This window comes from Giraffa tippelskirchi, chromosome 9 (genome assembly GCF_054371585.1).
Source record: "Giraffa tippelskirchi isolate mGirTip1 chromosome 9, T2T-mGirTip1v1.2.pri, whole genome shotgun sequence".
In the NCBI taxonomy this organism is placed as follows: domain Eukaryota; kingdom Metazoa; phylum Chordata; class Mammalia; order Artiodactyla; family Giraffidae; genus Giraffa; species Giraffa tippelskirchi.
In genome coordinates this window covers 117,169,844-117,241,932 of record NC_137283.1, presented here as the reverse complement: position 1 = coordinate 117,241,932, position 72,089 = coordinate 117,169,844, and positions in this window count along the sequence as shown.

The window sequence follows — 72,089 nt, the reverse complement described above, 5'->3', positions numbered from 1 at the left end:
GAAACGAATGAAAATGAAAACACAACAACCCAAAACCTATGGGACACTGTAAAAGCAATACTAAGGGGAAGGTTCATAGCAATACAGGCGTACCTCAAGAAACAAGAAAAAAATCAAATAAATCAACTAACTCTACACCTAAAGCAACTAGAGAAGGAAGAAATGAAAAACCCCAGGGTCAGTAGAAGGAAAGAAATCTTAAAAATTAGGGCAGAAATAAATGCAAAAGAAACAAAAGAGACCATAGCAAAAATCAACAAAACTAAAAGCTGGTTTTTCGAGAAGATAAACAAAATTGATAAGCCATTAGCCAGACTCATCAAGAAACAAAGGGAGAAGAATCAGATCAACAAAATTAGAAATGAAAATGGAGAGATCACAACAGATTCCACAGAAATACAAAGGATCATAAGAGACTACTACCAACAGCTATATGCCAATAAAATGGACAACTTGGAAGAAATGGACAAATTCTTAGAAAAGTATAACTTTCCAAAACTGAACCAGGAAGAAATAGAAGATCTTAACAGACCCATCACAAGCACGGAAATCGAAAGTGTAATCAGAAATCTTCCAGCAAACAAAAGCCCAGGACCAGACGGCTTCACAGCGGAATTCTACCAAAAATTTAGAGAAGAGCTAACACCTATCCTGCTCAAACTCTTCCAGAAAATTGCAGAAGATGGTAAACTTCCAAACTCATTCTATGAGGCCACCATCACCCTAATTCCAAAACTAGACAAAGATGTCACAAAAAAGGAAAACTACAGGCCAATATCACTGATGAACATAGATGCAAAAATCCTTAATAAAATTCTAGCAAACAGAATCCAACATCATATTAAAAAGATCATACATCATGACCAAGTGGGCTTTATCCCAGGAATGCAAGGTTTTTTTAACATCCGCAAATCAATCAATGTAATACACCACATTAACAAATTGAAAGAAAAAAACCATATGGTTATCTCAATAGATGCAGAAAAAGCCTTTGACAAAATTCAGCATCCATTTATGATTAAAACCCTCCAGAAAGCAGGAATAGAAGGAACATATCTCAACATAATAAAAGCTATATATGACAAACCCACAGCAAACATTATCCTCAATGGTGAAAAATTGAAAGCATTTCCCCTAAAGTCAGGAACAAGGCAAGGATGCCCACTTTCACCACTACTATTCAACATAGTTTTGGAAGTTTTGGCCACAGCAATCAGAGCTGAAAAAGAAATAAAAGGAATACAGATAGGAAAAGAAGAAGTAAAACTCTCACTGTTTGCAGATGACATGATCCTCTACATAGAAAACCCTAAAGACTCTACTAGAAAATTACTAGAGTTGATCAATGAATATAGTAAAGTTGCAGGATATAAAATTAACACACAGAAATCCCTTGCATTCCTATACTCCAATAATGAGAAAACAGAAAGAGAAATTAAGGAAACAATACCATTCACCATTGCATCAAAAAGAATAAAATACTTAGGAATATATCTACCTAAAGAAACAAAAGACTTATATATAGAAAACTATAAAACACTGATGAAAGAAATCAAAGAGGACACAAACAGATGGAGAAATATACCGTGTTCATGGATTGGAAGAATTAATATAGTGAAAATGAGTATTCTACCCAAAGCAATCTACAGATTCAATGCAATCCCTATCAAGCTACCAATGGTATTTTTCACAGAACTAGAACAAATCATCTCACAATTTGTATGGAAATATAAGAAACCTCGAATAGCCAAAGCAATCTTGAGGAAGAAGAATGGAACTGGAGGAATCAACCTGCCTGACTTCAGACTCTACTACAAAGCCACAGTCATCAAGACAGTATGGTACTGGCACAAAGATAGAAATATAGATCAATGGAACAAAATAGAAAGCCCAGAGATAAACCCACGCACATATGGACACCTTATCTTCGACAAAGGAGGCCAGAATATACAATGGAGAAAAGACAATCTCTTTAACAAGTGGTGCTGGGAAAACTGGTCAACCACTTGTAAAAGAATGAAACTAGAACACTTCCTAACACCGTACACAAAAATAAACTCAAAATGGATTAAAGATCTAAACGTAAGACCAGAAACAATAAAACTCCTAGAGGAAAACATAGGCAAAACACTCTCCGACATAAATCACAGCAGGATCCTCCATGACCCACCTCCCAGAATATTGGAAATAAAAGCAAAAATAAACAAATGGGACCTAATTAAAATTAAAAGCTTTTGCACAACAAAGGAAACTATAAACAAGGTGAAAAGACAGCCTTCAGAATGGGAGAAAATAATAGCAAATGAAGCAACAGACAAACAATTAATCTCAAAAATATACAAGCAACTTCTGCAGCTGAATTCCCGAAAAATAAATGACCCAATCAAAAAATGGGCCAAAGAACTAAACAGACATTTCTCCAAAGAAGACATACAGATGGCTAACAAACACATGAAAAGATGCTCAACATCACTCATTATTAGAGAAATGCAAATCAAAACCACAATGAGGTATCATTTCACACCAGTCAGAATGGCTGCTATCCAAAAGTCTACAAGCAATAAATGCTGGAGAGGGTGTGGAGAAAAGGGAACCCTCTTACACTGTTGGTGGGAATGCAAACTAGTACAGCCACTATGGAGAACAGTGTGGAGATTCCTTAAAAAACTGGGAATAGAACTGCCATATGACCCAGCAATCCCACTGCTGGGCATACACACCGAAGAAACCAGAATTGAAAGAGACGCGTGTACCCCAATGTTCATTGCAGCACTGTTTACAATAGCCAGGACATGGAAGCAACCTAGATGTCCATCAGCAGACGAATGGATAAGGAAGCTGTGGTACATATACACAATGGAATATTACTCAGCCATTAAAAAAAATACATTTGAACCGGTTCTACTGAGATGGATGAAACTGGAGCCCATTATACAGAGTGAAGTAAGCCAGAAAGAAAAACAACAATACAGTATACTAATGCATATATATGGAATCTGAAAGATGGTAACGATAACCCTATATGCGGGACAGAATGAGAGACACAGATGCATGGAACAATTTTATGGACTCTGAGGGAGAAGGTGAGGGTGGGCCGTTCTGGGAGAATGGCATTGAGACATGTGTATTGTCATATGTGAAACAGAGCACCATTCCATGTTCGATGCATGTGACAAGGGCTCGGGGCCGGGGCAGTGGGATGATCCAGAGGGATGGGAGGGGGAGGGAGGTGGGTGGGGGGTTCGGGAAGGGGAACACATGTAAACCCATGGCTGATTCTTGTCAATGTATGGCAAAAACTATTACAATATTGTAAAGTAATTAGCCCCCAAGTAAAATAAATAAATTTATAAAAAAAAAAATAAAATAAAATAAAATAATGCTTCAATGGAAAAAAAAAAAAAAAAAGAATAGGACTGAAGAAAAGACGTATGATGCATTAGGCTCTGGGGAGATTGATGCAATGAGAGTGAACACAATTTTATATACTTATATATAACATAATTATACTTTGCAATGTGTAATGACATGATGTATGTACTTTGTAAACTGTTAAATACTGAAATTCATACTCAAAGCATTATTATCAACAGGGTGCATAGAAGAATGGTTGTCAATGAAGTAGATGACCATGGAGGAATAATACTGCACCAGAAGCCTTCTGGGTTTTTTTATCCTAGTTTACCTAGATTTTCTGACATTTGTCAAGTTAGTTTCTCTGGATGTGTGTTTCTTGCCCTTGGAAGAAATGCAGTGACAAATCTAGACAGCATATTAAAAAGCAGAGACATTACTTTGCCTACAAAGTTCTGTCTAGTCAAAGCTATGGTTTTTCCAGTAGTCATGTATGGATGTGAGATCTGAACAATAAAAAAGGCTGAGCACCAAAGAATTGATGCCTTTGAACTGTGGTGCTGGAGAAGACTCTTGAGAGGAGGCAAAGGGGGCAACAGAGGATGAGATGGTTGGATGACATCACCAACCTAATGGACATGAGTTTGAAAAAAAAAAAAAAAAGAAAATACAGACAAATATTTTTCAGTCTCAAGATGTTGAAGGTCTTACTAGACATGACAACAAAGACAGAAGCCATTACTAATAACATTTACAGGAGTTAGTATACTAATGATGACAATAATGAAAGTTGTAGACTATCAATTCTAGTCCACTCAGCAGGCACAGCCCTTCCAGTGTTAGCAAAGGCAAGGGGTAGATCAAAACAAAAAGGAGTGTAAACCACCCAGATCCTGAGTTGATGCCCACTGCCTCCAGGTAACACCACTGCCTAGTCCTGCCTGATGTGACAATGTCAACTGAACAAAAGATCAGCAGGAGGAATCCTGAGTACACAGCATCCCAGAAATGTTTGACCAGACCTGCTGATCTACTAAGTCAGAAAGAGACAAACAAATATGGCATATTAATGCATATTTGTAGAATCTAGAAAAACGGTACAGATGATCTTATCTGCGAACCAGAGATATAGAAGTAGAGAACAAACATATAGACACCAAGGGTGGAATGGGGTGGGTGCAATGAACTGGGAAATTGGGATTGACATATAGATACTATTGAAACTAGGTATAAAATAGATAGCTAATGAAAACCTACTGTATGGCTCTGGGAATTCTACTCGGTGCTCTGTGGTGATCTAAATGGAAAAGAAATCCAAAAATGAGAGGATATACGTATACATATAGCTGATTCACTTTGCCTTACAGTAGGAAAGAACACGACATTAGCAACTGTACTCCAACACAAATTAATTAAAAAAGAAAATCCACCTTCTCTGTTCTCACTTTTGATGCCAGGTCACTTTTACCTTGGAATACCACACTTGAGGCAACCTCGACCAATCCCTCAGTGCTGCCGGTCTCATTGCCTCGAGTTGACACATACAATCACCTCTATGTATGACTGTGATGTTGTGATTTATAAGAAATACATGTTTTCCAGATAAACGGTCTTTGCCCTAGTTTCTGGCACAGAACTCCCAAAACTCTTGGAATATCCTAAGTGAGGAGAGATATTGAGGAGTTTTTCTGTTTTGTTAGTAAGGTGACTTTTGGAAAGCACCTAAGGATGGGGCTGGTTTCCAGTGAAACCCTGTGATTCCAATAATCACCATCAGATTAGAGAGTTGGAATTTCCAGTCCCACCCCCAGACCTCCAGGAGGGGAATGGGGCTGGAGATTGAGTTCAATTGCCATGGCCAATAACTTAATCAGTCATGCTTTCATAATGAAACCTCCATAAAAACCCAGAAGGAGAGGGTTTGGAGAGCTCCCAGGTTGGTGAACATGTGGAGATGCGGGGAGAGTAGTGCAGGCATGGAAGCTCTGTGCCCCTCATTTGCCACATACCTCACCCTATGCATCTCTCCCACTGACTGTTCTTGAGCTGTATCCTTTTGTAATAAACTGGTGATGTATTCTGTAAAATGTTTCTCTGAGTTCTGGGAGCCCCTCTTGCAAATTAACTGTACCTGAGGAGAGGGTTTGTGGGAATCTTGGACTTACAGAAGCACAAATAACAGCTTGGGCTTGTGACTGGTATCTAAAATGTGTGTGTGTGTGTGTGTGTGTGTGTGTTGGGGGGTAGGGAGGGGCAAAAAGTCTGGTAGGACCAAATTTTTACCCTGTAAAGTCTGATGCTCTCTCCTTGTAGACTGTCACAATTGAGTAAATTCTTGGACACACTGCTGTGTCTGAAAATTGTTTGTGGATGTTGGGAATCACCCCACCCACACTGGAAGTTGAGTATCAAGAGAATAACCTTTTCAATATAATACAGTCATGTTTTGATGTCCCAGATTTTCTTATATGGAGCCTAGACACTTCTTAGGAGATAAGGCTAGCTAGTTTTCTTCCAAGTGTGGGTAAACCATATTTTGCTTCTGTAATTAGAATGTTCTAAGTACCAGAGATTTATTTTCTATTACAGTTTATAGACAGTATTAAACTGAATTTTCTGTTTTCTACTCTCCTTGAAATTTTTTGGTCCTGGAATACAGCGCAACGTTTTTCTCCCCAGATGGTTAATTTTACTTATTTCTAAAATACTATTTGAACTTGAGCTTATGAATACATTTTATTTACAATTTCATTTGTCATATTTACACTCCAGTAACAGCAACAATAACTGTAATACTTACTGACTTATACATTTATTGTGCCTAGCACTATTCCTTCTGTCAATTATTTAATGTCCATAATGAGGTAGGTGCCACTGTTCTCCTTATAATACAGGAAAGGGAATTGACACACAAATAAGGTAAATGATTTGCCCAAGACCATACAGGTAATAAGTGGCAGAGACAGGATTCAAACTTGGGCAGTGTGATTTGAAAACTTAAACACTGCATTGTACTGATGGAAAACATTGACAACTAAAATTACATAAATATCTAAAACCTTTCTAATGGCCTAAAACAATCACAGCAACACCATGAATAAAGTTGCAAGACAGGCAACAAACTGAGGGGAGAAAGAATATACATTTCAAACAATGTGTTAGCATATAACCAAAATGGAATAGGACTCTACGGTCCTTCCCCACCATGTCTTCTGCCTGCCTTTTGTCTGTGAAAAAACTTTAGCCAAATAAGTTTAATCAGAGAAGTGGGAAAATGTGGAAACAAAGGAAAATTGTCTAACAAGACTAAAAAATACTAATACTTCAGTTATTAAGCATAGTCAAGTCCCTTTAGTTCCTCCACAAGGGCTATAGGTAATATTCTGAGCCATATCCTATGAGCTATCTTATAAACGTTAAAACCTCCAGTAGGTAGAAGTTAACTACATGATGACCAGACGGTAGCCATGACATAAGCTGCCACAATTCCAAGAATTGGCTTCAAGGAAATGGGAACAAACCAACTCTAGAACTGAAAATTAACTGTACCTAAAACAATCAAGATGATGCAGGCCAGATCATCGATGACCAATTTCAAAATAACTGTCAGAGCTGATTGTCCTGTTTCTACACAGCCCCCTCCCGCTGCCTATAAGAAAACTTGTTCCCTGATTGTCACGAGGGGGAAGGAATCAGCCTTTAGACAGAAGTCCGCCCTCCCCCTGCCAACCCCAGTTGCTGGTATCCTAAATAAACTTTCCTTTTCACCAAACTTCCCTTTTTATTGGCTTTTGAACAGCGAGCAGCCAGACTCCTACTTTCAGTTACATAACAATCTTTTATAAATGAAAAAATAAAAGCTTCTATATGGACAGAGGAGCCTGGTGGGCTACAGTCCACGGGGTCGCAAGAGTTGGACCCCACTTAGCAACTAAACCACCACCATGTAACACATCAAGAGCTCCTGTCTACAGGAGACAGGCAGAAATGATAATGGGTGACTCCCAAATGAGAGATCCCAAAAGGTTTTCGGAGTTTTGCTTCCACCCTCTACTGTCTTGAAGCCCCAGACCCAGCTCTTCAATTGCTTGCCCAGCATTTCCACCCACATGTCCCAAAGGCACCTGAAAGTAGAGTGTCCAAAATCCAGGTTCCTGGATCTCTTCCAAGTGTTGATAATTCTCTGTGAGTATTCTACTGACCCTACTCTACCCCAGTGTTCACTGCAGCACTATTAACAAGAGCCAGAAAAAGGAAGAAGCCTGAATGTCCATAAATAGAGGAATGCATAAAGAAGATGTGGCACATGTATACAATGGAATATTACCCAGCCATTTTAAAAAAAAGGTAATGCCATTTGCAGCAACATCAATGGAAACCTCAGGCTTCTTCTGGACACTGCCTCCACTCACCTCCTGTATTTCATCCACCAGCAAATGCTGACTCTGTTCTCCTCTCTCAAGTCTGTTCTCTCATCTCTTCTCCACTGTCTCCACCTTTTGTCCAAATCACTGTCTCTCACCACCCCCTGTAACAGTTTCTACCTGGCTCTGACATCTACGCAGATGCACCCTTTTGCACCATGGTTCCATACATGGAAACGTGTGACTCTCACCCTGCCGCCCTGTTCCCCACCCCAGACAAACCGCTTGGTGCCTGCCCTCGGACTCAAGTCCACCTTCTGGCCCACATGACTGGCCCTACCTTCCTTTCCAGCCTCACCTCACCCTCCTGGCCCTTGCTCTCTGCACTCTGGTCACACCTTTCCCCTATCCCCACATTGCCCCGCCCTGCCCTCCAGTCACCTTTGTTCTGCTGGGAGCCCTGCTGGTGGCTCTTCCTCCTCAGGCAGGCTGATTCAGCTCTTCTGTAATGTCTGATATAAATCACCCATCCCAGGGATGCCTTCGCTGAGCTTCTTAACTGGGTGGCCTCTCTGTCAACCCTTTTCTCTCTTAGCTCCGTCGTGTACCCCGCCTTCAGGGCAGGACTCCAGATGAAATTTTTTGACTACTTACTTCATTAATGTCTGGGTCCTTCTTTGAGCTCAATTATTCTACCAAAAAAAAAGAATATATATACATATATGTATATAAATCCTAAATCCCAGTACTGCAGAATATGACCCTACTTGAAAATAAAGCTCTTGCAGATGCAGTTAGTTAAAATGAGGTTTCCCCGGAGTGGGTGGTCCCATAATCCAATGAGACTGGTTTCTTTACAAAAATATATCCAAAAGAAGACAGGGACTCAGGGAGAGTACCATGTGAAGATGGGGGACTGGGTGATGAATCTTCAGGCCAAGGAACATCAGAGGTGACCAATGAACAACAGATGCTAGAAACAGGTGAAGAAAGATTCTCAGACAGGCTTCAGAGGGAGCCCCGGCCTACCAACACCTTGATTTCAGACTTCCATCCTCTAGAACTCAGACAATACATCTGTGTTGGTTTAAGGCCACCTGGTGTGTGCAGCTTGTTGTGGCAGTCCTAGGAAAAGAACACAGCATCTCTCAGACACTAAGCCCCATGAAGGTGGGAATTCTTTTTTTTTTCCTCACTGTTGCTTCCCAGGTCTTACCACAAGGGCTGCAGCATTTGTTGCTGTTGCTTAGCTGCTAAGTTGCGTCTGACATTTTTGCAACCCTATGGACTGTAGCCCATTGGGCTACTCTGTCCACAGGATTTTCCAGGCAAGAATACTGGAGTAGGTTGCCATTTTCTTCTCCAGGGGATCTTCCTGACCCAGGGATCAAACCCACATCTCTTGTGTCTCCTACATTGGCAGGCAGATTCTTTACCACTTAGCCACCTGGGAAACCCCCAGTGCCTACACATACTAGCCATTAAATAGATAATTGAAAATGAGTGAAAAATAAGCTAATAAATAAATGAATGGCAAGACCTTAAATGTCACTGATAATCAAAGTGAAATAAAACAACAAACTCATTGGCAAATTTCAAAATGTTGTTAACACCTTAGTTTTCACCAGACAGGCATATAGAGAAGAAGTTCTGGTGAGAGTTGAGAAAATGGGCACTCATATGCTGCTGCTGGCAAAAAAGAGAAAGAACTGAGGCAATCTCTCTGGAGACTGTCATATACATTTCAAGCCTCTAAAGAGCTTATACACTTTGAGCCAGAAATTAGACTTCTAGGAGTTTATTATAAGGAAAAATGTTGCAAGTGAAAAAAGTGTATTTACAATGGTGTTCACTTTGATTATTTAAGATCAAAAATTTTTAAATATCAGAAACAAGTCAAAAACCCACCAGCAATGGAGAGCTTGAGTCAATTACAGTTCATCTACATTATGGAAACTTTGAGTCCATAAAATAGTAATTAAGATCTGTATTCACTGATACAGAAAAAAATAAAGGTGTTTCCTAAATAGTTTGTATAGTATAGTCAAATTTTTAACAAATGAATATGTGTGTATTAATATAAAGTTAAATTTTAAAGAATAAATCAAACATATTAATATAGTTACTTCTAGATAATGAAATGACAGATGATTTTTAATTTATCCCCTATAGATTTTTTTGTCTGTATGGTCTAAGATTTTTCAGAAATATAATCAAGAAAAAACTATTTTCAGAAAGGTAAGTAATAGTGAAAAGTATTATGTAATAAGTGTCAAATGAATGATATAATTCATGAACCACAGGCATTATCTTCTGTACTTCTGCAGATAATGTACTATCTGCATTATCTTCTGTACTGAGAAAGAGCCTCAGTTTTTTCTCTTTTTTTGCCAGCAGCAGCATATGAGTGCCCAGTTTCTCAACTCTCACCAGAACTCCTCTATATTTGAGTGTTAAAAATGCAAAAACGGGAGGCGGTCCTAAGATGGCAGAGGAATAGGACGGGGAGACCACTTTCTCCCCCACAAATTCATTGAAAGAACATTTAGACGTGGAGCAAATTCCACAAAACAACTTCTGAATGCTGGCAGAGGGCATCTGGCACCCAGAAAGGCAGCCCATTGTCTTCAAAAGGAGGTAGGACAAAATATAAAAGATAAAAAGAGAGACAAAAGAGGTAGGGATGGAGATCCGTTGGGAAGGGAGTCTTAAAAAAGAGAGGTTTCCAAACACCAGGAGACACTCTCTCTGGTGGGTCTGTGGTGAGCCTTGGAATCTCAGAGGGCAAAATAACTGGAAGGAAAAAATAAATAAATAATTAAAACCCACAGATTACGTACCTAACAGCAACTCCCAGCGGAGCAGCAGCCCAGACACGCGCGCATCCCCCACTAGCAAGCGGGTGGGTGGGTGGGGCTCGACAGGAAGGGGCGGGCTGCATTGCTTTGGGTAAGGACTGGGCCTGAATGCCCCGAGGGCAATCTGAGGGAATGAGCTTGAATAGCAACCCAGATTGTGGGATAGCTATCACTCGAAAAGCCTTAACCTAAGACACTGCCAGGCCTCACAAAACAAAGGACTGAGCAGAGCTAGACCGCTGCAGACTGGCCCATCCCCCACTGGAGATGGGCAGGCGAGGGCAGCCAGAGCCAGAAGGGTGCAATCGTGGCCCCAGAGAGGCATCCTATACCAAACTGCAAGCAGACCTCATTGCTAACCAAGACTTCTTGGGATTCTGGAAGGTCAACACCTGCCAGGAGGGTTGCAGCCAGAGATCAGCTCCCCAGAAGAGACACACAGCACACCTGAGAAGGCACGGCTGTTGTACACCCAGAAAACCGAGTGGCTGGGACGGGGGAGGGGAAAAGTTGCAGCCCCCGACCACGCTAGCCAAACACTCGGTCACATGAGCTGCTCGGACCTGGGAAGAGCACAAAACCCAGGCTCAACTAAGTCTGCGCCTTTGTGAAGTACCTGAGAGCCTGAACCTGAGTGGCTTAGACCTGGGAAGTACAGGCAACCCCAGAGGCCTGCCTCAGACAGTTCCCGGCAGAGCAACCTAGAGCCTGAGCAGTGTAGACTGGGAAAGCACACATGCTGTGAGCGAGGCAAACCCAGTGTGGCTGAAACATTGTGAACACACGCCAGTGAGATTTGTTTGCAGTGTTCCTCCCTCCCCACAGCACGACTGAACAAGTGAGACTAAAAGAAAAAGTTACCACCACCACCCCCCCCTTGTGTCAGGGCAGAAATTAGACACTGAAGAGACCAGCAAACAGAAGAAGCTAAAATAGACAGAGGGAACCGCTTTGGAAGTGACAGGTGCAATACATTAAAACCCTGTAGTTAGCACCGACTACATAGGAAGGGGCCTATAGACCTTGAGAAGTACAAGCCCGACCAAAGAACTATCTGAAAATGAACTGACCCCACACTGTCCACAACAGATCCAGAGAAAGTCCTAGATATATTTTTACTATTCATTTTTTAAATTTTTAAAACTTTTTTATTATTTTATTATTTTTTATTATTTTTAAGTCCCCTATTACTCCTTCAGTTTTCATTTTTATAACCTACTATTACCTTGCAAAAACAAAAACAAAAAGATTCTATTTTTAAAGCAAACTTCATATAGATGTATTTTATAATTTTTGTGACTCTTTTTTTCTTCTTTTTCTTTTTTTTTTCTTAATATTGTATTTTTGTGAATCTAACCTCTACTCTAGATTTTTAATCTTTGCTTTTTGGTATTTGTTATCAACTTTGTATCTTTAAGAACCTAATCTTCAGTACCCATTTTTACTTGGGAGCGAGATCACTGGCTTGATTGCTCTCTCCCCCTTTTGACTCTCCTTTTTCTCCACCAGGTTGCCTCTACCTTCCCCCTCCCCCTTGTCTTCTCGACCCAACTCTGTGAATCTCTTTGTGTGTTCCGGCCTGTGGAGAACACTTAGGGAACTGATTACTGGCTGGATCTGTCTTTCCCCTTTTGATTCCCACTTTTCTCCTCCTGGCCACCTCTGTCTCCTTCCTCCCTCTTCTCTTCTCTGTGTAACTCCGTGAACATTTCTGAGGGATCCAGGATGTGGAGAGCACATAGGGAAGTGATTACTGACTAGCTTGCTCTCTCCCTTTTGGATTCCCGTCTTCTCCTCCTGGTCACCTCTATCTCCCTCCTCCCTCTTCTCTTCTCCATGTAACTCTCTGTACCTCTCCGGGTGTCCGTCACTGTGGAGAAACTTTTCATCATTAACCTAGATGTTTTATCATCAGTGCTGTATAGATGGAGAAGTCTTGAGGCTACTGTAAGAATAAGACTAAAAACCAGAGGCGAGAGGCTTAAATCCAAATCCTTACAACAACAGAGAACTCTTGAATTCAGGAAGCATTAATTGATAGGAGCTCATCAAAGCCTCCATACCTACACTGAAACCAAGCACCACCCAGGGGCCAACAAGTTCCAGAGTAAGATATACCACGCAAATTCTCCAGCAACACAGGAACATAGCCCTGAGCTTCAATATACGGGCTGCTCAAAGTCACACCAAACCCACTGACATCTCAAAACTCATTACTGGACACTTCATTGCACTCCAGAGACCTAATAAGCGACCTAATCAAACAATGGGCCAAAGAACTAAACAGACATTTCTCCAAAGAAGACATACAGATGAGTAACAAACACATGTAAAGATGCTCAACGTCACTCATTATCAGAGAAACACAAATCAAAACCACAATGAGGTACCATTTCACGCCCATCAGAATGGCTGTTATCAAAAACTCTACAAACAATAAATGCTGGAGAGAGTGTGGAGAAAAGGGAACCTTCTTACACTGTTGGTGGGAATGCAAACTAGTACAGCCACTATAGTGTGGAGATTCCTTAAAAAACTGGAAATAGAACTGCCATATGACCCAGCAATCCCACTGCTGGGCATACACTCTGAGGAAACCAGAATTGAAAGAGACATGTGTACCTCAATGTTCATCACAGCACTGTTTATAATAGCCAGGACATGGAAGCAACCTAGATGTCCATCAGCAGATGGATAGATAAGGAAGCTGTGGTACATATACACAATGGAATATTACTCAGCCATTAAAAAGAATACATTCGAATCAGTTCTAATGAGATGGATGAAACTGGAGCCTATTATACAGAGTGAAGTAAGCCAGAAAGAAAAACACTGATACAGTATACTAACGCGTATATATGGAATTTAGTAATTGGTAAAGATAACCCTGTATACGAGACAGCAAAAGAGGCACAGATGTATAGAACTGTATTTTGGACTCTATCGGAGAGGGCGAGGGTAGGTTGATATGGGAGAATGACACTGAAGCACGTAAATTATCATATGTGAAACAAATGGCCAATCTAGGTTTGATGCATGATACACGGTGCTCGGGGCTGGTGCACGGGGATGATCCAGAGGGATGGGATGGGGAGGGAGGTGGAAAGGGGGTTCTGGAAGGGGAACACATGTACACCCATGGCAGATTCATGTCAATGTATGGCAAAACTAATACAATATTGTAAAGTAAAAAATAGATAAATAAATAAATTTTAAAAAATAAATAAAATAATATAAAAGCTTAAAAAATGCAAAAACGGTGATACACTCTCTCAGTTTGGGATTGTTATGACAATGCAATTAAAAAGGGTTCAAGGAAGCTCCATACTATTCTCCATAGTGGCTGTACCAATTAAGATTCCCACCAACAGGGTACGAAGTTTCCCTTTTCCTCCTTAAAAAATTCAAAATAGAACTACCTATCATATGATCCACCAATCCCACTCCTGGTGATAATTCAGAGAAAGCATAATTCAACATACATGCACCCCAAGGGGCTTCCCTAGTGGCTCAGATGGTAAAGAACCTGCCTGCCAATGCAGGAGACATAGGTTCAATCCTTCAGTCTGGAAGATCTTCTGGAGCAGGAAATGGCAACCCACTCCAGTATTCTTCTCTGGGAAATCCTGCGGACAGACGAACCTGGTGGACTACAGTCCATGGAGTCACAAAAGAGTTGGACAGGATTTAGTGTCTAAACAACATCAACAAACATGCACCCCAATGTTGACCTCAGCACTATTTACCATAGCCAGGATATGCAAGCAGCCTAAATGTCCATCAACAGAGGAATGCATAAAGAAGATGTGGTGTGTGTATGTATGTATATATATATATATACATACATGGTGTGTGTATGTATATATATATATATATATATATATATATACATACATACATATACGTATACACACACACAATGGAATATTACCCAACCATAAAAAAGTAATGCCATTTGCAGCAACATGGATGGACTTAGAGATTGTCATATCGAGAGGTAAGTCTTACAGAGAAAGATAAATACCATATGATATCACTTATATGTGGAATCTAGACAAATGGTACAAATGAACTTAGCTATAAAAGAGAAACAGAGTCACAGAAGTAGAAAACAAATTTATGACTGTCAAGATGAACAGCGTGGGGGAGGGATAAATTGGGAGACTTGAATTGACATATACACACTATTATATTTAAAATAGATAAGTAATAAGGACCTACTGTAGAGCACAGGGAACTCTACTCAATAATTTTTAATGATTCGTATGGGAAAAGAATCTAAAAAAGAGTGGATATATATGTATGTGTAACTGACTCACTTTGATGTACAGCAGAAACTAACACAACATTATAAATCACCTATACTGCAATTTTTTTTTGTTAATTAGGGCTTCCCTAGCCACTCCAGTACTCTTGCCTGGAAAATCCCATGGACGGAGGAGCCTGGTAGGCTGCAGTCCATGGGGTCGCTAAGAGTCGGACACGACTGAGCAACTTCACTTTCACTTTTCACTTTCATGCATTGGAGAAGGAAATGGCAACCCACTCCAGTGTTCTTGCCTGGAGAATCCCAGAGACAAAGGAGCCTGATGGGCTGTCGTCTATGGGGTCGCACAGAGCAGGACACGACTGAAGCGACTTAGCAGCAGCAGCAGCAGCCATCCAGTGGTTAGGAATCCACCTTGCAATGCAAGGGACACCAGTTCAATCCCTGGTCTAGGAAGGTCCCACCTGTCACAGAGCAATTAAACCTGTGTGCCCTAGAGCCTGTTCTCCGCAACAAGAGAAGCCACCACAATCAGAAGCCCATACACTGCCACGAAGAGTAGCCCCCACTGATCTCAACTAGAGCAAGCCCATGTGTAGGAACGGAGGCTCATCACAGTTAAAAAATAAAAACAAATAGATAAATTTTTAAAAAACATTTTTTTAAAGCTCAAAAGCCAAGAACTGGTCCCAGAGCTTTCTCAGAGGTTTTATAGCAACTCCTCAGGCAAGCTGCAGGGAGAACCCAAAAAAAGATGCCTAATCCCCCAAAGGCAGTGGCTCATCAACCACAGTAAGGACAAAACTGGGATGCTGGCTTTTCTAACCCAGGGACCCAAGGTTAGGGATGGGAAACAGGCCAGGGATAAGGGGGAAAATATCCCATTTTTCAAAAGTCTTATTATTGCCAGTTTTTTCACTGTGTACTTTTTCATCTCTCAGCTGGTCTTCTTGCTCATAGCAAAAGGCCAGACACTGTTCTTAGTGCTTCATGAATGCAGAATTCAACAAAAGGACGCTGGTGAACTGTCAAAACCCCAAGAACCCCAGTGCTTCTTCTTACATATGTGTCTTTGTTATCCTGGGCACGTTCTTCCAGGCCTCAAAGTGACAGTAGTGTCGCTGCAGCTCACGAAAGCCAGAGCTGCTGGGCATGGAGGCCGGACCTTGCAAGGACTCAGCCTAGGAGAGCAGGAGGGGCTAGCTGTCCTGGTCACGTGTCCTCCTCACAGTACTGCATTTTGCACTAAAGGGAAATCTTTCTCTCCTAATATTCACTAAGGTGAAAATGACATTATGGCACACTAGATGCCATCAAAGGGGCATTTCGGCTGTGCCTAAGTAAACCCGCAGCCAGAGAAACAGCTTCCTTTGGGAAACTTTCCCATGAGATGGTGTCACAAAGGCTGCCTTGGACCAGCACCCCTTGGAATGAGTTATCTGGAGCGTGGGTCTTCCCCTCCAGAGGAGAGGGGTGGTCAGTTCTTGATTTTTGCTCTTCATCTCTTCTCTGCTAACATGCTCATATAGAATGCCTTAAGTGCTCCAGAAATATTTTCAACATTGAATGAAACTCATTTCTGGAATATCCTTCTTGTTTTGATGTGAAGTGCAACCTGAACATCAGACAAAATGAAAAGAAAAATTAAGTTGCCAATCCAGAAGAGACATTCATCCTTTTATAGAAGAGCAAGAACCGGTGCGAATTTCTGTCTTGCTCCTTGTTCATGAACAGAGCTGCCCTGACATCTACCTGCTGCTGTCCTTTCCCCCGCCCCTCCCCCATGCTCTCTGCTCCATCATCAAGAGCAGCCCAATGACTGCTGGCACACAAGACAAATCGACTTTGTTGTCTCGGTCTTCACTATAAACTGAGTTATCCTCAAGTCTCTCTGCAATTCCCAAATTCATCCAAAGCCATCGAGCCATAGTGGAGGGCTGTGTGTGTGTGTGAACGTCAGGCTTGGCAAAGCTGACATGAACAGGTGTACCCCTGTGAAACCACCTGAAATGCTCCAGTACCTTTTCTTATTTTTCATATCAGATTTTCAGAGTAAGCTATTTAAGATTCATCTCCCTGTTTATGCCATAAACAGTTGCGTTCCTGACACCTTTCCAGAGGATGGTTCTACGCAGTGCCCTTTTAGCAGAAGGCCCTGCAGCCTAAGCAATTTTGGTCACAATACCAACTGCACTGATTAAATTAAAAAAGACACCTGTGAGGTTCTTTTTTTTCCCCCTTTTGTTTCTTAGCTCCAATAAATAGACTAAATTATCTGTGTCTGAAGGAGGAGGTGATACTGACTCCTCAGCCTCTTCCTCTATTACTCTGCTTTAATAGAAACCAACCTTCATTCCCCACAGTGCCCTTCATCCAATTAACAACCTCCCAGCATCAAAATTCTTCTCATAATTAACCGATAACTATTATTTCCCACCCCCAAAGTCACCTCAATGCACTTACTAGCCCTGTGTACTTCTACTCTCATCACAGACCTCAACTAAATCAATACTAGAGAGCATAAAAGGTTGTTTTCCACTGCACTGGCTTACTTATCAGTAGTTCTTTCTGGCAACTTCCAGAAACTTGCCTGGGTGCCGGCCTGAACTCGGCCAATCGTCACAGGTGAAACAGACCAGTGCTTCTGAGGACAATTTGATCAGCTTGGTTTCTCCTGGCTCTCACTTTCTGGTTAGAATTTCACAGGGCTTATATGAAGCAGCATTTCCTGGGGACTTCAGAGCTGTTACTTTCTCTAGGAGTGCAGAGGAAAGGGCAGGAAGATGGGACTCTAATCAAATTCAGACTCTATGAGCTTGACAATCAGTGGGTTTTCACAACTGGGTCTGGACTGTTTGCTCAGCTTCAGTGTTAGGCCTGCGGATAACAGTGGCCGATAAAGTGTAAAAGCATATGTTCTATGACATTGCTTCTCCTTGTTATCCAGAGGACCCTGGAGAATCATGTCATTAGTAGGAATGTGCCATTTACAGAAAGGATAAGAGCAAAGGAGACAAGTTTATTTCCGCAAATAAGTAACTTAAGTACAGCTTAATCCAGCAGCCCAGTGGACCATCGGAAACCCTTTCACACCAAAAGCAGGAGCAATGGAGTCAAGAATTAGAGCTAATTGAGAGGCAGGAAAATGGAAAAGTTGTGTGTGGCCTAATGGGTATATCTGAGTCAACATTGTATCTTTGCCAAAACATTTTCATTTGTGGCCTCTTGGAAGTTTTTTTGTGAATATCAGTGTACCGTGTAAAGAAACATGCTTCGATTTTACAGTCACAGAGGACAGCCTTGTGGGAGGGGAGGAGCTTCAAATAACATAGAAGAAAGTTGAAATGTGTTATTTTTGCCCATGAAAGTGCTAGCTGTTCAGTCGTGTCCAACTCCTTGCTACCCCATGGACTGTAGCCCGCCAGGCTCCTCTGTCCATGGAATCCTCCAGGCAAGAATGCTGGAGTGGGTAGCCATTCCACTCTCCAGGGGATCTTCCCAACCCAGGGATTGAACCTGGGTCTCCTACATTTCAAGCAGATTCTTTACCATCTGAGCCACCAGGGTAATACCCACTACAACAGGGTAATAATAACACCAGCTAACATGTGCCAAGATCCTCCCTTAAAATACTCAGTCTCCACCTAATGATCACAGCAACCTCATGAGGCATCCTCTGCTGCGATCCCCCACCGTCCAGATGAGGAAACTGAAGCTGAAAGAGGATAAATAATTATCTCAGGTCATAGCACTGGGAAGGGACTGGACCAGGAGGTGACTCCAAAGCCACACAGTGGGTCACCATCCTTTACATCCCTTTACATCTTGACTCAAAGGGAGGTTTTAGAAATGGATGTTTTAGTGAAGAACTCCTCTGGTAGGAGCATTTATTGCAACCCTATCAGCAAAAATATTGGCCTAGAAAAGTGTGGGGATGACCTTAGTGAATAGGTTTTTGCTCTCACTGGACCACAGGGAAATACATTGCCTGGGAGCCTCTCCTTCCATCACTGTGACCTTGTATGCTTATCCCACGATCCCTTCTCCTGACACTTTCATCTTCTCTGAACTTCCATCTCAGAAAAAAAATACTATTGTAAACCGTACATATCATCTTATGCTCAGCATTTAAATGGAGAGGAGCATGTTGCTAGCGATTGTATTTTCCTCCCCACAGCTGCCTCTTCTGAGATTTCTCCCGACGTGTCTCGGATGCTCCCACCCACTCTTCTCATTTTATTATCTTTTCTGCCACACTGTTCCTTGCTTTTTCCTTGATTTTTCTCTCCTGAAATCATGGCCGCCAGAGATTACATACACGATGCATTCATTAAGTTCATCTCTATTCTACCCACTCTCCTGGGCCCATCCCAAGTTGTTTGCTTCTTTGATTTTAAAATTACATTCTCAGCATGAAATCCATCAGAGTAAGGAGTCCAGAAACTGTACATGTGTAGGGTTATCCTTTCTTTAAGTACATTTCCCATCATGTGGAATTCTTCCCGAGTGGCTCTGTTCCTTCTTTCTGCTGTTATTTTCGTTTGTTAATTTAGTGTTTTTCTTCTTTTTATTATTATTATTTGCAAATTTGAAAGAAAGAAGTGAAATGAGAAGGAAACTTATTAAAAAAAATAAGAGACACTGGATATTGAGGGTTAGCAAGGCAGTTTCTTGGGCAATATCTGATAGTCCTGATTTTCTCACTCTTCCAGGCCCCGTGCATAACCCATTTTCTTGGCATCCACACATTCAGACAGAACATCAAATGTGATCCAAAGTGTTAGTGAGTTGATTTCATAGATAAACTCCTCTACACTGAGATACAAATGGAAGTCACAAATGGACCACAGGGGAGAAAATTAGCCCTCAGTCTTCTGTATTCTACTTTGCTTTTTACCTAATGCCAAGTAATAGTATCTGTGAGGACAGGGATTTAACTAGGTATAGGATCTCAGAAGCACAATTCACCTGTCCATGGATACAGGCTTCTCCTTAAGCATCTTGCAGATCATTCCCACAGATGACTACCCAGGCTAGTTCTAAAATACTGAATTCAAACAAAGGACCAAACTTTTCCTTCCACTGAACCCATCTTCTATGCCCTATTTATGGTACTTTGGGAACAATTAGGGGTGTGTGCCTGTAGAGTGAGTTCACCACACATATTTACAGTCTGAAGATCCCCTCAGTATCACTGTGGGTATTTGACAAAAGCCAAGAATCCGGTTTGGTCAGAAATTCTCAAAAAATTCTTGTTCTATGATGGTTTTAGTCTCCAAAGTCGGCTCCCCAATGAAGCAAAATTTCAGGAATTTGTACCCTTATGTAAATCCCCTCCCCTTGAATCTGAACTGGCCCCTTGTGACTCATTCTGGCCAGTAGAATTCAGCAGAGGTGATCCTGCATGACTTTATAGCTGCTGCTGCTGCTAAGTCGCTTCAGTCGTGTCCGACTCTGTGTGACCCCATAGACTGCAGCCCACCAGGCTCCCCGTCCCTGGGATTCTCCAGGCAAGAACATTGGAGCGGGTTGCCATTTCCTTCTCCAATGCATGAAAGTGAAAAGTGAAAGGGAAGCTGCTCAGTCGTGTCCCACTCTTCGCGACCCCATGGGCTGCAGCCTACCAGGCTCCTCCGTCCATGGCATTTTACAGGCAAGAGTACTGGAGTGGGTTTCCATTGCCTTCTCCGAGACTAGGTCATAAAAATACCTGCAGCTTCATCTGGGTCTCTTGGAATTCTTACTCTGAGGAAAACCAGCCACTGGGTAAGAAATAGAATAAACTTTGAATAAGCCCAAGCTAGCTGGACTGAGATGATACACAGAGAGAGAGGTAAGCCCAGCCAATCCTGGCTGGGCTATTCCCACACTCCAGGCAGAGATGCCATCTTGAACATCCAGAGCCTTTAAATGACTCCGTCCCAGCCTGGCTGTAACTGCATGAGACATGGAGCCCAGTCAATACAAATAAGTATGAGAGACCACAATAAATAAATAATCATTTTAAGCCACTAAGTTTTGAGTTGAGTTATTACAGTGAAAATTAACTAAAACATCTGCCTTTCATCAAAGCCAGTCCTCAGACCCAAAATGGACTCAGAAATGACTGTTTCCCCCCCAAGGCCTTCTTTCAGTCCCACAAGGATTCATAGCATATCAAGCTCCACGCTGGGGGCTAAGAAAGAGCCCTATGGAACACCTCTATGATGGGGCCTAAAAGGTCCAAAGGGAGGCAGTCATAAGACCCAGTAAGTTAGCCTCACTGGTCTACCCCTTTTTCTCTGTGGCTAATGCCTAATATCAAAGCATCAAAAAATCAGTCAGATTTTGGGAAAAACAAGCCAATATAGAGACTTTATGATACCCAAGTTTTTTCAATCTAGGTTAATAACTCCATTTGCATCTCATTTGCATCATTAGAATATATGATTGCTTGTTGAGGGCATCATCATCAGAAATGAAATGAGGGCTCTTTGTTTGAGACACCCAACCATGTGCCTCCCGTTCTTAAGAGGGTCAAGATACAAACCCTCCAAGTGTCTTTTATAAAGCTGGCCAAATATACCTTCTAACCCCACTTTTGGTTGAGGGTCAAAGGAGATCTCCAGTGATCTAGAAGGGTCTGATTAAAGATACCATTTCTAAACAGCATCTTTGTTGTATGTTCTATACACAGGATTCAATAAATTTCTGCTCAAAGCTAACTGTAAAAGAAAAGTATTTTTCTTATATTGATTATCTCCATAAATAAATGCATCTGTTGTGAGCAGTCAGAAAGTGAGACTTCTATAAAGTGCCCTTGTTTGCCTTTGCTTCTAGAAAACAGAGCCAACATAATACCTGAAACCCTTGTTGTCTTCTCCTGCCTTGAGAGAGTTGATTTTATCCTGAAGCATTATACCAGGTTTAGCCTGTAAACCCTCTCAAGCATTGTTGAAAATAGGACAGTGTCCAAGTTTAATACATTCAGTAGGCTCTAGCTACAAGCCCATCAGCAAAACTAAATCATCTTTAAAATCTTGATGCTGTGTGCACCAGTACCAGTGCTAGATGGGTATTTCTGGGGCTCCTGACTATTCATGAGGTCTTGAGGATACCTACTGAAATCTGGACCCGGTGCCTCCACAGCAAGGCCTCCCACTTCCAGCCTGCTGCCTCCCGGATGGTCTTTCAAACAAAACATTTTTTAAAGGGGAGGGGTATCCCCTACATATTTATAACAAAGTTTCTCTTTCAAAATGCAAATACCTCTATGGAGAATCGGTCTATGAGGCTCCCACATTTTAAAAACAGCATCTGTGATCAGACTCTCCTGGATCACTTCACTCTCTGCATTATCTCCTTTACCCCCTACTTTCTAGAAGAGTATGAGAGGAGGCGAGAACAGTCATTGTGCCGCTAGGACAGCTTGCCAAGTGTGTATGGTTATCCCTTTCTTTGTGTTCAAGGAAGATTTGGCTCGGGTGCTGCCATGCACAAGATCCAGCCTCCCAGGGTCTGCTCCTCCAAAAGAATGAGAGTCATGATAGACACTCACCAAGCACAGACACAGTGGGCATTCAGTGAGAGTTTGCAGAAGGGTTCGAGACAGGATTAAATTAACTTTGGAAATTAGTCGCTAGAATCTGGGCTTGTCTAATACCAGAAACGATGGATATATTGGGTCTTAGGGACTTTCTTAAACTGTACTCAGTAATTGAACGGAAGTAAAAGAAAGTAGCACATATTAAGCATTTAATAAGATATTCATTCTTTTTCTTTCATATCAGAAAGTGTGTATACAGGCGTGCATGCTACAGACAAGCACAAAGCACCATGAGATTGAATAATGGGTGAAAAGGGGCAAGAGCAGATTTAGAAGACATGGAAACTAAAAGTAGCATGACCAATATTTTCTAGTTTCAGAAGTTAGGAAAGTCTACTTACTTAAAAGTACTCCTGTCTTCTTTATATATGGAGTACATTCCAATGTAACTGACGCTCATATTACTACACATCAATGTGATTTTGCTATTCTTATTGAGCTAAAAAGAAACCAGGGCACGCTCCAGGGTATAACATCTGCAGCAAAAGCCCATATGTGCTATTTATTTTTATGAATCAAGCACTCTGTTTATAGTTATTTGCCCTTAATTTGAGCCCTGAACTAGAATTCTTTCTTTTGAAGATATCTAGTTAATTATAAGAGCACATAAACTAGAGACTGAAACACATCCCAAGAATATTATGTATGTTTGTAATTTGTGTCGAAAACAACTCATTTACTTTCTGAAATCTATAGAAACAAAGGCAAAGGCATCTATATCAGAAAGAGTAAACATTGAATTAGAATTTGGTATTCTTCGTAAGTGTTAGTGTTAGGCACCCAGTCGTGTCCAACTCTTTTCAACCCCATGGACTGTAGCCCACCAGGCTCCTCTGTCCATGGGATTCTCCAGGCAAGACTGCTGGAGTGGGTAGCCATTCCCTCCTCCAGGGGATCTTCTTGACTCAGGGATTGAACCCAGGTCTGCCACATTGCTGGCAGATTCTAACTGTCTGGGCTACCAGGGAAGCCCTTAATCTTCTTTAACTAGACGCAAACTGTGACTACAATCGCAATTCCCCTCAAAAAAGAATACATTTATTTACCATAGATTCATCTCAACCAGATAAAGGTTAAAATGAACTCAATGACAAACTAATGATGGAACAAAAAAGGCACCTGGCAATGAGTTTTGACTTTTGGTTTGGCTGGTTTTCTGCTGATTACTGATTTCTGGTAGGTCATAATACACTGATTCTAATTTTCTGATTAGTATCATTCTTCAAGCCATTTTACCCCTTTAGTAAAACTGCCTTTAATTAATAACTTATCATCAAGACCCTAGTTTTCATTATACTAATTTTAAGGAGAAAAACAAGGTTTCTCAGCCAGAGACCCTACCTAACTCAAGTCATGTTCTAAACATGCTTTCAAATATCTATTCCTCAACCCCCATAGATGTCTGGACTTGCCAGACATATATCCTGATTTATTTTAGGTCTAAATGTTTAGTCCTAATTACAAAAAGGACTGAGAAAGAGTTTATATCTAAACTTGTCACCACCACTAAAAAAAAATAAATTCTAAACCAAAAACTAGAATGAAGAAAGTAAAGTTTTTAACTATTTGCCTTTTTCTTTAATTTTCTAAATACTTAAATATCTTTACAATATAAAACTTTCTTAAGAACAGTCAACAATATGCTCATCTGCTACACAGCCTTGATATCCTTGAACAATTTCTCCAATGTATGCAGTATATACATTGTTATGTATTCTTTCCTAATCTTCACTTAGCCCAACACTGGAATCAAATAATGCACCTTGGTTAAATATTTCTTAAATAGTCTTGATAAACACCAATGGCTTTAAGAAAAAACAAAAACCTTGTATAATTTCCATTTACTATGCAACATAAAGTGATTTCTTTACAAGGTATTTTTATTTGAGGGTCAAATGAGATCGAGTATATAAAATGCTATTTTAAATTGCAAGCTGGTCTATTGACAGATTTTTTTTTATCAATATCATCAGCTAATTCATATCACTGAGAATCTCTGAGCATGAGTTTAAAAGGAAGAAATAAAAGTTAAAAAAAAAAAAAAAAGATTTCCTACTTGAAAGTAGATTACAGCAAAAAAAAAAAAAAAAAAAATCCTTGAACCTCGAAGTGGGCAGAGAGAGCTTCTGCAGGTGTTTGGGCTGCACAGTGGGTGTCTGCCAGGGACCCCCAGTTACAACTTAGGGGCACAGCTTTAACACCACACAGCCGCCAAGCCCACCTGCCTCTCACCAGCCTTGGACTCTACCATCTGCTGCCTCACACAGAAGAAACAGGCTTTCCAACAAGTCAGGAAATAAACTAAAGTGATAAAGAGCACAGAAGGGCTTTTTTTCCCCCTTAGGAAAATCTCTGTGACCGTGAAAAGATAAAATGTAGCATCAAGCGAAACTAGGAACAGTGGACTATCAATAGTTCAGAAAATCAGGCTGCTGAGGCAAAGTCTGATGTAACCTACATTCAGTCCCTCAAGGAAATTGATTTTTATTTTCTGTGATTGTTTTCTGTGAAACGTGTTTGGCATCTCGGCTGAGCACTGCGGAAGGTACCTACTTCAGGAAACACCATCCTGCTCAAGCTCGATTACGGCATTCGGCGTTGGTGCTATTTCAGATTTCGCCGATTTCTCACAAACTATCAGAACTAAATTTAAAATGTGAGAGGCTGTTATAATTCAGTTCGGATGACTAGGCAGGCTGGAGGCCCAGCATCCTAAAACTGGCTTCGTCGACACTTACCAAATCTGCTTCTCCAAAATCGTCTCAGTCCCACTTGGGGTTATCTAGCTTAGTCTGTCTCCATTCCAGTGAAGCCACTTCGTCTGTCCTCTTCATGTCCGCATCTTTTCAGCCCCCTCGTCCTCAACAGCACTGCTCACCATGCTTACTTCACTGAGTCTCTCCCTGAACTTCTGTGACGGACATGACCCCATTCTTACTTTCCATTCTTTCCTCTGCAAATTCCTGTCTTCTACCTGCCCCCTTAAATGGTGGTATTCATCTAGTTTCCTTCCTCCATCTTCAGATCTTTCTTCCCTTCTTCTTCGTCAGAAAAACTATCAAATCACAGGAATCCCAGGATTTGGATATCTGAGGATTCAGCCTGAACTCTATCTTTTTCATCACTATGCCCCTTGAGACAACTCTTCCCTTCAAGTGACTCAAACATCACTTGAACACTGATAAACTCCATATTCAAATCTCTCACATCCAGTCTGTCATGCAGTCCTGCCTAGTGTAACTCTTCAGTCTTTCTGACTACCCCTTTCTCTCCATTCCCACTGATGCTGCCTTAAGTCAGGACTTTCTCATTTCTGCTTCATAACTGAGGTAGTATTGTCTCTGGTCCCCCACCCCACCCTTGACTCCAGCCTTTAGTCCTTCCGATCCTTCCGATCAAGTCATCCTACTACTGACTGAGCAGTCTTTCTTTTTTTTCCATTTTAAAATAAGATACGTATGCTTTCAAGGTGTGCCACGTGATGATTTGCTGTACATATAGATAGTGATATGGTTACTATAGTTAGGTGAATTAATATATTGTCTCCTCACATAGCTACTATTTTTGTGTGTGTAATGAGAGCACCTTAAATCTACCATCCTAGCAAATTTCTAGTATTCAATACAGTATTATTAACTATAGCCATTATTCTGGACATTAAACCTTTAGACTTATTCATCCCATATTATGGCCACTTGGTACCTAGTATCTCTACATTTTCCCCACTTCTCCAACCCCGGTACCCATGTTTCTGCTCCCTGCTTCTATGTACAGCATTTGACATTTTTAGATTCCATGTTTAAGTAAAATCATGAAGGCTTTTTTGTCTGTGTCTGACATTTCACTTGGCATCATGTCCTCCAAGTTCATTAACTGCTAATCTGATCACACTGCTTTCAAGCTTCGACTAGCTGGAGAAGCCTGTTACCCACGGGTGGAGTCCAGGGCTGTTGGGCATCCCCATCTGGATGTTCTGCAAAGTAGCTCAGAGTCATCCAGTGCCCTGAGAGGCCCTCCATAGCTTCTGCTTCCCTCTCCAGCTTTATCCTTTTTCTTTCCCTCACATGTATTCATGTCTCCAGCCCAAATATTCCAAGATCTCTCTTGCCCCTATATCTTTTCATATGCTGTCTCCTCAGCCTTTAATACCCTTTACCTACTTTTCTTGCTGATTAACCTCTACTTGACACTCCTCCAAGAAGCTTTCCTAGCACACCCCACTCTGGGTTGGGTGTCACTCCACTGTACTACCATCCTAGCACAGATGTGATTCTCTTAGCCCTCAGCAAACTGTATTACACCATCCGCAAGGACAGGGACCACACTTCTGTGTCTTTGAATCCCAAAGCCAAGCTTAGCATCTGACAAACTGTTGATGCCAATCACTTCACAAATGAACAAATAAGTGAATGAGCTGAAGTGTAACTTCACTGAGTGATGTCCACATCTATGTCCTGAGCCCTGAACTCTCCTGGTAATCCTATATTTCCAACCAAATAGCTGTACATATCTACTTTGGTATCCCACTGTCACCTCAGAATTCAAGTACCTAAAAATAAATTTGTCATCTTCTCTCTGAAACAAGCTCCTTTTCTGTCATCCCTATTTCTATTCCTGGTAACAGCATTCTATCAATCAAGCCTCCTCGAAGCCGTCAAGTCATCCCGGGCAGCCTCCTGCTTTCCCCTTGCATATGAAGTCTGTTTCCACATCCAGTCAACCCCTCTTTTGGACACATGCTCCTCCTTCCCCAACCCCAGGGCCCCCATCCAAGTCTTTCACATCCAAACCTGAAAATCTCAAGGGCTCTCTTGTTGATTTTCCCAGGCCATTCCCTGTCATGCACATGTAACACACAATTGCCGGAGTCTTGCTAAAATATAACTTTCATTTCAGCAGGTCCTTTGCAAGAGCAGGCAATAGATCCCTACTCTGTAGGGAATGAAGTGAGAACTCTGAATCTGGACTTTGCTTTACATATAGGGCTTGCACTAAAAATTAGTTCCTTGGGACAGAAATGTGGGATCCTCTGTAAACCCGCTGTCCAACACTCAGCAGCAGAGTTAGACCCTTGAGGTATATGAGTCAAATAGATAAGCCTGGCAGAAAAGATATGTGACACCCAAAAAAGTTACAAAACATCACTGAGAAAAATTAAGAAACACCTAAATAAATGCAAAGACCGATGATGTTCGCAACCCAAAAGAGGTCAGTTTTCCCAAAATTGTTCTAAAGAGTCAACATATTCTCAGTCAAAATCTCAACATGCGTTTTTAGAGAAATTGACACGCTAGTTATAAAATGCATAGGGAAATTATATGGACCTAAAAATATCCAAAACAACTTTGAAGAAAAATTTAAAAACTTATTCTACTTCAGATTTTTGAGAGATTTGTTTTATAGCTATAATAATCAAGACAGTGTGGTATAGATACAAAGATAAATTAATAGATTAATGGAACAAAACAGAGAATTCAGAGATAGCCCCCTACAGGTGTATATACAATTGATTTTCAACACATATGGAAAGGCAATTGAGTAGAGAATTGATACAGAGTCTTCAACAAATATTGTTGGGAAAATTGAATATCCATTTGCAAGGAAAAAAAATTAGCTTCATTCTATACCTCACAGCACATACAAAATTTCACTCAAAATGGATCATAGACCTAAATGTAAAAACTAAAATTCTAAAACTTCTCGAAGAAAACTTCTGCAACTTTAGGTTAAGCAAAATGTGTAACATGATCCATAAGAGAACAAATCTGTAAACGGACCTCATCAAAGTCAAAATTTCGGTTCTATGAATGACTCTAAGAACCACAGAAAAGGATAAGATAATTTTAAATCCTATATCTGGTAAAGAATTTATACCCCCAATATTTGAAGAGCTCTCAAAACTCAAAAAACAATTCAATTTTTTTAAATGGGCAAAAGACTTGAATAGATATTTCACCAAAGAAGATATACAGGTGGCAAATAAGCACAAGAAAATATGCTGAGCATCATTATTCAACTGGGGAAATGAAAATTAAATCACAATGAGAGACTACTATTTATTTGTTTTTAATTCTGAAAAATGGAAATTAATCTACAGTGACAGCAAATAGATTAGTTATTGCCTTGGAGGAGGTGCAGGGAAGATGGGGAAGGAGAGATTACAAAGGATCAAGGGGAAACTTTAGGGAATAATGGATATATTCATTATCTTGATTGTATGATATAGGGATGATATTGTGATGCCTGACTTTGTATACATTTCACAAATGTTAACATAGCTCAAAACTCAGCTAAAGATACACTCTAAGTATGGACAGTTTATCGTTTGTCAATAGTACCTTAACCATGCTGTTTTTTAAATCTCTTTTTTACAAATGATTAGAATGTCTACTAGTCAATATGGCTCCCAGTGACCTCCTTTAGAAATATGGAGCATTTGGGGTGGTTTCAAGTCCTATTGCCTCATTTAGCACAGTAAATTGTGAAGAACAGAGAGAAAAGTAACTAAGCTAGGACTCTTCAGTCAGACTCGGTTCAAATCCAGGTTCCAACCTCTTCATTCCTTTGAATCTCAATTCTTTCAAATCTAAACTGAGGCTAACAGAAGTTGTCTCTTAGGGTCTTTGTGAGGGTGAAGTGTAATGATATCTGTAAATTACTCCGCCAGCAAATAGAATGTACTCTAAAACTGGCAGCTATTATTAGGAAACTGAAGCCCGGGAAGATGAAGGGCCTTGCTCAAGGTCACACAGTGATGTTAGAGCAAGAAGAAACTTGGAGCCACCTCACCTGCCTTCAAGTCCTGTGGGTTTTCCTCCATGAGCTGTGATTCTTCAACCATAGTTTGCAAAGTCAAATACATTAATTAACAACAAAATGAAATGAAGAGAATTACAACCAGAACATACCACCAAGTCAATCCAGCTGCAACATCAAAGAGTAATAGCATTGGCAACCAAAATTCTGAACAACCATGGTGCAGTGCAGCGAACATAGACATCATGTTGGGGCCACTTATATGTGATACTTAACACAGCCTTAGCTGGGATTCATGTGGGGGCCTCCCTGGTGGCCCACAAGGTAAAGAATTCACCAGTAATGAGGGAGACCCAAGTTCAACCCCTGAGTTGGGAAGACCCTCTGGAAAAGGGAAAGGCTACCCACCCCAGTATTCTTGCCAGGAGAATTTCATGGACAGGGAGACTGGCAGGCTACAGTCCATGGGGTTGCAAAGAGTTGGACACAACTAAGTGACTTTCACTTTCACTTTTCACATGTGGATATAGGTCAGAAAGTGGGGTGGTAAATTCAAGAATTTCTATATCACTATCATGAATCCATCATCCGAGGCGCAAGAACCTTAGAGGGTTCATGCACAATCTTTCAGGGCCCGAGGGACTTCCTGAAATATAGTGGGGAGAAAGTATATACAAGTGTATAAAAGAAAGTATAAATGAGAAAGTATACATATACACACACACTCATTGATATATATATACTTCAACTTTATAGCTTTTATAAAATTCTTCAAGAGGTAAGGGATCTTCTTAAAACATTAAAGATGGTTATCATAGGGAGTAAGTAGAGTCAAGAATACGTTAGAAAAAAATCATCACCATTAAGAAGTCATATTGAAATATGACTTGAAATGATAAATTTGATCTGTTTCCCTTGACTCAGTGTGAAATGAAATCAATAAGCTGCACTAATGCAGCCTCGAAGTTTACAAGCAGAGGGAAGACTCCATCAAAGGCGGGCACCACACAACTGGCCTGACAGTTTGGGTTGGCTTAAACAGTAGGTAGCTGGTTAATTGAGTGAAAACAAAATTGGTTTGATTTTACTACCTTAAGCCTAATTCAATCTTAATAAACTCCCTGTTTCTAACAATAACCCAGAATTGTTCAAAAGAGCTTCCAATGACTCTGGAATACACAATCTTAAACAATTTTAGGCTGCTTAAAAAAAAAATCTATGAGAACTTTCTAAGTACTCATCTAGCAACGTATAGGGTAAATTCTTCACAGGATGAGAAAAGGAAAACACCCATAGAAAGGAGTCATGATTAAAGCTTCTTTTCTTCAACATGGATAGTGAAATCAAAGTTTAAAATGCTTCTACAGAAGGGACTAGTGGAAGATTAATAATTAATGTGTGGCAGCAACACAGAAATTTTGAAATGTAAATTTGATGAACAAAACGTGGCATAATATGATAAACAGGAGCAACAAGGGGGTGGTGGGAGAAGGAAGGTCTTTTGCTCAGAGACAGAATAGAAATACTGGTTGGAGTTGCAGGATATCTTTTTTTTAAGTGCAAACTTTTCATTTGGACATGAAGAAGGGCTGAAAAGTTAGGAGAGAGTGAGGAGAGCAAACACTCTTTAACCAAAACAAATCAGGTTCACTTGTAGCATTCCCAAGAGTTTTTCTCTTAAAAAAAAGAAAAAGAAGTTTAACACATGACTTTGATATGTGTTTTGCCAGGCAGTTCCCTACACTTTCTATTTTCTTCCCATCCCCTTTGCTCCCGTTCTTACTGTCAGACTCTTTTTTTAAAATCCATTCCAATTTTCCTCTAATATTTGTGTATAATTTTTCCTCCTTTTAACTAAGCTCCTTTTGAAATGGCTCCCTTTGTGTGTCTCCAGGCAGGGGGCAGGGTCTTTGCTCTCCTCTTTGGCCCAGTTTACGGGGCTTGGGGCTTCACTGGGAGCTCTCAGAAGAATTGTGCAAATTGCACCCGGGCTTCCGTTGGAAGAGCCACTCATCCTGCGACCCCGTGCTGTGCCCGAGTGCATCAAGGCCATGTCAACCCCTTGATGCTGCCTCACGCTGTGATCTTCCTTTACACTGTGTCATATGTCACGATGGGTTTTCCCACAATGCATTCTTTAGTTCAGTGTCAGGGAAAAAGAACAAATAATGTGCTCCTGTGGCAGCCAAACATGCTACCTGCAAGGTTGAGGAGCAGGACACATTTTCTTCCTCTAGAGTGAATTCCCTGCACTGAAGCTGTCTTTTCCTTCCCATTATTCTCAGTCTCCCCTCCCCTTTCCTACCCAGACTTCAGCTCCTCTGCAAAGTGCTTTCAGCGGGTTGGAGCATTCATCCGGCAGGAAAACTTGGAATTGCAGACAACCTTTGAGAGTTCATTAATCAATCTGTTTGTGCTGCTAAATGTATTTACACAAGAAATAACAATAGAAAGTGTTCTACACTGTCTGTACAGAGCTTAGTCATGAAACTATGTGAAAATATGCAGAGGGCAGAAGATTCTACAGGAGAAAGCTACTGAGAAATCATCTCTAAATGCATAAAAATGTCTATTTTTCCTTGCTGGTTCGTCATCCCTTAACTTTTTAAGTCACCATCATGGAGACGGGTTCCTTTGCTTTTTAAAATAACCCAATGCCATTTTGCTGCCCTTAATCTGCCTTTCTGAGAAAGGAAAGAAGCCTTCTCTCTGATGCTTATATTTACTAACTGACCACATACAGTCTCACACATGTCACACATATTTGGATGCGTTCATGCAAACATCTTATACCCACCTGCCTAGTCAACAGAAGGAAAGAGACAAGCAAAATGTTAATCCTTAGAGCATCTGAAAGGATCAATGAAAAAAAACCCAACTTCCTCCAGTCTCTTACTAGAAAGTGTAAAAAAAAAAAATCAGATCAGATAACAGTCACAGAGTAAGGGTGGGGGTCTCCTCTGTGCCCCTGCTAGGCAGCATCATCCCCACCAGGAAATTTGTTAACAATGCAGGAGCTCAGGCCCCTCCCTAGAAATACCAGTTCAGAATCTGCATTTTAACAAGATCTCCAGATGGTCTGTTTACACATTAAAGTTTGGGAAGCCGTGCACTGCAGTATGGTGCTGTGCGAGTTTCTGAAAAGACTTAACCTGAGCCAATTGCTTCTAGAACTTCTGTCCCGAGAGGACACACAGCCATTTTGTCTGGGGAAGGTACAAAGCACCCTTCTAAATTACAAACAGTATTCTCCATATCAACAGAGGAAGAGAAAGTGAAATAGAAACACTTAAAGTTCAAGCATCGCTTTCCTATTTATAAAATGTGTTTGAAGTATATACAATTTTGTATACATTAATGTTATGAAAATGCCTTAACATCAAAATAGAGACAGATCCTGGACTGCTATAACACTAAATGGAGGATGGAGAACTCTGATAAAGGTTAAACCAAAACAATTCAAATTTGCAGGTTGTGCTGACTGCATAATTCCGGAGAAATTTGCAATATAATATTCTATGTTGGATCATTTAAATATGTACACTGTACATACATTGAAAACTGTTATTTTTTCCTCTGAAATGAACTGCTGAATATATGTGAGCCCAGCTTTAAAAAGCTTGCTTGCTCTGTCCTCTCCTCTCTCTCTCATCACTCTCGTTGTCAACCCATGAACGGCTGATGCTATAGCATGCCTCCTCATCCCACTGAAAGTGTTCTTTAAACTCCTCGGTAGAATATATCCCCCCCTACAGCTCTGTTTCACCCCTGCCCTTATAAATACACTTACTTTACCAATTCTACTCTAATTTGTAACAAGGTGAATTCTCAGGCAATGTTTATTGTAAGGTTCATGCCTACTTATTGATACTTGTGTTTTATCTTATGTTTCTGAACATAAAAATCTCATTTCACTAATGAAACAACTGAGTTCAAAGAGTTCTTTGGAAGTGCTCCATATAAACAATCATGAAAGCCTGTTCCCTACCATAGCAAGCCAGGCCTGGCTTTTCTGTACTTGAAACATCACTCATGACAAGCATGGGGTGAATTGTACTGATTAGCTTTATTTCTTACTACTTCACCTTACTCATTTCCTTTTTCTCTCTCTCATTACCAAAAATCCATTTTTGATATCTTTAATTAATAGACATTTGGAAGGTAGTTTCAGGTTACAGAAAAATTAAACAGAAAGTACAAACTTCTAATATATCCCCTTAAACTCCTCCCATTTAGCTTCCCCTTTTGTTAAGACCATGCTTTAGTGTGATGCAATGGTTACAATAGTGATACATAATTATTAACTAAATTTTATAATTCATATTAGAGTTTCTCTTTGTGGTATACATTCTATGGGCCCAAATACCCATTTTTCATTGTAGCACTGCTATAATCATTTTTGGATTTGTTCTCTACCTTATGAAGAGAACTATCTCTAAAGAAAAAGACTGTGCTCCAATTGATTGCCACATGACCAGAACTAAGTAGCAGCTATTGTTTCTCCTGGCTTTGTATTCTTCTCAATCCTACATGCCAGCCCTTTCTCAATAGAGGTTCCCATTCTCTCAAATTTATTGAGCAGCTATTGCCTTCAAAGACCATGGTGGTACAGAGAGTTATCTGCTATGGATATCCTTTGTGTAACCGAAGCTCAGTTAGGAGAAATATGACATGCGCTTCCCTGGTGGCTCAGTGATGAAGAATCTGCCTGCCAATGCAGGAGACGTGGGTGTGATTCCTGATCTGGGAAGATCACACATGCCTCAGAGCAACTAAGCCTGTGCGCCACAACTATTGAACCTGTGCTCTAGAGCTCAAGAGCTGCAACTACTGAGCTCACATGCCACAGCTAATGAGCCCAGAAGCTGCAACTTTGAAGCCCGCACACCCTAGAGCCGAAGCTCCACAAGAGAAGCCACCACAATGAGAAGCCTGCACACCGCAACTAGAGAGTAGACCCCACCTGCCCCAACTAGAGGAAATCCCAAGCAGTGACAAAGACTCAGCACAGCCAAAAATAAATTCAAAAATAAATTTTTTTAAAGAAAGAAAACATGTACATAAACAACACAAGGATTGAAGAAAGTTCAGGAGAAAAGTCATGGTAAGTTGAGTCATGGTAAGTTGGGTGGAGAAAGATGGACTTTTTGTGGATAAGGCAGTATTTGAGAGCCTGGAAGGACCAACAGTGTTAGAAGATGTGACAATTCAGTATAAGAACTGGCTGAGAATATAGCTCAGTGAAAACACTGGAGATAGAGAAATGTGGGTCTTGTAAGAAACCTAGAAGGAGTTCAGACTGATTGACCATGAGATGAGTGAAAGGCAGGAGTGGACAGTAAAGTTGAGAGATTATCCATTTCTGTAGTGAATATTCTTGGAGCCTCTAGAGCTATGCTTCTCAAAGTGAGATAATAAGACACCCAAGATTGCTTCCTAGAGCCAAGTTTCTCATAGCATGAAACTTGGATTACCCAAACAGAGTCAGTCTCCTACAGTGTGTGTTTTCAGATCCTACATTACACTCACCTAATCAGGATCTGGGAGATGCGGAGCAGATGTAGAGACCAAGAATTCACATTTTTAACAAGCATTTCAAGTGCTCCTTGTGTACACTAAAGTATGAGAATTGCTGATAATTATCTCAAGACAACTGAGAAATGGACAAGAGCAAAATAATATTTTATAATCATTTTGGATCCAATAAGAAATCCGTACAAGTTTTTAAAAAATACACACAAGACTTCAAAAATTTACCTGTGAGTAGACACACATACACTTTTGGCTCTCGTTAGGAATATTTGGATGGAAATGTACAAGGAGTGCTGTACCAAAAGCAGACAAAAGACTCCAAAATGCTCCTAGTATGTTGAAACATATTACAGTTTCTTTGGCACACACTCTGCTGTACGTATGTGTATAAACATCATCTTTATCTGCAATGATCAGCTTTGGCCTCCTTCACAGCACCCCTGGTTTGATGGCAAACCATAATAATGTCACTTGGCTATTCTTGAAAAACAGCTACTAAATGTTGATGGTACTTACTTCAACAATATTTATGTGAGGATCCTAAAATACTTGGGAAAGTGTTTGGAGGGTACAAAGGCTGACATAACCATAAATCCTGGGTAATGCTACATTTGGACAGGGACATAAAGTCCAATGGTCTTTGATTTTCTGGATATTTTGGTTCATTGTTTTGTATATTTATGTAAACTGTCTTAGTCTAACTGGACATAGAGCTCTTCCTAACTGGTTAAACTTTAGACTGAAGAATTGAAGAATGTCATTATTTCCCTAGTTTCATTTGCTTCTTGGATAATCTTGTGGTCTTCTCTTGTGGCTCAGTCAGTAAAGAATCCACTTGCAATGCAGGAGACATGGGTCCGATCCCTGGGTTGGGAAGATCACCTGGAGAAGGAAATGGCAACCCACTCCAGTATTCTTGCCTGGGAAATTCCATGGACAGAGGAACCTGGCCAGCTACAGTCCACAGGGTCGCAAGAGTTGGACTAGACTTAGCAACTAAATTACCGTCAATCCTCATATACAATGAAGAAATCAATTCAATGCAAGTCCGCAGTCAGAATAACCAAATTATGATTCTGGGCCATTCATCCCAGATTCTAGAAGGTTAAACTTTAAATTTTTCTGTAAAACTGAAGTGGAAACAGAAGGAAGATAAAGGTCTTCCAAGCTATGTCCATCACAGAATGTGCTTGAACGTAATAGCTACTGATAATAAAAACAGAAAACCCTCCCTTTGAAATAAGTGTACTAAGTAGTGCAAACACAAAAACATACACAATTTATTATCAGAAAAACAGGAATTGTATAGTCAAAAATACTCAGCCCCTGACATACAAACACCAAGCTACCAATCACCCACAAGAGTTAATGTCTATTGTTGTTTAGTCGCTAAGTCATGTCCAGCTCTTTGCAACCCCGTGGACTGCAGCAAGCCAGGCTCTTCCCTGTCCTTTACTATTTCCCAAAGTTTGCTCAAACTCATGTCCATTGAGTGGATGATGCCATCCAACCATCTTATCCTGTCACCTCCTTCTCCTCCTGCCCTCAATCTTTCCCAGCATCAAGGTCTTTTCCAATCAGTCTGTTCTTCACCTCAGGTGGCCAAAGCATTGGAACTTCAACTTCAGCATCACTCCTTCCAATGAATACTCAGGCTTGATTTCCTTTAGGATTCCCCAGTTCTCTCTTCCCCCAACACCGCAAATACGTGGGTGTCAGGCATGTCACAAAAACTTGTGGATGACTTTGTTCCTTTTGAATATCTTTGAAAATATCACTGTGTTTAGAGAGGTATTGTACAGAGTGTGGCCAGACTGTCAAGGCATTAAGTCAAACTAGATCTGCAGCTCTTTCAATAATCTTGTAGGCCACTCAGCTTTGTCTAAGGAGTAGCTTTTCACTACCTCCCATCCCATCATGATACTGTTTATTATACCTTTTATGTCTTGGAAATTATCCTCCTAAATGGAGAGGCAAAGCAGATGTTGCAAAGAGAATTTTACCTTTGATCATTCTTCATTCAAATATCTGTAAAGGTAAATGATTATTTTTCAAGTATGTGCTGCTGCTGTTTTTTTTTTTTTGCACAAGTTGCTGCTCTGGTTTCTCAGATGGTGTCACTGTGACACTGGTAGGCTGTTCCTCTCTCCATCCTTAGTGTACATCTGGGGCTCATTTGAGAGGTCCTGGGCAGCTCCTGCCATCTTGTTAGCTGTGATGCCTTCATCCTTTATTCAGTTGAAGAATTTTGTACTGCTGCATCAGGATTTCCTTAACCAAATCTCTCATCTCACTTACGTTGTTGCCCTTTGACAGTCTTCTGTCAGAGAACCACACCTCCATTGTCTCCAAGCTTTAAGAAATTTACTTTCACAAACTAAATTTTATCACCACGGTCAGTTTCCTAGCCTTTTGTCATTTAAATTGCTAAGAGAAACAGTAATTTTTTCCAGAGTTCCATTAATTTTCACATTCTTGACTATGCTTCCTTATTAATTCAAATAATAGGCCAAAATAGCTATTTCTAAGCCCACCTGCTTCACCCTCCTCAGATCTCCCCCCCTCCGCCTGACCCCCCCCACACACACACACATTTATCTGTGTTCTATGATATCCCTAAGCTACCCCAAAACAGCTTTCCTTGTGTGGGGTCAAATATGGACATTCATAGTCTTGAAAAGAATCATTCTAGATTCTCCAATGATATAACTTCACAAATAGAATCCAATTTTTGCAAACCCACTCAAGAATGTGTCAGATCAGGTGCTGTGCTTTGCTCAAGTGACGCTGCTAGCAGGCGGCTGAATGTTTGAAGGCCCTCATGTCTGCTTCACCATTACTGTTCACTCTACCCCTGTTATCTGCCTTGTAGTAGCTTAGTCCATAACCTCTGTCTGTTCAGGCAGCCTTCAGTTTAACCAGAATAATGCACACTCTTCCCTTTGCAAAATGATATATACACTTATATACATATTGGGCTTCCCTTGTGGCTCAGCTGGTAAAGAATTCACCTGCAGTGCGGGAGACCTGGGTTCGATCGCTGGGTTGAGAAGATCCCCTAGAGAAGGGAAAGGCCACCCACTCTAGTATTCTGGCCTGGAGAGTTACATGGACTCTATAGTCTATAGGGTCATAAAGAGTCGCATACAACTGAGCAACTTTCACTTTCATATATACATATTGCTGTGTATGCTTCATGCAATACACAAGTTGCTTCAGTCATGTCCAACTCTGTGTGACCCTATGGACTGTAGCCCACCAGGCTCCTCTGTCCATGGGATTCTCCAGGCAAGAATACTGTAGTAAGTTGCCATGCCCTTCTCCAGGGGATCTTCCCAACCCAGGGATCAAACCAGCATCTCTAACGTCTACTGCACTGGCAACCAGGTTCTTTACCACTAGTGCCACCTGGGAAGCCCATATACATATTATATTTCTATTAACACAATGATATATGATCACATGATATATTATGACATGTGATTTTTGGAGGTGTAACTGTACATGTGCAGAATGATTTTTCTGTCTAGCATAAGCAGTGGTTGATGACAATGGGTACCCAGAAGCTCTTTTACAATTCTTTGCCTCTTTCTCTGGTCAATCCGAATTTAACACCTGTGTTTAATAGTAACTCAGGGGGAGAGAAAGAAAATGCCTCTCTCTCCACCCTTGAGTGTAGAGCAGTAAAAGATAAAAAGTTATGATAGTATTCTGGTCTTGAGAGAATCAGAATGCCTATTTATTTCTCTTTTGTGAAAGTGCACTTGAAAAGTAAAACGTGAAACCCGACCCCAGTGTGAGATTAAAAGAAGAGGGACGTTTGCCTCATAACTACAAATGATCTACACGCAGAGAACAAGTAATGATGAGTTTTGGAAAATGATAAGATTGTAGCAATCCAGAGCACTGCAAGAAATTGGCAAATTGTAAAACGACCAGAAGGAGCCCAGTGACACTCTGATTTTGCTGGCTCTCCAGTCTCAAAGAAAGGAGGAAATGCAGGTGACAGAAATGCTTTGCCTCTTTCCAGGGGCCCCCCAGAACTTCAAATCATGACATGCAGGAGGTTAGCTGTGTGGTCTTGGTTGGAGAAAGTTAAATGCTAATGGCCACAGGGCACAGGGCAGTTGAGCTATCTGTCAATTCATTTCTGTCATGGCTTTAGGGACACAGGCTCCTGTTGGCTTTACTGAAAGGGGTAACTCCCAGCATGTTATGAACACTAACAGGGTCTGCAGAAGTGACCTCCACTGCTGACTGCATGGCTCCCTTTGGTACAGGGTCACAACTTCCAAGCATCAGGCAAATTGATGCCAATTTAAAGAATGAGACCCTCATAGTCAGGGAAGACCTCAGAGGCATCTGAAGCTACTGGTCACCTATTGGTAACTAATTCCTTGATATCTGCAGACCAGAATTTCGTCTGTTTAAAATTTCTCATTTTTTAATGGAAATAAGTCAAATAAAACACTAACAATGAAACTCAGAAGTTCCCAAATATTATATACATTTTTATAAATCTGAGACACACCGTCCCCCCAATTTTTTAAAAGTATTTCTTGGCCATAGACATGAAAGAAATAAACCATTAGATATTCTAAAAACCCATGACTTCAAAGATGGTACCGACGATCCTACACGCAGGGCAGCAAAGGAGACAGATAAAAAACAGACTTTTGGACTCAGTGGGAAGAGAGGGTGGGATGATTTGAGAGAAGAGCATTGAAACATATACGTTACCATAAATGGTAAAACAGATAACCAGTGAGTGTTTCATGTATGACACAGGGCACCCAAAGCCAGTGCTCTGTGACAACCTGGTGGGATGGAGTGGGAAGGGAGGTGAGAGAGGGGTTCAGGACGGAGGGCTCACATGTATACCTATGGCTGATTCTTGTTGATGTATGGCAAAATCCATCACAATATTGTCAAGTAAAGTTCCTAAGGTTGCTCCAGCCTTGACAATGACAAAGCAATACAAAACTTCTAGAAAAGTGAGTAACTACTGCTACTTCCTTATTTACTATATTCTAATAGCTATCTCTATAAAGTCTTCATTGTTAGTTATTTTCCACATGTAAGTGTTGCTTCCTATTTTCTTTAGATTAAAAAATCTAAATGGTAAAACAAAAGTTCTTAAAGATGTAAGCAATTAAAGCAAAACATTAAATATGGTAAAATGTAAAATGAGCTTTATACTAAACTTTATGTCTTAATTTGGTCATCTCTTGATAATACAGTATTTTTATATAATTTTTTGGAATTCTTTATTTTTGTATAATTTTACAGTTGATTTACAATCTTAAGTTAATTTCAGGCGTACAGCAGTGATTCAAAAATTTTACAGATTATGTTCCATTTAAAGTTATAAAATGCTGACTATATGCCCTATGCTGTGCAATATACCCTTATAGCTTATTTATTTTATACATATTAGTTTACACATCTTAATCTCCTACTCCTGTCTGGCCTCTCCCCTCATCCCTCTTTTTAAAGATCTCTAAACTCTTCAATTCACTTGGCTTCCATTAATTCATTAAATCAAAAAACATTTATCCCTTCCATTTTCTCAATTTTTTTGCATTATAAAATATCCCATCCAAGAGTTTTCCTGTGATTGGTGAGTCATAACTAATGCTTCCAATCTTCCAATAATTTCAAGGTAAACATTTCCAAACTGCTTTTATTTCCATTGATTTGCACACATATTTACCCTTTCTCATCCTAAATAATGGATTTTTCTTTTTCTCTATGCTTATGTTTAAATATTTCCTTTATTTGTTATATGTACCTTTCCTTTGCAAAATAATTATAGCTACAGTGTGTAATTGCAGTTTAATCATGGCATCCTTTCTGCTCAATGATCCCTTCACTAAGTGGAATTACATGTCGAGTTAACACCCTTATCAAGTGCTACTTTTCAAAGAATAATCTGCACAGTCTTGCTGAGTTTTTCCCAGCACTTGCCTTTACCCAGAACAAAAGATTCTTCCAGAGTGAATGATTTACAAAAATCTGATAGCAATTCAGTCTGATAGAAAAAAATGAAAATTCTTTATTTTAGTTGAGTTGTAGGCAAAAAGGAACTATGAAACTGAATCTATCTTCAAAATGTAGAAATTGACTTTTTAGAGATGCATTAAATGGTTCACCTTTTAAGATTCAACGTTTTAAGACATATTTGAATTGAATTTTAGAAATACCAACAACTCTTACTCTTACAACAGTTGCAGTTTTTTTTTCAGATGTTTCGCTCTGAAGAAAACTTCTCTGGAAATAAATGAAATTAATATATAATCCCTGTTTTACCTTTGATTTTTATTTTACCACTTCAAATGCCCTTTTAAAAATACCATAAACCTATTAATAAATAGAATAATATCTTTATTAGTCATACTTATTTTTAAGTTCCTACATGCTGGGTACTCTACTAAAGTCTTTACATGGATCATCTTCTTTGATCCACAGGCAAAATGATGTTGCTCCTATTATTATCTTCATTTTACAGATGAGCTAACAGGTTTCTAAAAGGTTAAGTGACTGCCCAAAGTCAAACAAGTATTGTGATTATAGCATCAATAGTAAGTGACCTCATTCGAACCCACATGCTGATGAAGTCTGTGAACTTTTGGGTTATATAAGTTTAATAGCATTTCCCAAGGTCATCATGAAAAAATTGGCATTTATTACCTTAAAATCACTGAGTAAAGAAAACCTACCACTGAACTCACACTTCTGCATCCACCACTGCATGTACCATGTGCCCAGAAGAACTTTTGTGGGCTGGTTCACAACAGGTACATGAGAACTTCAAATTGCTCTTGATTTCTACCCGCAGTGCATTGATAACCATCTGGCTGTTCTACTATCATTTTTTTTATTAAAACCAAAGAATTTTCTAGCAGTCAGATTACAAGTTAGAAAGACCTACCATGATTTTGTAAGCTTAAGCCAACGCCTTTTTGATCTGCCAAGTGTCACAAATGAGCCACAAAACTGTCTTATATATATATGCGTGTGTGTGTGTGTGGTGTGTATGTGTCTGTATGTTATATAGGTCTTATTATATAAAATATTATACAGTATGTCATATTATAAAAGCAAGAATAACTTGTTATTTTGCATATCTTTAAAGAACATGAACAATTAATATTTATATGCTTTTATCATGAGATACATTTGTGTGCCTTTTAGTATAAACTCTCAATCAACATGATCTAAATGTGAAATATTTTTGAACAATCTTATAGTTTGTTTCAGAAGTCACCATACATGTCATAGAAAGTCTCTGTTCAAGGAATTCAAAAGCAATAAACATCAAGATTCAATAAGATACCATTTAAGGATTTTGCATTGTCTCAGGCTTATGAAACAGATGAAGAGCACAATGAACCACAATCATGTCAATCAACACACACTTCCAGACAACAAGATGCTGGTCATAGACATTTTATATTAATACATATACACATGAACACACATCCACACTATATACACAACACAGCAAATAAAATGAAAGTGATATTGATAGTTTAAGCTCCATTTCTCCACCAAACTCTCAGTAACAATAATTCACATTATTTGTAGCCTGGTTGCCCATAAAACTTTCAACAACTGAAAAAATATCTGGGTTCTGGCCTGTCTTTGTTTCAGTTTACTTGCTTACCAGTCAGCCCCTTTCCACTGTCCCTAGATGGAACACCAGGAGCCCATTCTTAGAGGTGTTAATAGGAATTGAGTGCTTAATTTCTTGCACGCTGCATATGAAAGTACTCTTATGTGTCAGGTTCCAAAGGCATAATATGAAAAGGAATAAACACTGGTTTTATATGGAATCCTTCATACACAGATTATCCCAGAGAGCTTTACAAACAATGAATTTGACACTGGCAGTCCGGGAGGGTGATGTAAACAAATGTGGCAGACACTAAGCACTCAGCAATAAGTCACACAGAGGCCTCCTTGAAATGCCAAAAAGCATATATCTTCCCCAGTACTCCTTCCCAAAACAGAGTGTCTGCACGTGAAGCCTGCTGTCAATCACAGAACTCCACAGAACTCTACACTTCATCTAAGGGAAGTGAAAATGCCTTATTTCAAGGACTGATACAATTACCTGCACAGAAACTTCCCACAGGAAATTGATTTCACCAAAGTTAACTAAATTTACTTGGTGCCAGTTTTACTCTGCCTATTGATTGCTGGTAGTTAGGATTTAAATATGACTCACCACACCTACCTCATCCTCATTTTCCCCAGCCCCTCCTCATGCATAGACACCCTAAATATCAGTTTCGAACAACCAAAGAGTACTGTAATATTCAGCTTCACTCAGCCTTTTCCCTGCCCTTCATTTTCTTATTATTCATTTCATTTTAGAGTTGTGTACATGTCTTACTCACCAAATTAATAGTAAGAGATCCAGTGTTGGTGTTTTTCTAGCCACCACTCCCCTCAACTGACAGCATCTACCCTAAAGAGCATCTACTTCTAAAGAGCTAGCAGCACTTCCGTGAGAGGTTCTCAATATAAGCTGACTAATAAACACAGTTAAGTTATTCCAGGGCATAGACATCAAGAGACACAAAGTGAAACTTCCTAGCTTTACTTTTGCAGAGCCTGTATCTGCTCTCTACAAGACCGGTCTTTTTTTAATGTTAGTGGAAAAAGTGAGCCTTTCCAACAACTCACTTAGTAAAATCCAGATACCCTTCATCAAAACCTCTATGAATTCCTCTGGGTCCAGCAAGCTTGTTCTGATGGAACAGAGTGAAAAGCAGAGCTTCCACTTTCAATCACTGGCAGTTGCCCTGGGAAGCACCTCCAAAGCATTCATTCCTCAGCAGCACTGTACACTGTCCTCTTGGAACCAGGCACAGGTACTGGCAGGATTTTTGATGTCATGATCTCCCTGAAGGTTGCCAGAAAGGAAAGTGGAAGGGCTCTCTTCTTCCCTTGTGTTTTGCAAAAATGGTCTTTGTGAGCTGGAGTCTCAGGTCACCTCAGCCAGGACTGACACCCATGCAGAACTTTTAAGGTCAGAAATCAATAGGGACACAGAGCAGCTGGATAAATTGAATGCTTCACCCCTCCACTCCCTCCCCTCTGCACCTTGCTCCTCCCAGTAGAGGACAGTCTCTAAAGGAACAGCCTTCCTGGGACTGCAGTGACCCTGTAAGTTCAAGCGCCTCTTTCCCTCAGTCTCCACTGAGCTACTTTGCAGTACTAGGCACAGCCCATCTGTCCCATACCCCTAGCTCTGAGCTCCATAAGCTCAGACCATAATTCATTTTGTCTCAACCACCCCACGACCCTCCTCTCCCCTTCCCCTGGCCAGTTCCTTCTTTCTTTTATCTGTGTTCAGGGCTCAGAGACCCATGGCAATCAGGATACTCACACATGTGCCAAAAATCTTACATTCTTTTGATTAAAGAATCTTGGTCTTCTAAAAGACTTCTAAAAGAACCTTACATCAGAGGAAACCTTTCAGATGCTAAAACACAGTAGAGTCTCTGGACATATGCTGCCAAATTTCAAATGTTGTCCAAATTAGCTCTGGTGTATGATCTTGAGTAAGTTAATTCACTGGGCCTCATCTCTAATTAGGGATAATAAGAGTATCTATTTCATATGTTTTTATTTCAGTTAACTGAGTTAACATATGTGAAGTATTCTTGGCCATAGAAGCAGTATATATAGGTTGGTTGCTTTCATTATCAACAGTACTGAATTAGACTATGCTAGTAGCTGTAACAGGCAAACACTAACATCTTAGTGGCTTAATAAATTAAAAATTCATTTCTTGGCCTCATAAAGTTCAATTGGGTATTCTGATCAGTGGTAAGGAGTTCTTGGTGTTAATTAAACTCACAGTTACCTTCTTGTGACTCTGCCATCCCTGATCCTCTGGTCAATCTTCTGTTCCAGATCTCAGAAAAGAGAGGGCAGGGAGGAAGGAGGATGTGAGGGCAATGTTTAAGGGCCTGGATAGGAAGGGGTGCACTCTGCCTCCCTTGTACATCCCACTGGTGGCCAACACATAAGTCACGCGGTCACACATAATGAAGGGGAGCTTCAATCTAGTCTTGTGCCCGAGAGGAAGAAGGCTTCAGTGATCATATATTAGTTTAGTCTTTCCCACAGTCACTTCATGACCCTCAAGGGACAATGTTCCTGAACAGACCTCAGGGCTAATTTAAGACTGAAGCAATTTAGACACTAATTAACTCACTTTGAGTTATCAACTGTTGATATTATCTCCCATCAACCCTAAACTGTCCTTTTTCTCATTTCCTTATCCTTATCAGCATGGAGCAATGGGGTCTTCTAGCTGGATGATTTCTGGGTTAAGGAGGTGGGGAGATGCCTTAGATTTCCAGATTGATTGTTTATGTCATAGGGAATTGTACAATAAAGGAGTACTAAACCAAGTCTGGCCTGGCCCTCTGAAGCTGAGTTGCCATTGCACACAATACTGGGGAGTACCCTCAAGACTCAACATAGTTATTACACCTCCCAGATCGCAGCCTTGCCCCCCACTGAGGAGTCCTGCAACACTCTTTCTTCAGTGAGCTGCTGGGCTGCCAAGTGAAATTTAAGTTACCTCCCTTCTGCCAGGCCAGGAATAGAACCGTCTCTATGGTCCAGGGCCCTCTAACCCCGTCTCTTTCTGAGTTTGGATCTCCTGATTACCTGAGAATCTCTTCTTATCTAGGGATAGAAACCATTGTATAAAAGAGTTCTGCACCAAATCCTGCCGCTTCCTGAAGGTTACTAGTTTTATGCTCAAAAATAAAGGGATTCAATTTTCCTATTCTTTCTGCCTAAAATCTGTCATGACTTTGTGTTGGAAGAATTTATTTTTTCCAGATCTCAACCCTGACCTTGGTCTGATGCCTGCTTTTGGTGAAATTTTTCTGCTGCCAAGAATTTTCTTAAAGCATTAGGGGCCCAGAAGGTTTGGTGCCATATTGTATATATTATTGGCGCAGTTCGCCCCTCTTGCATCATAGCAATATAGAGTAACAGTTAAAAGTAAAATTCCAGAGCCAGCTGCTCAGAGTCTGTCACTTACTGTGACAAATATATGTGATCTCTGGCTAATAGTTTAGTCCTCACATACCTCAGTCTCCTCTCAGATATTATGGGAATAATAATAACATCTACCTCATGCGTTATGTAAGCATTAAATGATTTAATACAAATGGATTGCATAGAACAGGGTTTGGCACACAGTAAATATCTGCTATCATAATTACAAGCTAGGATATAATACTGTTCACCATGTCATAGACATCATGCCCCTAAAACAAGCCTCTGAACTAAACAAGCCTCTGGACATATGGAGGATATATACCCCATGGGTCCTCAGAGAGCCTGGGCTAGACCTTCAGGTGCCCCAAGCTAGAACAGCCTCAATACTTCACCCAAAGCTTTATACCAATATCACCATTCTTCTATGTGCCATGATGTGACAAAGCAGGGAATGCACTCCCTCAAAGGTTGCTAGAGCAAATATGATCTAAAAAAGGAGATCTTCCTCTATGAAGTTGAAATGGAGCAAGCAAGGATATCCTCACTCAGTTTTCTACCACACTAAGGTCATTAAACTTCTGACCCAGGTTGCCTAGAAATCTTTCACAGGGCAGAGGATCACACTAAAAGAGAGAAGACAGAATGCCAAAATTTCTTAAGTGCTTGCCTGAAACTTTCTACCTGTGGTTCCTGAACTGGGACTGACAGAGAGTGTCTAACATAGGGAGACTCATGTTGACAGCCCTAGGATGACGTTCATCCCTGTGGCTGTGATTCCCACAGGGACATCTCGTGCTCTCTCCACTATGATTGGACCAGTCTGACTCTCCCAACCTTGGAAACTCTGAGCTAACTGATACATCCCTGCTCACACTCAGGGCCAAGTCCTCCACATTCCCCAGCCCTGTCTGGTTCCTAAAGTCACTCATGGAGGGGACGAGTTCAGGCAGTGGCTCCCTAGTTACTCAGATGTCAAACATTACAAAAAAGAAAACTTAGTACACAAACTGTGTCCACAGTTGTGGGCTCAAAGACAGCCATGTTAAGATTAGGTTTTATACAAAAAAATAAAGAATTGTACCAGATATCCAAGAGTCACTCCAGCACTGGTTCAGAGTCAAGCTCTGAGTCATTTCAGGTCTCCTTAAATCAGCCCCACATCACACCATCCCACAACAAGATAGGTGGTTAATGTACTACTTACAGCCTCAAGTCCACTACACAAAAACTTCTGCAAAAAACAACATTCACAATGCTTTGTCTTTTACACTTTACAATTTACTGATAAATGTTAGTTCCTCCTGGTATTATGGGGCTTAATTTGGGAGAAAATGATGGTGAGAGTCTTGCTGGAGTCCAAACACCAAAAGGGGTTTTTCCTCATAGTACAAATGATTAATAGAGTAATTTAAAGAGCCATCATTTCCTGAGCTCTTAATATGTGCCAGGAAAATGCCTCTAATATTAAATATTTTGTCTATTTCCCTCACTAAACTGTAAACCTAGTATCCATCAAACAACAAGGGGATTCCCATTTTCTTGATGGAGCAGCTTGATACTTCCGTTGCTGTTGCTGTTCAGTCACTCAGTCGTGTCTGACTTTTTGCGACCCCATGGACTGCAGCACGCCAGGCTTCCCTGTCCATCACCAACTCCCAGAGTTTACCCAAACTCATGTCCATTGAGTCGGTGATGCCATCCAAGTATCTCATCCTCTGTCGTCCCCTTCTCCTCCCGCCTTCAATCTTGCACAGCATCAGGGTCTTTTCCAAGGAGTCAGCTCTTCACATCAGGTGGCAAAGTATTGGAGTTTCAGCTTCAGCATCAGTCTTTCCAATGAATATTCAGGACTGATTTGGATCTCCTTGCAGCCCAAGGGACTCTCAAGAGTCTTCTCCAGCACCACAATTTGAAAACATCAATTCTTCAATGCTCAGCTTTCTTTATAGTCCAGCTCTCACATCCATATATGACCACTGGAAAAACCATAGCTTTGACTAGATGGACGTTAGTCGGGAAAGTAATGTCTCTGCTTTTTAATATGCTGTCTAAGTTGGTCATAACTTTTCTTCCAAGGAGTGAGTGTCTTTTAATTTCATGGCTGCAGTCACCACCTGCAGTGATTTTGGAGCCCCCAAAAATAAAGTATGTCACTGTTTCCACTGTTTCCCATCTATTTGCCACGAAGTGTTGGACCAGATGCCATGATCTTAGTTTTCTGAATGTTGAGTTTTAAGCCAACTTTTTCATTCTCCTCTTTCACTTTCATCAAGAGGTTCTTTAGTTCTTCTTCACTTTCTGCCATAAGGGTGGTGTCATCTGCATCAGTTCAGTTCAGTCACTCAGTCGTCGTGTCCAACTCTTTGCGACCCCATGAATTGCAGCACGCCAGGCCTCTCTGTTCATCACCAACTCCCGGAGTCTACCCAAACCCATGTCCATCGAGTTGGTGATGCCATCCAACCATCTCATCCTCTGTTGTCCCCTTCTCCTCCCACCCCCAATCCTACCCAGCATCAGGGTCTTTTCCAATGAGTCAACACTTCACATGAGGTGGCCAAAGTATTGGAGTTTCAGCTTCAACATCAGTCCTTCCAATGAACACCCAGGGCTGATCTCCTTTAGGATGGATTGATTGGATCTCTTTGCAGTCCAAGGGACTCTCAAGAGTCTTCTCCAACACCACAGTTCAAAAGCATCAATTCTTCAGCGCTCAGCTTTCTTCACCATCCAACTCTCACATCCATACATAACCACTGGAAAAACCATAACCTTGACTAGATGGACTTTTGTTGCCAAAGTAACATCTCTGTTTTCAAATATGCTATCTAGGTTGGCCATAACCTTCCTTCCAAGGAGTAAGCGTCTTCTAATTTCATGGCTGCAATCACCATCAGCAGTGATTTTGGAGCCCAAAAAAATAAAGCCTGACACTGTTTCCACTGTTTCCCCATCTATTTGCCATGAAGTGATGGGACCAGATGCCATGATCTTAGTTTTCTGAATGTTGAGCTTTAAGCCAACTTTTTCACTCTCCTCTTTCACTTTCATCAAGAGGCTCTTTAGTTCTTCTTCACTTTCTGCCATAAGAGTGGTGTCATCTGCATATCTGAGGTTATTGATATTTCTCCTGGCAATCTTGATTCCAGCTTGTGTTTCTTCCAGCCCAGCGTTTCTCATGATGTACTCTGCATATAAATTAAATACGCACGGTGACAATATACAGCCTTGACGTACTCCTTTTCCTATTTGGAACCAGTCTGTTGTTCCATGTCCAGTTCTAACTGTTGCTTCCTGACCTGCATACAGGTTTCTCAAGAGACAGGTCAGATAGTCTGGTATTCCCATCTCTTTCAGAATTTTCCACAGTTTATTGTGACCCACACAGTCAAAAGCTTTGGCATAGTCAATAAAGCAGAAATAGATGTTTTTCTGGAACTCTCGTGCTTTTTCGATGATCCGGCGGATATTGGCAATTTGATCTCTGGTTCCTCTGCCTTTTCTAAAACCAGCTTGAACATCTGGAAGTTCACGGTTCACGTATTGCTGAAGCCTGGTTTGGAGAATTTTGAGCATTACTATACTAGCATGTGAGATGAGTCATCTGCATATCTGAGGTTATTGATATTTCTCCTGGCAATCTTGATTCCAGCTTGTGCTTCATCCAGCCCAGCATTTCTCATCCAGCCCACAGTTTCTCCATATGGTTTGGGGCTTCTCAAAAGTTGGATCATAGAAAAAGCAAGAGAGTTCCAGAAGAACATCTACTTCTGCTTTACTGACTATGCCAAAGCCTTTGACTGTGTGGATCACAAAAAACTGTCGCAAATTCTGAAAGAGATGGGAATACCAGACCACCTGATCTGCCTCCTGAGAAGTCTGTATGCAGGTCAAGAAGCAACAGTTAGAATCGCACATGGAACAACAGACTGGTTCCATATTGGAAAAGGAGTACGTCAAGGCTGTATACTGTCACTCTGTTTATTTAATTTATATGCAGAGTACATCATGCGAAATGCCAGGCTGGATGAAGCACAAGCTGGAATCAAGATTGCCAGGAGAAATGTCAATAACCTCAGATATGCAGGTGGTCTCACCCTTATGGCAGAAACCAAGGAGGAATTAAAAGGCCTATTCATGACAGTGAAAGGGAAGAGTGAAAAAGCTGGCTTAAAACTCAACATTCAGAAAACCAAGATCATGGCATTCAGTCCCATCATGTCATGGCAAATAGATGGGAGACAATTGAAACAGTGACAGACTTTATTTTCTTGGGCTCCAAGATCACTGCAAATGGTGACTGCAGCCACAAAATTAAAAGATGCTTGCTCCTTGGAAGAGAAGTGATGACCAATCTAGACAGCATATTAAAAAACAGAGACATTACTTTGTTGACAAAGGTCCATCTAATCAAAGCTATGGATTTTCCAGTAGTCATGTATGGATGTGAGAGTTGGACTACAAAGAAAGCTGAGTGCCGAAGAATTGATAATTTTGAACTGTGGTATTGGAGAAGACTCTTGAGAGTCCCTTGGACAGAAAGGAGATCAAACCAGCCAATCCTAAAGGAAATCAGTCCTGAATATTCATTGGAAGGACTGATGCTGAAGCTGAAGTTCCAATACTTTGGCTGCCTGATGTGAAGAACTGACTCATTGAAAAAGACCCCGATGCTGTGCAAGGTTGAAGACAGGAAGAGAAGGGGATGACAGAGGATGAGATGGTTGGATGGCATCACCAACTCCATGAACATGAGTTTGAGCAAGCTCTGGTAGCTGGTGATGGACAGGGAAGCATGATGTGCTGCGGTCCATGGGGTCGCAAAGAGTTGGACATAACTGAGTGACTGAACTGAACTGAATTGAACTTGGGACTTCCCCAGCAGTCCAGTGGTTAATACTCCAGGCTTCCACTGCAGGGGATGTGGGTTCAATACCAGTTCAGGGATGCCAGCAAGCTTTGGCATGTGCCCAAAAAATAAACATAAAAAAAGAATTTCATATGGTTTGATCTAATACAAGGACATATCCTAGCCTTATATTATGGCAGTTAATTTTTTTTGTAATTCTTGGAGGTTTCCTGGCATAGCAGAAAGGACATGAATAGGGAAGTTAGTTAAACATAGTTTTGAATCTCCTTCTGCCTACATACTAGCTCTGTAATATTGGAAAACTTCTTAGCTTCTTTGAGCTCTTAATTTCTTCACCTGTCAAACATAATTACTACCTGGGGGATTATCATAAGAATTTTTTTTAATTACTTTATTTTCTATTTTTTAACTTTACAATATTGTATTTGTTTTGCTACACATTTCAAATATATATTTAAAATACCAAACACATTGCCTGGCACCAAGAAGACAGTCAACAAATAGTCTGCCTTTCCTTTTTCTTTCTTCTTTTTCCTAAATGGAAATCTAATCAGCTCTAAAAACTGTAGTCTGAAGGGCAACTGACAAATTGATCAAATAAACAGCTCTAATTTGTTGTGTGAGTCAGGGGTGTGTGTGTGTGTGTGTGTGTGTGTGTGTGTGTGGTAAGACTAGCTACATGTCACGCTCTAACTTGATTTGCCTTTCTGGCAAGAGTTGATCTTACTGTTTCCCATTTATTTATTTTTATTTTTTATAAATTTATTTATTTTAGTTGGGGGCTAATTACTTTACAATATTGTAATAGTTTTTGCCATACATTGACATGAATGTATGATCTTACTGTTTCTCATTTATTTTTATCTCAAGTGTAAATTCAGGAAAATTTTCATTTTTTGTTACAAAAGACTGTTTTATGAATTATTAATCATTTAGCAGATTCATTAGATTATGTCAGGGTTACTAAGTCTGTGCTTTTAAAATATATTAGCTACCTGAATTTTATTACTGTGACACTGACTGGCAAAGAAAACTGGAAACTTTTTCCCTTCCAAATGATTTCCTTATTGTTCACTTTGAGAAACCAGCAGGCAGCAAGTTTTAGCCTTTTCTGGACTAAATTCTCCTTTCTTTTAGACGTCCTCTAAGAATTTGTATCACGTCTGTTGGTGATTTGAAAAATCTATGACTCTAGGGGAAAAAAAATGGTATTTTTAAATTATTTCTACTTTTCCAAAATCGTTTTCAAAGAAGCCACAATGAAAAGAATAGCAATTTTTAACATTCCAGCATTGCAGGGCCAAATGCTTTGTTTGTGCTTTGTATTCTTTGTTTTTAAAAAAAAAAAAAAATCTGTCCAGTTTCATTTCTGAGTTTTACTGAAACTTTACCAAGTTTTCTGTGCAGGCTTCAGTACTTTATATAGTCCCTGTTTTGTTCTTTGATCTCCTGTTTTAGTCCTCCAGAGTCAAAGTGGAAGTCGGAATTAAACCTTCCTCATTCCCAACTTTGAAGGATGAGAAGCTAGAGGCAGTTAAAACGTTAAGAGCAAAAATATTCAAAGCATTTATAACATACTTGATCAAGTTTTAAATTCTAGCTACTACATGAAAGAAGGGATTATCCTGTTATAGGCATTATATTTAAACTGTCTGGGGTTGATGCTTTTCTTACTTATGTCTAAGACTGGAGTACAAGGTCAAGTGCATGTATGCATGTTAAGTTGCTTCAGTTGTATCTGACTCTTTGCCACCCCATGGACTGTAGCCCACCAGGCTCCGCTGTCCATGGTGATTCTCCAGGTAACAATACTAGAGTGGGCTGCCATGCCCTCTTCCAGGGGATCCTACCAACTGAGGGATCAAACCCATGTCTCCAGCATTGCAAGGCGAATTCTTTAACACTGAGACACAGGGGAAGCCCACAAGGTCAAAGACAGCAACCAAAGAGATCTTAATGTAAAACATAGAACTATGTCCCCTTCCCTGCCAAAAGTGTTCTTGACCTCCCCCCTGCACCTAAATAAAACCTAGATTCCTTACTATGGGTTGGTGGCCATTTAACTACACAACTGAATCCCTTTTCTATGTGAAGGAAGATCCCCATCTTGTGAGTCTTCTTGAAGCCAAGGATCCAAGCATTTCCTTCTCCACTCCCAGCCAGCAAGGGCACACAGCCATGACCTATGTTTAGCCAGGTGGGCGCCTCCAGGTGGGATGCTCAGTTCTGAAAGGAAGTCACAAAGCTGTCAAGATAGGTCAGCAATTCTTCCTTACTGACATTAATCAGCAGCACTAACTATCCAGTGGAGGCTCAAACACCAGCATCACCTAAGAGATAATTTCTCCTCTACCATTCCTTGTACCTGCTCATTTTCCAATCCTGTTCTCCACAGTTCCCATCAATTGTGGATGCAGAGACTCTCTACTACGTTATTTTTTTTTAAATTAATTTACTTTTTAATTGGAGGCTAATTACTTTACAATATTGTAGTGGGTTTTGCCATACATTCACATGAATCAGCCATGGGTGACATGTGTCCCCCATCCTGTACCCCCCTCCCACCCTCCTCCCCATCCCATCCCTCATGGTCATCCCCATCCTGAGCACCCTGTCTCATGCATCGAACCTGGACTGGCAATCTATTTCACATATGGTAATACGCATGTTTCAATGCTATTCTCTCAAATCATCCCACCCTTGCCTTCTCCCACAGAGTCCAAAAGTCTGTTCTTTACATCTGTGTCTCTTTTGCTGTCTCGCATATAGGGTCATCGTTACCATCTTTCTAAATTCCATACATATGCATCAATATAATGTATTGGTGTTTTTCTTTCTGACTTACTTCACTCTGTATAATAGGCTCCAGTTTCATCCACCTCATTAGAACTGATTCAAATGCATTCTTTTTAATGGCTGAGTAATATTCCATTGTGTGTAAGTACCACAGCTTTCTTATCCATTCGTCTGCCGATGGACATCTTGGTTGCTTCCATGTCCTAGCTATTGTAAACAGTGCTGCGATGAACATTGGGGTACACGAGTCTCTTTCAATTCTGGTTCCTCGGTGTGTATGCCCAGCAGTGGGATTGCTGGGTCGTATGGCAGTTCTATTTCCAGTTTTTTAAGGAATCTCCACACTGCTCTCCATAGTGGCTGTACTAGTTTGCATTCCACTACATTCTTTAGCATAAATTTCTTTCTGCTCAGGATAGCTCTTAAGCCTTCCTTTGGCAACCACTGACTGATCCATGGCCTATGAATACTCATTTTTATCAAATTCTCCCCAGGGTCGTTGACTGTATTCAGGTTCACTGGACTTTTTTTCAGTTACTCAAACATTCGAATCTGCTTTCCTTCCTTTTCTGCCCATCCAGTTTCGCTCAAAACAGGTCTTTTTTTTTTTCCTTCCTCACATGGCTAGCTCATTCCTTCTTTCAGGTCTCAATTCAAATACCACTAATTCAGAGGGACCATACAATGTGTAGAAATGACCCAACAGCCATGTTGCTTCCTTCTTTTCTCCTTCTCTTTTTTCTTCCTTTGCATGCATTTTAGTCCATAACTTGGCGACTGTTAATTTCTGGGAAGCATACAAACAGCAAATCACATATTCCTTAGGTCATAAATAAAGAAGAGGCTAAAATTCTATATCTACCACCATTATCACATTAACTGAACATATATTGCATGCAGAATGTGCATCACTTTGAACATGAAGTTTAGTGTTAACAAAGGTATAAATATCACGCTTTGTGTAAATTTTCTTACTACAAGTAGTCAGGGATAATCCTCAAGCCGTAAGATAAATTATACGAAGAGTCAGGTTTGAATAAAAGGAGACTGGAAACTTAGAAATATTTGAAATTCTAAAAATCAGAATGTAGTCTTTAATTTGAATGCTATAAACTTTATGCCAAAGAACATTTTCTTGATAGTTATTTTAATGCCAATAAAACAAAAGACTGATGGCTCAGGTTTCTTGAGCTTCTCTAGATAAGCAAGCTTAAAAGGCTTTCTGCTGGGCTTTGTTAAAACAAGGGTATTACAAGATTCTTACATTTTCCCTATGCTTCGGGACATTAAAATGAATATTTTCCTACCATAAATTAGAAATCCTGAGACTTGGGGGGCACTGAATTAATCTGTGCTGAAGAAGCATGTAAAGATGACAACAGAGATTGAAGGATCACCTCGGCTTGCTGGAGACCCCTGTGTGGTGGATATGTATCATAAGTATGATATGGGTATTATATATGTACTGTGGGACGTTAGCATAGAGCCTTCTGAGGAAGGCACGCTGGAAATCTGCAATAGGCATGCTAAAGAGCATGAGACTTGGGCACAATGCCCGTTTATGGAATTAAAAAAATGTTTTTTTCCTCACTGGAGCAAAGAGAAGAGTGCCTCCAGATTTTGTCAGTTCCACTTCACATTATTATGCTCTTCAACCCCTGCATTACAGCACTGGTATGCAAGTGATCACTCCTAATAATAGCCTCTCCACTATTAGAAGTGGGCCTTTTTCATTTTTCACCAAATTATAAAATAGCTTCCCATTATAACTTATGTTCTGTATACTCCAGCCAAGACTTTTTTCTCATCTTAAAATGCTCTGCTTTAAATGGGCCTCTAATGTATAATTTTATTGTTTGAGCATTTCATTTTCTTTTTGATTTATGTTTCTTTATAGCTGGTTAGACAGCTCTTTGTGATCTTTTGATGAAAGATTCTACATAAATAAAATTGACTGAGAAGAGAGACCTTGATGCTAGCTTCGAAGAACGCACTCTGCACTCTGCGAACTGGAGATCGAGATTCAAATCTCAAATGAAAGATTCAAAGAAAGCTCTAGTGTTCCTTCTTTCTAATTTTTATTTTTAAAAATTTTATTTTAAAACTTAATGTTAGTAATTTTACCCTATGCTGAATTTAACCTGCTATATAGTGTCTGAAGGGGTGGTTTGGGATTTTTTTTTTTTTACCGTAATGTATCAAGCTGCTAAGACTACAATAAAGAAATAATTGTAATCATTATGCTGACTGAATTCAATATAACTTAGCCTTTAAACTTACAATTTAAAATAGATAGATATGATATGTAGAACAGACAACTAAATAGATGCTATCATTCGGAAAACAATAGTTATCTAAAAACTTTGAGATCTTTATGCTATTTCCAAAATAATCTTAAGAAAATTTTTTAGTATTTCCTTATTTATAGTCTACATTCATTTAGTTTTAATTGTCAATGAATCACTGATGCTAAGAAAACCCCTCTTTTCTTCTACACTTTCAGATATTCATGAATGTCTTCATGATTATCTGATTTATTTTTTATCCTTCACCTAGAGTATCAATCAATAGAATCTGCCTTGTTTAAGGAGAAATCTGAACTTTTTGCAGTGAACTTTAGAAAAATAGTGTATACTTGTTGTAGTTTGTATTTTAACCTAAATATTCTTTTCTTTCTTTTCTTCTTCTCTAAAATAGCAACGTTCCATTTTGAATAATAACAACTGCTATTATTGACAACTGTTTTTTAAAGAATCATCATGAAATATAAAGACAAAGAACAAATTTTAAGCTGATAAATCTAGGGGTTTAGGATCCCCTTAACTCATTTACATAATAACATTAATAGAAAATATTTATTGAGCACAAACAATGGTTGGGCAACATGCTAAGCAGCATTAAGTCATCATCTTATTTCCTTTTAACCAAACAAATCTATGACATGGCTACCATAGTGTTCCAGTTCAATGGAGAGTCAGCTGGGTTGGAAATTGAGATGAAACTAAGGACACTGGAAGGAGATAAATGCAGAGGGGCTGGGAGAAAAAGGTGAAAAAACATGTAACAATCTATGACTCGGGGAAGGCTCCTCAGAATGAGAAAAAAATGGAAGCATCCTGAGACCTCCCTGGTGGTCCAATGGTTAAGACCTCACCTTCCAATGTAGGGGGTGCAAGTTTGATCCCTGGTCAGGGAGCTAAGATTCCACATGCCTTTCGGTCAAAAATCAAATCAAAACATAAAACAGAAGAAATACGGTAACAAATTCTATAAAGATTTTAAAAAATGGTTCACACCAAAAAAAAAAACAGTTTTAAAAAATAAAATTTATAAGTCCTAATAACATACAAAAGATATGGTACACAAAAATTAAGATCGTAGAACTATAAATGTTACACAGTTAGCATTTTTTAGACATTATGAAGTACTAAGTAATGCATATACTTCTTCTCATCTTATAATAGTGGTAAATTTAAATTAGTTTTATTTTTCTTTAGCATTTTTTTAGTTATCAATGTTGTGATAAAAATGGAAAATTATTAATTCATTATTGGATAATAAAGGGACACTGACAATATATGTTTTCAGGGAAAGTTATTTTAAATTAAAACATACAAAAATTTAAAGTTAGGTTTAATATGAAGATTTAGGGCAAAAAATACATTTTAGAGATTATATAGTAATTTAATGGAGGTCACTGAAAAATATGTATCTTTTCCATCTATAATGGAATGTTCTACGTTGAACTCTTTAGAGTAAAGCATGTAATTTTTGCCTCCTTCATACATGTCCTCCACCATTATACTGTAGAACTGTTTCAAGGCAGATTTCAGTTTTGTGGAATACCATAAATGAATTTCAGTGAAAAGTTATTGATGAGTGTATTAGGATAGGAAAGTCTATGCTTTGATAACAAACAACCCTGAAATCTCACTGACTTAACATCACAAAGTTTACTTCTTGTTCATATTACATATCCAATACATTTCATCTGCTCCGTGCAATCACTTAGATATCCACACTGACAAGAGCATAACCATACCAGGTAGAAAAGAACTCACCAGCAAGGAAAGTGGAAGAGAGAGAAATGGCTCACGAGCAATTAAATCCTTCACGTCATGGAAACACTAACCACAATGACCCTGCTGAACTGCAAGAAAGCTGAGACATATCTTTTCTCTTGCTTCTGGATGAGAACAAGATATTGGTGGGTACTGGTAATGTCTCCCACGGTGGCTTCTGTTGTTTCCTATTGTTAAACATCCTAATAGCTCTTCATCCAAGATCCTAACTCTACAACAGAGTAGGGAAAGAACAGAGGAATTTCAGACAGGACCTGAACCTCCAGGCTTGTCTTTCCCACAACCAGTTGGTTATGCAAATTTGGATGGGTATGTTCAACTCTCTGGATCTTGGTTGCTATAGCTACAAAGGAAGAAGGCTGGACTAGATGATCCTTAAGATTCTATAGGACTAAAATTTTGTGACTCTATTGCACACTTTCAAACCAAATAAAATAATTATTAAGCTAGTCATAAAAATATTTTCAAAGTTGTTTACTTCACAAAAACTCAACAGAGACCTAATTCGTGGTTTGGTCTCAATTTTATGTATATTTTATAAATATATATATATATATATATATATATATATATACATATATTTCCCTGGAGAAGGGAAAGTCTACTGTTGGAGAAGACTCTTGAGAGTCCCGTGAACTGCAAGGAGATCCAACCAGTCCATCCTAAAGGAAATCAGTCCTGAATATTCATTGGTAGGACTGATGCTAAAGCTGAAACTCCAATACCTTGGCCACCTAATGTGAAGAACTGACTCATTGGAAAAGACCCTGATGATGGGAAAGATTGAAGGCAGGAGGAGAAGGGAATGACAGAGGATGAGATGGTTAGATGGCATCACCGACTCAATGGACATGAGTTTGAGCAAGCTCTGGGAGTTGGTGATGGACAGGGAAGCCTGGCATGCTGCAGTCCATGGGGTCGCAATGAGTTGGACATGACTGAGCAACTGAACTGAACTGAACTGATGAAATGCTGAGGCATGAACACCTGCTAGTTGCATACTTAAGCAGGCATTTTCAGAACTGTTGTATCAATACGCCAGTTCCCCAGCCCTCGGGAACAATAACCCAAGATGAGTGCTTAGTCTCTCTTCCCAGAGATTCCCTGTGTGATTAAGTTACAGATACTCTCAGTGACAGCTGACTTGATAGCTACTTATCTTCTCTGTTCTGCTTCCCCCATTTCCCTACCAGTATTCCTTACACTTCCCACCCAAACTTCTTACAACTCAAACTTATATCCCAGGACCTATGTCAGGGAAAGCCCAAACTAAGTCAAAAACTAGCAGTTTTGATTTCCTATTTTGTGATATATTCTACTTCATTTAATCCCCACAACAACTCTCTGAGAAAAATTATTGTACAGATGAGAATAACATAGTACATTAATTACAGATATGGAAATGGAGGTCAGTCATCAGGTCCAGGGCATGTTCACTCATTCCACCTGAAGTTCTGTTCCTGGTACAATATGGCCCTGTTCAGGGGTGCCTGTGAGCATCTCCTTGTAACCTCCACTTAACCCTGCAGAAAATTCTGAGCCCCTAATCCACTCAAACACTAAAAATCTGTTTTCCTTTGCCACTTCAAATTCCTGATGGACCTGCATGGTATTCATAAATAAATATATTTCTTCTATACTTATTGCCTAATTTTCAATAAGCCAGCCCTGATTTCTTTCAGGCCCTAGGCTTATAGGCCAGTGCTTATTTTCATGGCTGATTAATGGTTCTGATTAGTCCTCCAAGCAGGAAATCCAATATCCCTTAGGGGAACCCTAAAGATGCAGATGACCGTGAATTCAAGGAAGCCTATTCACAACAGAAATCAATGGAGAAAGGAGGCAATGTTAATGTAGACAACAGTTCTACCAGCTTCTAAATGCAAGTGCTCAGACAGAGGCAGTGGAGGGAGGGGAGGGGATAACAGAGAATGTATTCAGAATACCGAATTGCAGTTTCATCACTCTAAAAGCCAGCTTTAACAACTCCTTTCCCAATGTGGAAATTTAAAGCTTCCTTTTTGTGAATTTTGACTGGTTTATAGCCCTGAAAGAAAACTTCACCCCTCTCAGAGATTACCTCTTGGACTGAATGTGTATCCAGGGGTAGAGAAGGCTTGAGTTCACAGAAACCACATCACAACCACAGCATGGGCATCATTCAAGTAATTTCAAGACCATGGAATTTAAAAATTAAAAAACTGTAGAAATGTGAAAATCATGCTAATTTCTATAACATGGAGAATGCAGATATCACTTTTAAGATGATCATAAAGTTTTCTAATGGGTTTTTAATGGAATAGATTTTTTTTCAATCCAACAATTATTACTCTCCTTTAGCCATGATTTAATTATCCTGTTGGTCAGTTCTTTACAAATACCAGGATAATCGCACACCCCTTCCACCTCCTTCTGATCATCCTACGGAGCCCATCATTACAGAGTGGGCAGTAGTGCAGGTTGTTCAAGGTCATTACCCTGAGGAAGAGGGACTTTGCTCAGTAACTGGTTGTCTCGCTCCTCTCCCATGCCTGACTCAGCACCAAGAACTATATCTTCACAGAAGACTATCTTTTCTTTATCCTCTGCAAGCTCCATTTAAGCTGTTAAACAGCAGCCTGAAGTCAAATGACTTGTACTTGCTTTATGAATCAGAAAAACTTACATCTACATTTTGAAACATTAGCCAGCAACAATTATCGTTCCTGTTGGTGCCCAACTCTGTGCTAGGCCACAGATGGGCTACAAAATGGCTATTACCACTTATATTTGAATAGTATATTACATATACATGGCTTCAAAATAGTGTCTTAAGTTCTCTGCCAGTACAAGAAATTGATGGGAAAGGACAGGATATAGGAGTTGACAGGTGTCTAGTCCCACCTACATCAAATGTTGTTACTTAATTTGTTTCTTTAATTCACACAATCATACTATAAAGAAAATTTTTTACACTGGAAAGCACAATCAAGAATCAGCTTAATATTGGAAACTTCATATACTGGCCGTTTTAAGAGTAGCCTTTCCTCCCTCATGCTACATACACACACGCGTGTGCATGCACACACACACATACACATTCACAGCTAACCTGCAGATGAGACAGTCATCAAAAGAGAAGCACTTCAAGTGCCACAAAAATATGTATGTACAGCACTAGCTTACTACATGGGTAAAAGCAGAAAGGTAATAGTCGCTTGTGCCTGTGGGAGACATCTGTTGATTCTGCCAGCCAGTGTTCATACTCCAAATTTCCTTGAGCACACCCAAACTCTTCTTTCAACCCATGTATTCGGGCAGAATTAACCTGACTGCCGATTCCAAGAATAGCTCCTGATTGGCCTAAACCAATTAGCACAGCTCATTCCTCTCATAGTGACTGGGACAGGCATGTTACCTAATCTGAACCAATTTGTGACCTTGGCAGGGACTTTTAGAACAGATACAAGGATCCTTCCTAGATGAGCTTGAACTTCAAAGCATGTAGGATAGAACTGCAACTCTCATCTTTACTCCACATGAATTCTTAAAAGGGGAGCAAAACCAATGGATAGAAAGTAGCCAGGTCCTGATCACCTTCACTCAGCCATGATTAAAAAGCAACACTCCTAGACCATCTTGTTACCTGAGTCAATAAGACAGCTTCTTGATTTAATCCAGATTAGACTCAGTTCTCTGTCACTGGCAATCAAGAGTCCTAAATGAAACGGTGTATATGTCTTCTCTTCTTCCATGAATTCAACAAACTTGTATAAACCTGACATTGATGTACTTACATCACAACATCCAAATTCCCAGTATCATTCATCTTGTTGGCACTTGGTACCTATATGTGTGGGCTTCCCAGTGGCTCAGTGGTCAAGAATCTGCCTACAGTGCAGGAGCCACAGGAGACAAGGGGTCGATCCCTGGGTTGGGAAGATCCCCTGGAGGAGGGCACAGCAACCCACTCCAGTATTCTTGACTGGAGAAACCTATGGACAAAGGATCCTGGCAAGCTACAGTCCACTAGGTCACAAAGAGTCTGTCTTTCATACATGGAATTACTTCAAAAATGCAGACAAGGACTAGTGCAAGGCAACAAAGGTGAGTGCAGGACTGACCTTCAAGTCTAAAATCTAGAATTTTAGAAGCATGTGACATAGTCTACTAAAGTCAACAAACGCAGCATAAAAATTAATTCACATAAATTCTAAGAACATGTGACTTCAGAATTATACACCAGATTTAACAAATTTATCAAAAGCTTTCCATAAAAGTTTGCACTGCCCCCTTCCAAGGTGACATATGATCCTGCACAACCACTACCACTGTCCCAAATATTGGGTCTTCAAAAGCTAGTAGCACATTCAGTTATTTTTTTTGGCCACACCACACTGTAGCATGCGGGATCCTAGTTCCCCAACCAGGGATCAAACCTGTGCCCCTGCATTGGAAGTGTGGAATCTTAACCACTGGACCACCAGGGAAGTCCCTCATTTGAGCGTTTTTAACTGTGTGAAATCTTTATTCTTAAAGAGAGGACTTGATTTTTGGAAATAAAATTTATTCAGTGTTAAATCTTGTAAAAGAGAAGGCTAAAAGAACTGCAAATGTATTTCAAACACACATTATTACATAAACTTCTAAAGATGGCTTCTTAGAAGAAAAATAGTGCTTGGATAAACATTTAAGATTTTGCAGGCTTGCAAAAAAAAAAAATACCAGTCTTATTACTTTTGGTCTAGTCTATTGAACTTAAGATTTTCCTCCTCAAGATATCAAGTTACAAAATAACAAAATTATGCAGAATTTGGCCTATAATCAAAGCTATTTATATTTTGGGGCCTCTGGTCCTGCATATTTTAAGAGTAATTTGAGGCTAAATTTAATAATGCAGTTTCACTAACAATTGCAAAATTTGTGATTATCCATTAAACAAAGAAATATCACTCATGGTATTTTCTCCCTGAATATTTGAATTATATGAAAACGAAGCTTAAAATATGAATTTTGAAGAAATATTTCTAAAAATAGACTAATTGGGATAAAACACAAATTTACACACTAATGCCATGCATCCTTATGGAAAAGAACATCTTAAAACTTGCACCAGCCTGAAGACGTTTAATGAGGTGCTATTAATATAAATAAGGTTTCATTTCTTAGTCAAATAAAGCATGTCATGGAGTGAAGGAAAGCTGTCATGGAAAAGAAAAGTCAGATTTCTTTCAAATTGTTCTATACTTCTTATCAATATACCTTCAGGGTCAGCCCTACATGGAAACTAGAAACTCCAAGATAAGATGCAAGTTTCTAGCTCTGACTCAATGGCTGGATTGGAGAAAGAGAAGGCAAGTAAGAATATTTCTCAGTAATCTTCCCCAATTTTTTTTCACAGCTCTATTATGAATCTGACTTCACATACAAAGGTAGAATGTCAATTACACTTAAAATTAACTCATTAAAAATTTTAAATATCATATCATTGTTGTTCAGTCACTAGATTTGTCCAACTTTTTTAGACACCATGGACTGCAGCATGCCAGGCTTCCCTGTCCTTCACTATCTCCTCAAGTTTGCTCAGACTTATGTCCATTGAGTTGATGATGCCATCCAACCATCTCATCCTCTGTCATCCCCTTCTCCTGCCTTCAGTCTTTCCCAGCATCAGGGTCTTTTCCAATGAGTCGGTTCTTCCCATATAGTTGCCAAAGTATTGGAGCTTCAGCTTCAGCATTAGTCCTTCCAATGAATATTCAGGACTGATTTCCTTTAGAATTGGCTGGATTGATCTCCTTGCTGTCCAAGGGTCTCTCAAGAGTCTTCTCCAGCAACATAGTTCTAAAGCATTGATTCTTTGGCACTCAGCCTTCTTTATGGTCCATCTCTCATATCCACACATGACTACTGGAAAAACCATAGCTTTGACTATATGGACCTTTTTTGGCGAAGTGTTGTCTCCGCATTTTAATATGCTGTCTAGGTTTGTCAGAGCTTTTCTTCCAAGGAGCAAGACTCTTTGAATTTCATGGCTGCAGTCACCATCTGCAGTGATTTTGGAGCCTAAGAAAATAAAATCTGCGACTGTTTCCACTTTTTCCCCATCTATATTCCATGAAATGATGAGACTAGATAGCATCATTTTAGTTGAGTTTTTTTGAATGTCACAGATAGGCACTATCTGAAGTTCAGAATGTATTTAAACAGGTAACAGGTATTACTGCCCATCTTCTTTGGACATATAGAATAGTAATATTGCTGAAAGTGCCTCCCAGACAAGTATGGACCACCTGCTCCTCTGTAAGGGAAGAGAAGAAGTCATGATACAGGCATTGTTGATGCAGTGATTCCTAGGTAGTCATTCCTTATTATCAATGCCAAAATTAGATTCCCATTTTTTACTTTGTAAGATAGTGGGTGTCTATTGCCCTAAGCCTCACACTGCACAAGTCCAGCTATGCTGGAAGGGCATTTAAAAGGCAGTGGCAGCAGCAACATTCCGGTAACAACTCAACTTCCATAGCTCATGCCGATCACATCCTCTAAGCAGATGCACCTTGTTCAGCCTCAAACCTGACCCTGCCCAAGGTCAATCAAGGACATTGTGTAGCACACATCTACCAGTGGAGAATCATCAAGCTAATTTATTTCCTTGTTGGTATATATTTTACTGAAAAATAGTTGATTTATAATATGTTATTTTCAGGTATATATCAGAGATTCAGATATATATATATATACGTGTGTGTGTGTATATATCAGTTTTATCTGTTTTTGAACTTCATATAAATAGTCAAAAATAGCTCCTCTTTTGTGTATGGCTTCTTTTGCTCAATGTTATAATGGGAGATTCATCTATGTTAAATGTACAAAAGTAGTTCATTCCTTTTCATTGTAATATAGTATTCGATTCCATGTGTATGCCAAGCAACTTTTTATTTTAAAAAAGTGAACTTTCATTAAATGCATTTCATGTCTTATCAGACTCTAATTCTCAATTTTGTTTGCCTATTTTTTAATCTGCCCTAGTTGTGCTTTTGGTGGAGTGGTGAAATGTATTGTTTGAAAATGAATTTATGTGAAGAATTGATTGAAATTGAATGATATCAGCGGTAAAAGATAATTTTTCTGTCTCCTAACTGACTACTTAGAGAAAAGATCTATTCACAAAGGTATAGGATTCAAGGAGTTTCAGATCTTGACCATGAACTCAATGTGTAATCTTGTTCCATCTCTTTGCCCAACATCATACTCATCTATAAAATCTGTGTCACTGTCAAACAACAACAACAATAATAATAGGTATTAAATATACAAATTAGATTAAGTGGTAAAACAAGAAAAATAATTCATATGACATGAAGAATTGCTAAGTATTTCAAGTATTACTTCATTTATTCACAAGCTAATAGTTATTGAAAACCTACTCTGCCCATTGCTATAAGGAGTGTGGGTAATATATACATAATGCTGAGTACTTAGCATATACCATATGAAGATTTTAAACAAATCATCTCATTTAATCTTTTCCTGTGAAATTGATGCTACTATTAAACAGATTTTACACATGAGGCCCAGAGAGGTTAAGAAATCTGTTCAAATGCTGTGCAATGTGGCCAAAAAAGAAAAAGAAAAACATAAAAAATAAAATTGTTAAAAAAAACTTTTTTAAAGAAATTTGTTCAAGACCTTATAGCCAGCTATGAAATTAGCAATATGCTGCAAAAATGATTTGCAGATGAAATCAATTTAATAAATAAAGTTAAAATGATAGCTTAAAATGTTGATCATCTATGATCATTAGAGATGTACACAAAATGTGTAAAAGGACATGTATTGCAGTGCAATGCCAAAAAAACTTTGTAAATTACCTAAGTATCTAACAGTAAGATTTGTTAAACAATGATTGATCTACACAGTGCAAGAATTGAAGCCACTGACAACCACATTATTAAAAATATCTAACAGCATGGGGAAATGGTTACAATGTGTCTTCAGGTGGAAAAAATAAGACAGACCATAAAAGAAAGACTATGGACAATATACTACTGATTCTGTTAAAGTCATGTGAGTACGTGTGTGTTTATGGGTGTGTGGAGGCTTTGATCCTTTAGACAATGATATCCATTCCCCATTCTTCTTGATAACAACTCTCCACCTTTCATCTGGTGTCTGTGATTTCCTGTGCAGCCTATGTGCTCAGAAAAAGTTGTTCCTGGAGTCACTCAGCTCCTAGGGTGAGTCTTGTCTGACATGAGCAAATCCTCACTTCCATAACTGAATCAGGAATAAGCCCACAATTCAGGCCCACGAGACATCAGATTTTTCTAGGAGGAAAGGAAAACAGTGGCTCTTCAGAGAAAGCAACTAATAGGGCCATCCTGCCTTTCTCTGGTTGGTACAGTGAAAGAGTATGACATCAGAACCAGAGTGGCCATCTGCCCTCATAAGAGAACTAAGCTGAGGCCAAGGCCAGTGAAGAGGACGCCAAGCTGCGAGGACCACTGGGAAGGAAGGTCAGAGTCCTGCTGGAGGACCCACCTATAGCCAGAGAGAGACACCCCCAACGGGCTCAGCTCCACAAGCCAACAAATTCTTCTTTCTGTTTAATCCAGTTGGATGAGAGTTGTTACATCTTAGAGTTTTAAACATTTTTTTTAATGTAGACCATTTTTAAAGTCTTTAATGAATTTGTTACAATATTGTTACTGTTTCATGTTTTGATTTTTTTGGCCATGAGACATGTGGGATCTTAGCTTTCTGACCAGGGATCAAACCCACATCCCCTGCATTGGAGGGCAAAATCTTAACCACTGAACTGCCAGGGAAGTCCCACATCTTATAGTTTTAATTGAACAGACCTGTGTACAAAGATTGGGGATGCCTGGGGTTTTCTCTTTATGCTTTTCTCTATGTTGCATGCTCTCTACAATATTTTATCATCAGGAAGAATAACAAATATTATTTTAGTCCATTCAAATGCTTCCCACGAAATACATCTCTTGATTACTAATATCAGGCAGTACACTGAGCTCACCAAGGACCTGAAAAATCAGTCATTTTTGCAGAATCTTAGTATCTGGAAGAGTGATGATAATAACACCACACATTTGTATGATAAGACTTTATGATTTTTCAAGCACTTTCCAATTTGGTAAACTAAAGAGGTTCCTCCTGAGAAACCTGTATGCAGGTCAAGAAACAACAGTTAGAACCAGACATGGAACAACAGACTGGTTCAAAATTGGAAAAGGTGTACGTCAAGACTGTATGTTGTCACTCTGTTTATTTAACTTATATGTGGAGTACATTGTGCATAATGCCATGCTAGAAGAAGCACAAGCTGAAATCAAGATTGCCAGAAGAAATATCAATAACCATCAGATATGCAGATGATACCACCCTACTGGCAAATAGTGAAGAGGAATTAAGAGCCTCTTGATGAACATGAAAGAAGAGAGTGAAAAAGCTGCCTTAAAACTCAATATTCAAAAAACTAAGATCATGGTATCTGGTCCCATCAGTTCAGTTCAGTTCATTTCAGTCACTCAGTCATGTCTGATTCTTTGTGACCCCATGGACTGCAGCACACCAGGCTTTCCTGTCTATCACCAACTCCTGGTGCTTGCTCAAACTCATATCTATCAAGTCAGTGATGCCATCCAACCGTCTCATCATCACCAGCCTTCAATCTTTCCCAGCATTAGGGTCTTTTCAAATGAGTCAGTCCTTTGCATCAAGTGGCCAAGGTACTGGGGGCATCAGCATCAGTCCTTCCAAAGAATATTCAGGACTGATTTTCTTTGGGATTGACTGGCTTGATCTCCTTGGAGTCCACAGGACTCTCAAAAGTCTTCTCCAGCACCACAGTTCAAAAGCATCAATTCTTCAGTGCTCAGCTTTCTTTATGGTCCAACTCTCACATCCATACATCTACTGGAAAAAATCATAGCTTTGACTATATGGACCTTTGTAGGCAAAGTCTCTGCTTTTTAATATGCTGTCTAGGTTGGTCATAGCTTTTCTTCCAAGGAGCAAGCATCTTTTAATTTCAGGGATGCAGTCACCATCTGCAGTGATCTTGGAGCCCAAAAAAATAAAGTCTGTCATTGTTTCCAATTTTTCCCCATCTATTTGCCATGAAGTGATAGAACCAGATGCCACGATCTTAGTTTCTTGAATGTTGAGTTTTAAGCCAGCTTTTTCACTTTCCTCTTTCGCCTTCATCAAGAGGCTCTTTAGTTCCTCTTCACTTTCTGCCATAAGGGTGGTGTCATCTGCATATCTGAGGTTATTGATATTTCTCCCCACAGTCTTGATTCCAGCTGTGATTCATCCATCCTGGTGTTTTGCATGATGTACTCAGCATATAAGTTTAATAAACAGGGTGATAATATACAGCCTTGACATACTCCTTTTCCAATTTGGAACCAGTCTGTTGTTCCACGTCCGGTTCTAACTGTATGCAGAGATGAGTGCAACTGTGCAGTAGTTTGAACATTCTTTGGCATTGCCTTTCTTTGGGATTGGAATGAAAACTGACCCTTTCCAGTCCTGTGGCCACTGCTGAGTTTTCCAAATTTTCTGGCATATTGAGTGCAGCACTTTCACAGCATCATCTTTTAGGATTTGAAATAGCTCAGTTGGAATTCCATCAGGTCCACTAGCTTTGTTCGTAGTGATGCTTCCTAAGGCCTGCTTGACTTTGCACTCCAGGATGTCTGGCTCTAGGTAAGTGATCACACCACCCTGGTTATCTGGGTCATTAAGATCTTTTTTGTATAATTCTTCTGTGTAGTCTTGGCACCTCTTCTTAATATCTTCTGCTTCTGTTAGGTCCATACCATTTCTGAACTTTATTGTGCCCATCTTTGTATGAAAACTACCCTTGATATTTCTAATTTTCTTAAATAGAGCTCTAGTCTTTCCCAGTCTATTGTTTTCCTCTACTTCTTTGCAATGATCACTGAGAAAGGCTTTCTTATCTCTCCTTGCTATTCTTTGGAACTCTGCATTCAGATGGGTATATCTTTCTTTTTCTCCTTCTGGCCCCTCACTTCATGGCAAATAGATAGGGAAATAATGGAAACAGTGACAGATTTTATTTTCTCCAAAAGTCATTATGGACGGTGACTGTAGCCATGAAATTAAAAGATGCCTGGTCCTTGGAAAAAAAGCTATGACAAACCTAGACATCGTATTAAAAAGCAGACACATGGCTTTGCTGACAAAGGTCCATATAGTCAAAGCTATGGTTTTTTCAGTAATTATGTACGGTGAGAGTTGGACCATAAGGAAGGCTGAGTGTCGAAGAATCGATGCTTTCAAACTGTGTGGTGCTGAACAAGACTCTTGAGAAACCCTTGGACAACAAGGTGATCAAACCAGTCAATCCTAAAGGAAATCAACCCTGAATATTCATTGGAAGGACTGATGCTGAAGCTACTTTAGCCACCTGATGAGAAGAGCCATTGGAAAAGACCCTGATGCTGGGAAAGACTGAGGGCAAGAGAAGAAGTGGGTGACAGAGGATGAGATGGTTGGATGGCATCATTGACTCAATGGACATGAATTTGAGCAAACTCCAGGAGATAGTGAAGGATAGGGAAGCCTGGCGTGCTGCAGTCCATGGGATCACAAAGAGTCAGACACAACTTAGCAATTGAACAACAGCAAACATATCTATGAGTTAGGTTAAGGGCACGTGAATGAGACCCCTATGGGGTCACAAAGTACATTTCATTTTTCTTCTTGGCACAAGGATACACAACATTCCCCAGCCTCCCTGGTAGCCTGCCTAGCAGTGGGGTGACCCCATGACCTAACTCAGCCTAATGGGCAATGAGCAGAGTGATAGGCGCTGGTCTAGGATCAATCTAGAAAAACCTCCCACAAATGATCATTTTCTCCTTCCACGTTTGCTCATCAGGTACAGGGGCTCTTAACCTAAATGTCAAGAAAAGAACCTCAAGGCCCTAGAATTAGTTAAAGCCACAAGATGGAAGGTTCTTGGATCCTTAATTAACTAAGTAGAATGCCCTGTGCTAATGCATTAGAACTGAGCAAGAAATTAAATTTTACCTTACTAAGCAGCACTGGTCACAGTTCTCCAGAGAAACAGAAACAGTAGGATATGTATGTGTATCTATAAAGAGATAGAGATTTATTTTAAGGAATTGGCTCACGTGATTGTGGAAGCTGACAAGTCAAAAGCTGCAGGGTATGCCAGCAGGGCTGGAAACAGAGGGAAGAGCTGGTAGAATTGGAGTCTGAAGGCCTTCTGCTGACAGAAATCCCTTCTCCTCCAGGGAGGACACTCTTTTTTCTAGCCAGGTCTTCAAAAGATTGGGCGAGGCCCACCTACATTCTGGAGCATAATCTGCTTTCCTCAAAGAATTTTATCTAAGTAAATACCCTTACAGAAACATCTATAATAATTTTTGACCAAATATCTGGATATCGGGGCTTGGCCAACTTGACATAAATTGAATCATCACATAAGGCAATGGTCAACACTCGCTGGCATTGAGTGTAATTTTTGCTGAGGAATTTGACTTCTGGGCTCTTCTGATGAATCTCATTAAATGTCCAGTACCACTATTGCTCCCTTACTCATAAATGTGTCCAGTCTTCTCAGTGTCCTGGAAAACCACAAGAGTTGGCTTCTTACCATTCTCTCTCTACTGAATACATAAATGTTCTTCTTTAGAACATTTTTCCTAGATTTTGTACAGGAAAACTGCTCTCAAGTCACTTTTCTCCAAAATAGGATATTAAGGAGAATTGTTTTTGGTTTTCTTTTCCTTCTTTCTTTCTTTTTTTCCAGTCATCTTCCTCCCTTTGCCTCACTTCTTAAAAACTGAAAGTAAGGAGAAACATCTCTATGCACCAGTATCTTGTGTTTTTTCTTTCACCACCACTTTTTAAAGTTCATCAATAAAAACAATACCCTTTTCCTTATTTGCCTGCTATTGGGAACTTGGGGCCAGACACTTCACCTTGTTTTAAAACTTTGGGAGGAGGGATATCCTGTGATCCTTCTCTACTCTGCCATCTTTATTCCTAGAATCCTCGTTATATTCGGAAGGAAACTCTTCTATGAAAATATGTTCAAAAAATAGGTTGTCCCAAATTGCAAAGTAGACTCACAGTCCAATCTAAAATAAAAGCTAGGGCAGAATATAATCAAATTTAGAGCCAAAACCATATACAAAGTATTTCTAAGCGATAACACAAATTCTGAAAGTTTTCTCATTGAGAAATATTTTTATTTCAATGTGTATCTTGATGGCTACATTAAATCATTTCTTTGTACCACATGATGATGCTACTGCTATTTATAAAGCTAAACGCAATTTAATCAAAATTATTTACCATGTGGGGTTTAGATATGTCTCAAAAGAGCCATGGATTTGCTAGAAGGCCATTCATTTTATTGAAAGTCTTAGGAAAATAATGTTACTTTTAGATAAGACAGCTCCGGCCCTTACCCCACCTGCTTGTGCCGATCATTGCTCAGTGCCTTATGTTAACTGCTCCCTGTAATAGCAGAAGGATGGGCCTGACGACCTCTCAAGGTCATCTCAAGCCTTTTGATTATATAAATTGTGTGCTGAAAATTACATGCTAAAATATCTACACAAAAGCTATGTCATTTTCTTTCTACAACTGTCATCTTTAATGCTACCTCGGGTTTCATATTTAAAATGTATACCCATGTTTGCTTGTTGCTAAAATGGTTTAAAAACTGTTAAAGGCCATTCTCAACTTTCAACAGCAATAGAGGCAGATTTCATACAAGGTTAAACAAAACTGACTATGAACGTTGCATTTTGTATATATTGTTAGAGCTCTCAGTTTCTTTTATTTTTTGTTTAACATAAGCCAGAGAGGCTAGGATATCCATATCACATCAATTTTTAAAAAATTTTATGTTTATATCTTTTCACTTTTAACACACTAACACCATGATATCCCACAAAGTAAAAACCATCATTGTTTAACTTATTAAAGCAGATTGAATGATGTAAATTCTCAATGGATATAAGTTTGAGTAAGCTCCGGGAGTTGGTGATGGATAGGGAAGCCTGGCGTGCTGCAGTCCACGGGGTAGCAAAGAGTTGGACACAACTGAGCGACTGAACTGAACTGAACTGAATGATGTAAATTAAGGTTACTATAATTAAGCTCTTGCAATCGTTACTACTTTATCTGCATTAGGTATAACTTTGAAATATCTCACCAGGAGATAATTATTGAGACATAACTTGGTTAATTCGGGGGAGGGGGGGGCTCAAAACTGACAAAACAAGATCAATGTAGTTGACATTCCTATTTTAGTATTCATTACTTTTAAGCACCTAGAATTTTGTGTCAAAAACGCTAGATTTATGAAGCTCAGCTTAACCTTAAGAAGACATTTCCTGGAACACCGAGACTTTCTTTTTATTATTATTTTATTGTGGAAGGAAAGCTTAACATAATATTTGTCCTCCTAACAAATTTTTAAGTGTACAATATATGATTGTTGATTACAGGAACAGCGTTGTACAGATTTCTAGAATTCATTCATTTTGCTTGACCGAAACTTAATGTTCATTGTTTAGTAG